The 72,089-nt window shown below is 37.1% G+C and overlaps 1 protein-coding gene across 1 annotated transcript; it reads right to left on the bottom strand.

The window, feature by feature from the left end:
• Positions 1-27,913: 27,913 nt before the first annotated feature.
• ANXA1 (annexin A1) lies at positions 27,914-46,686 on the bottom strand. Its single transcript, XM_061425550.1, has 13 exons — positions 46,387-46,686; positions 40,421-40,497; positions 40,216-40,324; positions 39,497-39,591; positions 38,324-38,437; positions 37,793-37,883; positions 36,106-36,185; positions 35,857-35,913; positions 33,983-34,076; positions 32,553-32,648; positions 31,407-31,465; positions 29,930-30,052; positions 27,914-28,905 (listed from the first exon to the last, which is right to left on the bottom strand). The coding sequence occupies exons 2-13, from the start codon at positions 40,484-40,486 to the stop codon at positions 28,849-28,851; spliced, it is 1,041 nt and encodes a 346-aa protein (XP_061281534.1). The 5' UTR covers positions 40,487-40,497; positions 46,387-46,686; the 3' UTR covers positions 27,914-28,848.
• Between the last annotated feature and the right edge of the window lie 25,403 nt (positions 46,687-72,089).

The following is a 72,089-nucleotide window of genomic DNA, read 5'->3' as shown; positions in this document are numbered from 1 at the left end:
GTGATTTTTTAAATGTAGGAGACAGCAGTGTCTATAATCAAAACAAAACAAAAACAATGCATTTTAGATGTGTAATGAAAAGTTGTCTTTGACAGGCACAGAGAACAAATACTGTTCTTGGACTGATTCAGGATAACTTACCACCAATTCTATAAAGAAAGATAATATTCAAAGTCATACAAAAATATATGGTTCTTTGTTTCAGTTTGAGCCAATCTCTGTCAGTTATCAATACAGAAAATGTGAATTATTTTTATCATTAAAAAAATAACCGAAATTTTCTCCATTGATTCTTGTCTGCTTTCAGTGAAATTTCAGAGGATTTTATGCAGCCTCCAAATAAACATCAAAGCTGCAAGAGTTCGTGAAATGATTTTCTCAATCTCATAGATATTTAGAAACCCGGTTTCAGCTCAAATAAGCTGTCCTGATTGTATCTCTTAAAGAACTTAGCAGAGTGGATGTGTCTTTGGTTCAGAGATAGAACAATAGCTGACAGACAATAGAAGTTCATGTTTCCCTGTTTTTATTTTTTCTCATCAATGTTGCAAAATCATCACCAATTAACTATCCTGGCAAAAACCGCATTACAGTAATCAGCCGCCCAACAAGATGGGTCTTTTACTAAAATGGAGAGAATCTGAAGAGAGTACATTTTGAGTGTAGTTAGTCCTTGGCTTCTCTGCTTAGGGTGGTAAAGGAGAGTCAGGCTTCATTAATGTCAATGCTGATAAAATTGCTGGAGACATGGGGACTTCAGTTGTGGAGAAGTGGGCTAAGTCTACCAATTCTTTTAAAACCAACATCTAACAAAGCTTTCTGAAAATATTACATATGGCATGTATCAACCTATGACATGTGACCAATAACAACAGATATAAATTTAACATGGGAAATTAGATATGAAAGGCATACAAACTCATTAATAACGTGTATTATTCAACTCTAGAGACAATGCACAAGTAATTAAGCACGACACAGTCAGAGGGTCAGAGGACAGTTTTGACCACCAGTGGTGTCAGGGGTGCAATGCAGGAATTTACAGTGAGGGACGATGGAGGTGTACCTTTTGAGTTGTTGGAGATGTTTTGGGGGAAGTTTTCCAAGAGATTTGATAGTGAAAGGAGCCATCTTGCATATTGTCAAGATTACATAGGAATGAGAAGGCTGGTAGCAGGGAAGAAACAGAGCTTTATTACTGTTGAGAGATATGTTTGCATTAGAAAGGAAAGTCAACAGTGGATAAATAATCTTGTTTAAAGAGTAATACTGTTGTCAGATACCAAAACCAGTCATTATCTGTGGGCAATGCCCAGCACTGGGTAACATAGAGGGTATGATAGAAGTAACGGTTATAGTCCTTCCATCAAGAAACTTGTATTAGAATTGAGATACTCACAAACTAAAGGAAACTAAAAGACTGCGTGAATAAGTGCATGCTAAGTCTCCTCAGCCATGTCCAACTCTTTTGTGACCCCATGAACTGTAGCCTGCCAGGCTCCTCTGTCCTTGGGATTCTCCAGGCAAGAATACTGGAGTGGATTGCCATGTCCTCCTCCAGAGGATCTTCCCAATCCAAGGATTGAACCTGTGTCTCTTATGTCTCCTGCATCGGCAGGCAAGTTCTTTACCACTAGAGCCACCTAGGAAGCCCAAAAGAATGCAACCTCGATGCCCATCAGCAGATGAATGGATAAGAAAGCTGTGGTACATATACACAATGGAGTATTACTCAGCCATTAAAAAGAATATATCTGAATCAGTTCTAATGAGGTGGATGAAACTGGAACCTATTACACAGAGTGAAGTAAGCCAGAAAGAAAAACACCAATACAGTATACTAACGCATATATATGGAATTTAGAAAGATGGTAACAATAACCCTGTGTACGAGACAGCAAAAGAGACACCGATGTATAGATCAGTCTTATGGACTCTGTTGCAGAGGGAGAGGGTGGGGAGATTTGGGAGAATAGCACTGAAACATGTATAATATCATGTATGAAATGAGTCACCAGTCCAGGTTCGATGCACGGTACTCGATGCTTGGGGCTGGTGCGCTGGGACGACCCAGAGGGAGGGTAGGGGAGGGAGGAGGGTGGAGGGTTCAGGATGGGGAACGCGGGTATACCTGTGGCGGATTCATTTCAATATTTGGCAAAACTAATACAATATTGTAAAGTTTAAAAATAAAATAAAATTTAAAAAAAAAAGAATGCATAGCAGTATGCATAAAATATAGTTACCCAAAAAATGTACTGGAGAAAAGTGTCATTATTGTTCAGAAAAGAAGTTTAGCATTAATAAGAGAAGAGTCAAGGCTCTTAGAGGAATTACAATAAAAGTGGGCCAATTGAATTTCTTTTTTTAATTCTATTTTATTTTTTAAATTTGTATTTAAAAAAATTTTTAAGTGTTGTCTTAGTTTCTGCTGCTAAGTCACTTCAGTCATGTCCGACTCTGTGTGACCCCAGAGACGGCAGCCCACCAGGCTCCCCCGTCCCTGGGATCCTCCAGGCAAGAACACTGGAGTGAGTTGCCATTTCCTTCTCCAATGCATGAAAGTGAAAAGTGAAAGTGAAGTCGCTCAGTCATGTCCAACCCTCAGTGACCCCATAGACTGCAGCCCACCAGGCTCCTCCGTCCATGGGATTTTCCAGGTAAGAGTACTGGAGTGGGGTGCCATTACCTTCTCCTAGTTTCTATTATACAGCAAAATGAATAGCCACACATACACTTATATCCCTTCCCTTTTGGACTTCCCATTCAGGTCACCACAGTGCACTAAGTAGAGTTCCCTGTGCTCTCCAGTGTGTTCTCATTAGTTATATATTTTATATACAGTGTCAATAGTGTATATGCGTCAATCCTAATCTCCCGGCTCCTCCCACCTACCCCCTGTTTTCCTCTTGATATCCTTACATTTGTTCTCTACATATGTGTGAATTTTAAAGTGAGGAAGGGGAGACGCACATGCAAACTGTGAAGTAAAAGCAGGTGTAGGTAGGAATGATCACATTCTTTCAGGGGGATTTTGAGTAAATAGATTGGACTGAAGCACTGGGTTCTAGACTGTGGACTTCTTGATCGTCATGCTGAGAATGACATTATGTTCATGTCCAGTAGAACTTTCTGTGATGAGGGAAATGCTTTATACTGTTGCTGTCCAATGTTGTAGGCTTATGTGGCTATGCTGCTGCTACTGCTGCTAAGTCGCTTCAGTCGTGTCCGACTCTGTGCGACCCTAGAGACGGCAGCCCACCAGGCTCCCCCGTCCCTGGGGTTCTCCAGGCAAGAACACTGGAGTGGGTTGCCATTTCCTTCTCCAATGTGTGAAAGTGAAAAGTGAAAGTGAAGTTGCTCAGTTGTGTCCTACTCTTAGCGATCCCGTGGACTGTAGCCTACCAGGCTCCTTCGTCCATGGGATTTTCCAGGCAAGGGTACTGGAGTGGGGTGCCATTGCCTTCTATGTGGCTATGGAGCACTTTAAATGTGGCTAGTGTAACTAAGAAATGGAATCTTAATTTTATTTAATTTTAATTAATTAAAATTTAAATTTAAGTGGCCACATGAGATAAGTGGTGTCAGTGTTAAGCAGCACAGCTGTAGAGAGTAGGGAATCACTGTAGGTTTTAAGCAGGGAAAGACAAGATAAAAAATATATCTTAGGCAGATTAATTTAGCAGCAGTGTTTAGGAAAGGGAGAAAATGAGTAGTTCTTTGAGATTGTGCTAAAGTTATAAATTGATTTGGGAGAATTCACATTTTTAAAATGTATTCTGATCATGAACATGATGTACTCTTCCATTTATTTAGTTTTTAAATTTCTAAATGTCTTTCAACAGATTTTAGTGATATACTCTTTCATTTACTTAGTTTTTAAACTTCTAAATGTCTTTCAACAGGTTTTAGAAACTTACAGCAACATAGTTCATAATAACAAAAATGTGAAAATGACCAAAATGTTCATATATAATATGTGAGTAAAATATAGTCTAATTGTCTATTGCAAGAAAATGAAAGCGCTATAGCTATATGCAACTTTATGAGTAATATTGGATAAATTAAATAACAAAATGGTATATATAGTATCACTACATCCAAAAAGGACAAAATAACAAGCAAGCAAAATTTTATTATTTATATACATAATAAAATCATAAAGAAAAACAAATAAGGGACTTCCCTGGTGGTCCAGTGGCTAAGACTCTGCGCTCCCAATGCAGGGGGCCTGGGTTCGATCCCTGGACAAGGAGCTAGATCCCACATGCAGCAACTAAGACCCAGTGAAGCCAAATTAAAATAAATAAATGATTAAAAAAAAAAGGAAGGAAAACAAAGAAATGATTTACTATAAAAGTCAGAATAATATTTTTTAAAAATGGAAGGGATGCTGTTGCAACACAGGAAATTTCTAGGGTTATTTTAAATTGGTTTTATTTCTCAATTAAGGTAGTTTGTGTAATAGACCAGTTATATTGTATATATTATGGCTCAGATGGTAAAGACTCTGCCTGCAATGTAGGAGACCCAGGTTCGATTCCTGGGTCAGGAAGATCCCCTGGAGAAGGGAGTGGCTACCCACTCCAGTATTCTTGCTTGGAGAATTCCATGGACAGAGGCACCTGGCAGGTTACAATTCTTGGGGTTGCAAAGAGTCGGACATGACTGAGTAACATTTTCACTTTTTTCAAAAACATAATAGTCATACAAATAAAACTATTATTTGCAACAAAAATAAATGTTGCTCAAATGCTTTGCTGTTACTGTCCGTAAAATTTCTAAGCTATATAAACTCATCAGTTTTCTTCAATACAATTACTTACAAAGGCATCAAAGGCTATAGAAACCTTGTTTATGCATTAAAAATCACAGGGTTTAAAAATTTTCCTACTTATTGATTATAATTTGTCCCACTTGACAATCTTTCATTATCCTGTTCCACAATTGTGTAATTTCATATTGATGAATCTGCTCCTATTGAGTTGTATCAAAATCTTCCAATATTGGTAAGATTCTGAAATTTGGTAAGCTGGCTAAGGCAAAAGTAATGATAATCTCAGAGTACCTGGCTATTAATTAAAAGAAACCTCATTTCTCCCATTCAAAACAAAATAAAAGCAAAACACAAAAAACTAAGCCTTCGAAACAAGTATACACATTAAAAAATCAAAAGAGTGTTGATTTGTATGTGTCCAGAGTTCCCTGTATTTTGTAAATCTCTAAAGAATATTATCCATGTGAAACTAACATTGGCATATGCCACCTGGATGTTTTCGGAAATAGTAAAACAAATAAAAGAGAGATGAAGATTTTTCAGGGTTATAGAATCTGAATACAATAATTTCAAGGGCATATAGAGGATTTAGAAGAGAAATCTGGCCTGCACGGGATGAAAATTTCCTCTGTTTGTTATTTGGTCATTCCCTGGTTCCTTTAATAGCTTTTCAGTGAAAGAATTAAAAGAGAAGAGCAGAGGATTGTTTGGGGAGTGACCAGGACAAGGGGATAGGGGAGCTGCGGCCTCTTGAGAAAGGGGAAAGGATTCTGAAGAGATGGGAAGAGAGTTATTAGACCCAACTATGGAAAGAATATAAAAACATTCTGAATCCCAGAGGCTCAAGCAAAGGAAACCTTGGGGAGCTTTTCTGGACCTGAAAAAGGAATAAGGGCTGAGAAGCAAAGGCAGAATGTAATTTCCTGACGTGGAGAAAAACTGCAATAAGAGCCCACAAAACAATTAATCCTGAATGCTGAGAAACAGGTACACCAGAGGACTTGTCTTTGCTTTATTCAATGAGATTCTGAATGTGAGTTCATGGTCAAGAAAAGTATTTTTCTCCTCAGCCAGTAATAGCACACAGCTAACATACTTAACTCCTTTCTGTTTATATTGCTATAAATGGGTTACACATCTTTGTATAGTTTCAGAAACAAATAAACAAACAAACAAACAAAAAAAACCCTTACCTTTATTTCAAAAGATGTTTTCACAAGAATCCATATTATTTCCTGATAAACTCCTCTACTACCATTAAGGAAAAAAAGTTGTAAAGACTTCATGGTATAAAATTTGAGTGATGTAAAAAGAGAGTGGTGTAGCTTGGCCCCTTTTGAAAGCTTCTGTGTGGTTTTTGTGTGTGTGTGCCTTCATTAATGGATTTAGAATCATTGAATTGCAAAAAGAAGGCAGAAAGGTGATGTTTTGACAAAATGAGCTCAGTTGTTTGGAAGCGGCCCCTGAGGCAGTAGCTCTGAACTGAGGGCCTTGTGGATTTCTCCATAATGCAGATAAAACTTCATGATATATTTAAATCCTTTTCCGCAAACATTTTCCTGATTTGTTGCCAAGCTGTCACTGAATTTAGTAATCCAGACAGATTACCATAGGGGTTCTATTTTTAGGGTCCTTCTGTTACTGCAGCAGTTACAGCTGATCGGATTACAGCTATATCCTACCCATGTAAAATGCACTGATGCTTCAAGAGAAACCTGCACTCCACTCCCGTAATTACAATGTCAGACTCATTCCTAGATATTTCTCCCTAAGTTGATTTTGTAGCTGCATTGTGGCCAATCCATTATTAACTTACTAGATGGTGTGTTTTCTTTTAGTTTTGTTCTGCGCCTCTCAATACTAGCTTACTATTGTGTGTTTTAGTGATGGGGGGTGGGGGGTGGGACGTGGTGATGGAAAATGCATGGTGTGGGTCGCAGAGGACATAAAATTTCTCTAATTTTGAAGGCAGAAAAATGTGTAACCCAGCCTTTGCTCTCTCCTATAAATGACAATATCTCCATCTAGTGGTGAAAATGAACTTAACCATGGCGCTGACTGATGAAGAAAGAGGCAAATTTGCCTAGGAGCATAAATTATATTTTACCTTTAGAATGCAAAGGGATTCCCTGGTGGCTGAGATAGTGAAGAATCTGCCTGTAATGCAGGAGACTCAGGTTTGACCCCGCGTTGGGAAGATCCCCTGGAGAAGGGAAAGGCAACCCACTCCAGTATTCTTGCCTGGAAAATCCCATGGACAGAAGAGACTGGTGGGCTACAGTCCATGGGGTTGCAAAGAGTGAGACAAAACTGAGCGACTAACACTTTCACTTTAGAATATAAATTTTTTCTTAAGAATACATAGTCACTGAGCCAAACTAGGCTTCTTCCTGCAGTCTTTGCCAGGGAATAATAATTCAATTTACTTCAGGGGAAGTTTGGCCTCCAGAAACGACTTTTCAATAGCCAGGTGTACAAGTTGTCAATAATCTTTTTTGTGATTTTTTACAAGGCTTTGGAAGGGAGGCAAAGTATAAGGAAATACTAATAACAAGTGGATTTAATATCACATGGATTCTTGTATTTGGTCTAATTTACCCAACTGTGGGCGGAGTACCTCACTCTGGCCCCCAACACCCAACAAATTTCTCATCTCCCTATAAAACTTATATTAATTTCATAGTATATAGATTCCAGTGAATTAGTATATATTATACACACCTAAGCAATTAAATTACATTATTTCCTTGAAAGTATGGATGCCAAAGAAGAATGTTAAGATTTTCCCATTCTGTAAGATATTGCAACCTTAATTAAAAAGTTCTTGTAATATAAAGTCAATAATTTAAGGCTGTCTTTTACAAATGTTCTTGATTATTGCTATTTGTATTTGCAAACTCAGGATTGTTTTAAATTCATCTTCCAACTCTATTAAGTTGTAGAACCAAGACAGCCACTGAGCTTGCAGCAGATTTCCACCAGGTGGCAGCACTTTTGTGGATACATTCCAGATCCTGGTCCTAAGACTCAAATTCCCAATTTTGGTGTGCTATGCATAGCATTTTGAGCTTCTCTTGCGACTCAGAATCTGCCTGCAATTCAGGAGACCTGGGTTCAATCCCTGGGTCAGAAAGATACCTTGGAGAAGGGAATGGCAACCCACTCCAGTATTCTTGCCTGGAGAATTCCATGGACAGAGGAATCCGGTAAGCTACAGTCTGTGGGGTCACGACTGAGCGACTAACACTTGCACTTTTATAGGAATTTGGTCTCTCTAAAAGGACCGCGTAGGGTAACCCAGTGCAGAAGTCAGATATTTCAAGTCAGAATGCCAAATGATTTGTGTAAAATTGAGGATATTCCTTTCCTGAAGCTATAATGTCAGAATACATAGAGATCAGAGAGAGACAACTATGAAAATAAATACAAATACATGAGCACATACACATCTATTTTCCAGTTCTGTGTGCTGAGCAGCCATAAGAACAATCACATTCCAGTAGTTATGCAAACACAGTGACTAGATTTGACTAAAATCATTCTAAAATCATAGTGACTAAAATCATTCTTCTTAAAAAGAAGTGAGAAACAGAGAAATGAGTGATTTCAGGACTCACTGAGGGAAGTGTAAGATGAGCCTCGAACATATTTTTAGCCAGAAAATATGGAAGTTCTCAGATAAGATGGAGATCTGTCAAAATAACAGAGAGTCCAGACCAAAGAGGCTCCAGTGGTCCAACTTTAGACAATATGTACATCAAAGTAAATGATAATATTAACAGATTATAAGAAATCAGGTTTATGATTATCAATGATAAACTGCGAAACTCTTCTAAAGCAAAGAAAACTAAAGAGACAGGACAACTGAATACAGCATGTGAATCTGGATTGGATCTTGAACCAGATATCGTCTGTTGGAAGGAGGACGGCTATAAAAAGACATTATTGGGACAACTGAAAAACATAAAGTGGGCCTGAAGATTAGATAAGAGTATTGCATAATGTTCATTTCTTGATTTTGATTATTATGCTACGGTTTTGTGGGGGAAATATTCCTGTTTTCAGGAAGTGCATGCTGAGATATTAGTGGTGAAGGCTAAAAGTTGCTTTCAAATGAATCAGAAAAACATGTGTCTGTGTTGTGTGTAGAAAAAGAGAAGAATAGAAATGAGTAAAATGCTACAATGCGAGGGTCTGAGTAAAAGTTATATGAACATTATTTGCATTATTCTTACAACTTTCTACAGTCTGACATTTTTTTCTTCAAAATAAAATTTAGAAATTTAGTGTCTAGAAAAGTAATACTAACACAGTTCCTGGCACATATCATCTTCACAAATATCAAGCTTAGAATTCGTGATTTCCATAGAGCCTTGTGAATTTATCACATGGTATGGGCTTCCCTGGTGGCTCAGCAGGTAAACAATCTGCCTGCAATGCAGGAGATCTAGGTTCGATTCCTGGGGGTTGGGAAGGTTCCCTGGAGTAGGGATAGGCTACCCGCCCCAATATTCTTGGGCTTCCCTGGTGGCTCAGCAGGTAAACAATCTGCCTGCAATGCCAGGTTCAATCCCTGGGTTTGGAAGACCCCGTGGAGAAAGGAAAGGCTACCCACTTCAGTATTCTGACCTCAAGAATTCCATGGACTGTATAGTCCATGGGGTCATTAAGAGGTGGACACGACTGAGCGCCTTTCACTTTTCTCTTCTTCATGATAAACTAAGGGGCTTCCCTAGTGACTTAGACAGGAAGGAATCTGCCTGCAATATGGGAGACTAAGTTTGATCCCTGAGTTGGGAAGATCCTCTGGAGACAGGAAGGACAATCCACTCCAGTATTCTTGTCTGGAGAATTCTATGGACAGAAGAGCCTGGTGAGCTACCGTTCATGGTGTTGCAAAGAGTCAGACACGACTGAATGACTAACACTTCCTTTCTTCATGATGAACTGAAGTAATATGCCCCTGCCATTCAACGTTTAATAATTCACAGGGTGAAAAATAAAATACCTGTGTGTTATGTTTAAGTTAGAAGACATACTTTAAAAATGATGTAACAAACAGTTTAAAAAGCTGAAATGATGACAAGATTTTTCTTTCCTTCCTTCTTATGAGCTCCCTGAAATAATAGTAAATATACACAAGAAGAATAAATTACAGAGGTAAAAATAAAAGATGTCATCAAGCAACCACATAAATGTTGCATTTCTGTAATATAGAAAATATTGATATATGGATATATTCAAATAGAGGGAAAAAAAACCTGTGAAGGAAAAGCCTAAAAAAGATGAGAACAATTTCTTTCTAATGAATCACAAATGGCCAAGCTCAATATTGCAAAAAATGGAGAATGTACAGGGGCAGAACTTGTCAGAGTACTTAGTATTAGTAAAATGTTGAGTATAGAATGGCTGAGCCTCTGTAAGATCATACTATAAACTCCCAAACAACGGCACAGAAGGAGGAGGTAATCTTGTGGGTACACTCTACCCCAGCTCTCTCTTGTGTTCAAATGAGTGAGGATATCAGTCATAGTGTAGAAGGCCAAGAGATTGCAGAATTGTTGCCAGTTAGCCTCTTGGCCAACCGTGGAGCCATATACCTCTGGACTTTTTATTATGAGCAGAGAATAAATTCTTATTTGTTTAAGCCATAATTCATCAAGCTTTCTTCTATCTGGAGCCAAAAACATTCCGATATTGATCCAACATTTAAATGTGAAAATGCAATCATTAGAAAAACTCACAGTAATAATATATGCTATTAACAAAACTGTAGGAGTAGGTGGGGCTGGGGAGATCAAGTAAGAAAGATACCTTCCTTTTTTGCAGGAGAGATAAATTAAGAAATGGATGTTGCTAAGTCACTGCAGTCGTGTCCGACTCTGTGTGACCCCACAGACGGCAGCCCACCAGGCTCCCCGTCCCTGGGATCCTCCAGGCAAGAACACTGGAGTGAGTTGCCATTTCCTTCTCCAATGCATGCAAGCGAAAAGTGAAAGTGAAGTCGCTCAGTCGTGTCCGACTTAGCGACCCCATGGACTGCAGCCTACCAGGCTGCTCCGTCCATGGGATTTTCCAGGCAAGAGTACTGGAGTGGGTTGCCATTGCCTTCTCTGAAGAAATAGATGTATAGGTTTATAATAAGAATTATTGAGTTGAGACATATTAAAATACAAACTTTCGAACGGGTTTATTTATAGATAGAAGTGCATTCTCAGACAGCAGAAGAACCAATTAAAAGAAAAGAATTGATTCAAATGCCATCATTATAAATTAAAGCATCCAAAATTATGGGATGAGATGCGAGAAGATGAAAGAAGATATCATATGATTATCATTTTCTTTATTTTTTAAAGTTTATTTCTTTATTTTTGGCTGTGCTGGGTCTTTGCTGCTGCTCAGGCTTTCCCCTAGTTGCGGCGTGTAGGGGCTACTCTCTAGCTGTGGTGCCGGGGCTTCTCATTGCAGTGGCCTCTCGTTGCAGAGCACACACTCTAGGGCACGCAGGCCTCAGTAGCTGTGGATTGGATGTGTGGGCTTAGTTCCTCCATGGCATGTGGAATCTTCCCAGCCCACAGATCGAACCTGTGTGCCCTGCATTAGCAGGCCGATTCTTTACCACCAGACCACCAGAGACGTTCTTATTTTCTTAATTTAATAACGTGAATATTTACTGTACAGATTTCAAAATAAAACTATAAACAATGATTTAAGGTTTTTCCCATGTGTCTGTTGTGCAGTTTTTCCCTCAAAAATGGACATAAGAAAGCCAAAATATTTTCTTTTTTTTTCTCTCTGCATAGTTGAGAAAGAATCAAATATTCACAGTGTAAAGAAACCAATTTACTTAGTCTTTGAGAATAGATTTTAAAGATCCTTGGAAAGAAGTAATTGAATGATTATCTGATTTCATACACTGTCAGTGGGTGCTTTTTTTCCCCTTACATTTCCATTTTCAGTCCTCTCATTTCTTCTCATTGTGTTAGGTACACACCCTCCATTTGATGCTAGTGGTCTTAAACATCTGCAAACCTTCCTTTAGAGTGTGACCTGACTTTAGGCAATCTCCAGTACATCCGAGAGTCCATTGGCACAGCACCAAGAAGCAAGAGTATTTAAAAGCAAGATCATTCATCCAAGAAGAGGGATGCTTTCTGCCAGAGTTCTATTTTCAGATTACCGAGTTCTAAATGGAGCCATTCATTCTAATTGACAGTTGACGATGTTAATAGCCAGCAAAGTGCTTCTGTGAGCAAACATTCCTGTTCTCCTTTGTGTCTGCTTCCACCCCAGTGATAACCATTGGCAGCAATCAGTGCCCACACTATGCTTCTGTACCAGCCCAGATGATTCTTGTGAGAGGCTGCTGTGCCTCATGCCTGCTCTCACAGACCTCACTCACTTCATCAGGACTAAAATTTACTTTCAGATTGAAAGTGGAGACATGGTGAGCTTTACTTCCCCAGGGGACATCCAGATGTTCAACAGGTCACCAGATATTCAAGGCTAGAGCTCTTGGGAATCAATTCTTACACATTATATCTGAAGTCCATCAAAATATGGACAAAGGATAAAAACGTAATGCTATATAAAATCATTACTGCTTCCATTATACACACAGCTTTCCCTCGTTGATAATTTTTGTTTTTATATTCTTTGAAAAATGATTTTCCGAATTTTTCATGCCTACAGCTTATGCATCATTGGCTAAATTGTAAATCCCATGAAGAAATAGAACTTGCTTTTTAATTTCTTTACATTTTTTAATACAGAACTTTGTACATATTTAGGAGGACATTCATAGAGTTTATCACTAGATGGCAGTAAAGATCAAAAACTGAATGAAACCAAAAAACTTCGAAGTAAGAATTTTGAAATAAAATTTTAATTTGAATAATTGAAATCAATATAAAAGTTATGATCAAATACAAGGACTAATACATATCTGAAAAACATGCTGGCTACTGTTTGCGATTGCTGCTGCTGCTGCTGCTAAGTCGCTTCAGTCGTGTCCGACTCTGTGCGACCCCATAGATGGCAGCCAACCAGCCCTGTCCCTGGGATTCTCCAGGCAAGAACACTGGAGTGGGTTGCCATTTCCTTCTCCAATGCATGAAAGTGAAAAGTGAAAGTCAAGTTGCTCAGTCATGTCCAACTCTTTGCGACCCCATGGACTGCAGCCTACCAGGCTCCTCAGCCCATGGGATTTTCCAGGCAAGAATACTGGAGTGGGGTGCCATTGCCTTCTCTGACCATTTGTGCTTAAAAAGTGGATTATTCAGGGGAAAAAATAGAAATATTGAAATCAAATGGTTAAAAAAACACAACTAATAATGATATGCCTGTTTGTATGATAATTATGCATACAAACAACTCCCGGGAGACAAACTTACAAGCATTTTACATTATGTGACAATCTTGCCTAAAATATTAAAGTACAATTCTGTGCCTTCTGTCAAAAAAAAAAAATGCATTCCCCAATAAGTAGAGAAATTTCTTCATTTAGTATTTTAACATTCTTCATTCTAGTATAATATTTTCTTCATTTTTCAAGAACAATTGGATAATGCAAAAACATAAAACAGTATTAGAATGATGCACAATAATTCTCATTATATTTAATGACAGTTTGCTGTTGTTGTTTAGCCATTCAGTCCTGTCTAACTCTTTTGCAACCATGGACTGTACCCTGCCAGGCTCCTCAGTCCATAGGATTTCCCAGGCAAGAATACTATAGTGAGTTGCCATTTCCTTCTCCAGGGGATCTTCCTGATCAAGGGATAGAAACTGCATTAAAATTTTTTAATAATTTCACAGTTTCTATTTTTTTTTTGCCAGTGTTTTAGTTAGAAAAAGTATACTGTTTGTATAGTGCTGGAAGAAGCACAAGCTGGAATCAAGATTGCTGGCAGAAATATCAATAACCTCAGATATGCAGATGACACCACCCTTATGGCAGAAAGTGAAGAGGAACTAAAAAGCCTCTTGATGAGAGTGAATGTGGAGAGTGAAAAAGTTGGCTTAAAGCTCAACATTCAGAAAACTAAGATCATGGCATCTGGTCCATCACTTCATGGCAAATAGATGGGGAAACAGTGGAAACAGTGGCTGACTTTATTTTGGGGGGCTCCAAAATCACTGCAGATGGTGATTGCAGCCATGAAATTAAAAGATGCTTACTCCTTGGAAGGAAAGTTATGACCAACCTAGATAGCATATTAAGAAGCAGGGACATTATTTGCCAACAAAGGTCCGTCTAGTCAAGGCTGTGGTTTTTCCAGTGGTCATGTATGAATGTGAGAGTTGGACTGTGAAGAAGGCTGAGCACTGAAGAATTGATGCTTTTGAACTGTGGTGTTGGAGAAGACTCTCGAGAGTCCCTTGGACTGCAAGGAGATCCAACCAACCCATTCTAAAGGAGATCAGTCCTGGGTGTTCTTTGGAAGGAATGATGCTAAAGCTGAAACTCCAGTACTTTGGCCACCTCATGCAAAGAGTTGACTCATTGGAAAAGACTCTGATGCTGGGAGGGATTGGGGGCAGGAGGAGAAGGGGACGACAGAGGATGAGATGGCTAGATGGCATCACTGACTCGATGGACTTGAGTTTGAGTGAACTCCGAGAGTTGGTGATGGACTGGGGGGCTGGGGTGCTTCGATTCATGGGGTCGCAAACAGTCGGACACAACTGAGCGACTGAACTGAACTGATAGAGTTTGTTAGTCAGTCATCTCCAATTCTTCTCAAGTACATGGACTGTAACCCATCAGGCTCCTCTGTCCGTGGAATTCTCCAGACAAGAACACTGGAATGGGTTGCTATTCCCTTCTCCAGGGGATCTTCCTAACCTAGGGAAGAAATCCAGGTGTCTTGCATTATATGCAGATTCTTTACCATCTGAGCCACCTGGGACCTATCTTGGAGCATATTTATCATTTTGTTTGTTTGCTTACTGTGAAGAGTTATGATAAAACATTTTGTTGTATAGACTTTGCCCTCTAAACAACACCATTTTGTCTTTTGATCAGAGATCAAGGGAACCTTAACACCTACGTGGACAGATTTACCTCCAAGAAAGATCACAAAAGTAGGATGGACTAGTGAATTGCTCAATGGATTAGAAGATCTTCCTCTCAGCTCTGTTTTGGTGTCACTTTTCGCTAAACAGTCCTTGCAATGAATTACCCTTTACTTAATTGGAGAAAGATTTGCAAAGAGTTGAACACGACTGAGTGACCGAGCGCAAGCACGAGCTTAAGCTTATGGTGGCACCAGGTGCCAGGGACTTGTACTGGACCAGATACTATTTTTCTTTTTGTTTTATCTCTTAAGATAAAAAAAGTCTTGACTCTTTTGAGTGAAAACAGGAAAGAACCAGTAAAGGGGAAGATTAAAACACAAGTAGTTAATAATCAGCCCCATGAAGTGTAAACACCTACCTATTTGATGCATTTATATTTGTATTCTGTGCAATCCATACAAACACAGAGAAGCAAGAGGAAACAATGGTTGTATCCACTTAAAAAAAAAAAAAAACTAACAAATGATTTTACTGCAGGTTTTTTAGTAAGAAGTCAACTTTGTGATTTTATATAAAACTGAAACTTTTTGGTTTGACTTTTTAAAATTATTTTAGAAAAAGAAAAATCATCAGAACAGAAACTTGCAAGTTTTAAGAGAAAATATTAGAAAAACTATTATACGTGACTAGGTCATAAATTCCATATGGCTAGCTTGGATGTAGAGCAATGTACAAACCTCTTATTTTGTCTTTAGTTAATTGGGTCTTTCTCCCATGCTCCCAAACACTGGAAGAAAAAATAATTCTGAGCCCTATCTTGTTTAAAATCCAATAATGTCACTGCCTCTAAGGAACAAATGAATGGCCAGTGTCTCACAGCCCAAGTTAACCTCTAATGTCAAGTTTTTCCCCCGAGTAGACGAGAAATGTGAACCAGCAAACAGAATGTCCAGGGGACACTGAGCCAGAGCCCTCAGTCTTTCCCTCGACAGTGACTCACTTCACCATGGTACACTCCAAAAATTCTTAGAGAGTAGCCAAGGGAAGAGAAATGGGAGAGAAACTAAGAAACTGAGCTGTTTTTTCTAGACAGATAGAGGAGGATCTAAAAATAGATTATTAAATCAGACTAAAATTCACACCAGATGGCACTAAAAGTTCATTTTTTTCCTCCTTAAACTGAGTATGAATTTTTTGAAGAATAATAGATTATATTTAGACAACAAAAAAGAGCTGCATTCAGGGTCGGCTTCATGAATACGTAACCTCTACACATGGGGCCCCACTCAGAAGTCACCACCATTTGGTTCAATGGTCTGCTCTATCTGTCTTGAACTTCTTAATAATTTTTGGACAAGGACCCTCACATTTTGCCATGTACCCATGCTGGGCTATATTTTCTCTGATCGATTTAGAAAGACTAAAGTAGACTTCTGAATGTGGAGAATTTAAGAGAAAAAGCACACATGCTAGATAAATGAGGACAAACATATTTAAAGTATAAAAGTTGAGAGACTTGAAGTGAATAGTTGGTTTGCATGCTGACAGCACAACATTCCCAGTGGTCACGATCTTCATGAAAATAAAACAATAATTGTTTCCAGCTAGAAGCCAGAGACTTGAAGTTTATTTCCATTACTGGCCGAAACAAAACAGACTTCTTTCTAGATGGGTGGTGTGGTGGGTGACTCAGCTTGGGACTAAGCCTGAATTTCTATGGATTCCTGTGGTGGGGTAAAAAAAAAGGTAGGAAAAAAAACAAAAACAAAAAAACCCACATACACAGTGAAATTCTTGAGGTACAGGTATATTCAAGCCATTTTCTTTTCCTTTTCTTTCTCTCATACTGTTTTTGCATTCTATTCCTGCTCCTTTTTTGCAGGTGCTTTTCCTACTTTTACCTTGGACCCATTTTTAGTTCCATGGACTTCCCAGGCGGCTGGATATTTCAAACAGCAAGATCAATAGATACAGATAACCAGAGAACATTGTTTAGAGCCTAGTTCAGAGACCCCAAACAAAAAAATAACTGGTAGTTAATTACAATTTTTTTTTTATTCTTAGGTAAAAAACCAAAGTTTTTAAGAAGAGAATGATAAGCATTAAACCTTTTATCACATTAGAACCAGAAGGATGATGTACTAGAATAGTGTAGTATTTTTATTTTCTGACAGCTCCATTCAAGTTCTAATTTATCAATAAGAAGTCTCTTTACTTCTGTTGGGCTTCCATGATTGTTCAGCAGTAAAGAATCCACCTGCTAATGCAGGAGATGCAGGTTTAATCCCTGGGTCAGGAAGATCCCCTGGAGAAGGAAGTGGCAACCCACTCCAGAAAATTCCATGGACAAGAGGAGCCTGGCAGGCTACAGTCCATGGGGCCGCAAAGAGTCCAACATGACTGAGTACACACATTTGCAGAAAAACAGAGTCAATAAATAAGCTTTTCACTGTTTGAAAGGCTAACACTACTGAATTTAATAATCTCCAGTGAGGTGAGAGTATAAAGAAGATAATCCACAACTTAGTTTACTACATACAAGAGCTCTCATTTCATTGCTCTTTGCAGCACCTAAAAATGATCTGATGGTTCTGATATTATTGAACATTTCATAATGTATTCTCGTATTAAAGGAAGCTTTCTTTGGCAAAAATGCATGGCAAGCTCCTCATCATAGCAGAAGCTACTGTGTTTTAATTTTTACTGAGTTCTTTATGTGAGCTCAATGCTGATTATCTCATTTATTAATAGTTTTCATCACAACCATCAGTGTCCTCATTTTACAGACGAGCAAACTGTGGCACAGAGAAGACAGGAAACTTAGGCAAGCCTCACAATCAGTGAGTGGTAGGGCTGGATTGGAATCATGAAACCTGACTAATTCTCAGTTATGATTATGAAGATGCTGATCGCCTGTGAATCAGTCTTCAGAGCCAGAAAAGCAAACAGTGGTAATAATTATAAGACGATGCATTGTTTATACATCACGGCTAAAGAAAAGATTTGGAAGGTGGGTCACTTTGGCTATTGAATCAATATCCCAGGTTTCTACCACTGAAACTAAAGAAAGGATCATTTCCACATGACTACACCTTAGGTATCCAGAAACGAAAAAAGACTTTTCTTTTCCACATTTCTGGCTCAGCCTGAAACAGGTACACAAACTCCACAACAAGGATTTCTTTTCAGAGCTTTCAATTTTTTAAAGTTATTTTGGTTTGGAGTTGAAAACTAGTTTGCTACTGCTGCTGCTAAGTCACTTCAGTCATGTCCGACTCTTTGTGAAACTATGGAACGTAGACTGCCGGCCTTCTCTGACCATGGGATTCTCCAGGCAAGAATACTGGAATGGGTGGTCACGCCCTCCTCCAGGGGATCTTCCCAACCCAGGGATTGAATCCATGTCACTTATGTCTCCTGCTTTGGAAGGCAGGTTCTTTGCCACTAGCACCAACTGGGAAGCCCCAAAACTATTTAATCCTAGTTTAATCACTATAAGATCTATATCATCCATAGCAAAAGAAATGGATGAAATATAAACACCATTCAATTGTATTAACTGTTTCACCTATCATTACCAATTAACTTAGGATTTGAAAGCATTGGTTTTTTTCACTTTCTCTTAGATGGTTTAAAGTATATAGTTTGTACTCCTCCACACCAGAATCTACAAGTAGTCTGTGTGTGTGCATATTTTAACAAGATCACTGTAAGTGTACAAAAACTCATGTAATCAAGCAAGGAAGGATAAATGAAATTTTTTTTCAGCAAATGCAAAACACTAGCTACCTGCTTTGTGTGTTTGTTCATTTATTCCCTAATAAGGAGGGGGAAAGCTTTCTTATTAGCATTGTACTTAATTTCATATCTTGTCAGGGAACCTGAGTTGACAGTTTTTTATTCTTTTTCCTCTGAATTTTGACAATGAATACATTTCTCTAATATTTGATACTTACATCTCGATTTTTTTCCTTTAAACTTGGGCATTAAAAGAAAATTTGCCGTCAAAAAAAGAAAAGAAAACCACCTTTATGGCTTGTTTATTAGAATCACCAAAAGAATAAATAAAATCACTGACTCTCTAAGGAACAAAGGACATTTTGATTGTTACCTATTAATAAAAATAACATCTTTGTCAAAAGACATGGTGTCTTCTGAAGCAGGTTCTCATTCAGTCTCACTTCTTTCCTAATTTTCCTTTGGGGTCAGAAGACCTATGTTCAAATTTATGTTCAAAATTCATTCACCATTCACATACTGTGGACCTTGGGCAAGTCATGTGATCTTAGGAACTTTAGATTCCCCATATGTAAAAAGCACACGACACTTCCCTGCCAGCCTTGTTTGAAGACTAAATTAAAAATGTGTATATGTATAACAGCTTAGACTAGTTCTTAAGAATAAGAAACTCTCAATAAATTTATTCATTCAATAATTCAATAGGATGAAGTTTTACTGATCCTTCACATATTCTTCATTTCATAGCTTTTCCCAATTCTGTTACACTCTTATTTCACTAAAGTATTTCATATATGTCTGCATATAATTATTATTACATTATATTATCAACTTTTGCATGATTCTTTCTGGATTCAAAAGTTGATTACCACTTTTTTTCTTAATATACTTTTTTTTTTTAGGAATATTTTAAGTTTGCAGCAAAATTGTATAGATTTCCCTTTTAGTCTCTCTCTATATCTCACAATTTTCCCTATTATTAACATCTTAGATTAGCAGGTACAATTTAAAATTGATGAACCAATATTGATACATTATAATTATCTAAACTCTATACTTGGGTTTCACTCTTTGTTTTATTGTCTGTCCCTGGAATTCTAAAGGTAAGAATTCTGGAGTGGGTAGCCATTCTCTTCTCCAGGGGATCTTCTGGACCCAGGGATCCAACCAAGGTTTCCTGCATTGCAGGCAGATTATTTACCATCTGAACCACCAGGGAATCCCATATAACTCTATCAGTTCAGTTCAGTTCAGTCACTCAGTCATGTCCGACTCTTTGTGAACCCATGAACTGCAGCACACCAGGTCTCCCTGTCCATCACCAACTCCCAGAGTTTACCCAAACTCACGTCCATTCAGAGAAGGCGATGGCACCCCACTCCAGTACTCTTGCCTGGAAAACCCCATGGACGGAGGAGCCTCGTAGGCTGCAGTCCATGGGGTCTCGAAGAGTTGGACACGACTGAGTGACTTCACTTTCACTTTTCACTTTAATGCATTGGAGAAGGAAATGGCAACCCACTCCAGTGTTCTTGCCTGGAGAATCCCAGGGACGGCGGAGCCTGGTGGGCTGCTGTCTATGGGGTCGCATAGAGTCGGACACGACTGAAGCGACTTAGCAGCAGCAGCAGCATGTCCGTTGAGTCAGTGATGCCAATAACCATCTCATCCTCTGTAGTCCCTTTCTCCTCCCGCCTTCAGCCTTTCCCAGCATCAGGGTCTTTTCAAATGAGTCCACTCTTCACATCAGGTGGCCAAAATATTGGAGTTTCAGCTTCAACATCAGACCTTCCAATGAACACCCAGGACTGATCTCCTTTAGGATGGACTGGTTGGATCTCCTTGCAGTCCAAGGGACTCTCAAGAGTCTTCTCCAACACCACAGTTCAAAAGCATTCTTTGGCACTCAGCTTTCTTTATAGTCCAGCTCTCACATCCATACATGACTGCTGGAAAAAACTTAGCCTTGACTAGATGGACCTTTGCTGGCAAAGTAATGTCTCTGCCTTTTAATATGCTGTCTAGGTCATAACTTTCCTTCCAAGGAGTAAGCGTCTTTTAATTTCATGGCTGCAGTCACCATCTGCAGTGATTTTGGAGCCCCCAAAAATAAAGTCAGCCACTGTTTCCACTCTTTCCCCGTTTTTTCCCATGAAGTGATGGGACTGGATGCCATGATCTTAGTTTTCTAAATGTTGAGCTTTAAGCCAACTTTTTCACTCTCCACTTTCACTTTCATCAAGAGGTTCTTTAGTTCTTCTTCACTTTCTGCCATAAGGGTGGTGTCATCTGCATATCTGAGGTTATTGATATTTCTCCCGGTAATCTTGATTCCAGCTTGTGCTTCATCCAGCCCAGTGTTTCTCATGATGTACTCTGCATATAAGTTAAATAAGCAGGGTGACAATATACAGCCTTGACGAACTCCTTTTCCTATTTGGAACCAGTCTGTTGTTCCATGTCCAGTTCTAACTGTTGCTTCCTGACCTGCATACAGGTTTCTCAAGAGGCAGGTCAGGTGGTCTGGTATTTACATCTCTTTCAGAATTTTCCACAGTTTATTGTGAGCCACACAGTCAAAGGCTTTGGCATACTCTATAAAGCAGAAATAGATGCTTTTCTGGAACTCTCTTGCTTTTTCCATGATCCAACGGATGTTGGCAATTTGATCTCTGGTTCCTCTGCCTTTTCTAAAACCAGCTTGAACATCTGGAAGTTCACGGTTCACATATTGCTGAAGCCTGGCTTGGAGAATTTTGAGCATTACTTTACTAGCATGTGAGATGAGTGCAATTGTGTGGTAGTTTGAGCATTGTTTGGCATTGCCTTTCTTTGGGATTGGAATGAAAACTGACCTTTCCATAACTCTATAGGGTTTGACAAATGCATAGTACATGTATTCACCATTATGATATTGTACTTAGGTGTTTTAATTAACCTAAAAATGTCCTGTGCTTCACCTATTTAAATCTCCCTTCTTTTTCCTAACCTTTGGCAATCACAAAATGATAGGATACTGAAAGAGAAACTCCCCAGTGTCAGTAGGTGCCCAATATGCTACTGGAGATCAGTGGAGAAATAACTCCAGAAAGAATGAAGGGATGGAGCCAAAGCAAAAACAGTACCCAGCTGTGGACGTGACTGGTAATAGAAGCAAGGTCCAATGCTGTAAAGAGCAATATTGCATAGGAACCTGGAATGTCAGGTCCATGAATCAAGGCAAATTGGAAGTGGTCAAACAAGAGATGACAAGAGTGAATGTCGACATTCTAGGAATCAGCGAACTGAAATGGGCTAGAATGGGTGAATTTAACTCAGATGACCATTAAATCTACTACTGCGGGCAGGAATCCCTCAGAAGAAATGGAGTGGCCATCATGGTCAACAAAAGAGTCCAAAATGCAGTACTTGGATGCAATCTCAAAAACGACAGAATGATCTCTGTTTGTTTCCAAGGCAAACCATTCAATATCACAGTAATCCAAGTCTATGCCCCAACCAGTAAAGCTGAAGAAGCTGAAGTTGAACAGTTCTATGAAGACCTACAAGACCTTTTAGAGCTAACACCCAAAAAAGATGTCCTTTTCTGGAATGCAAAAGTAGGAAGTCAGGAAACACCTGGAGTAACAGGCAAATTTGGCCTTGGAATACGGAATGAAGCAGGGCAAAGACTAATAGAGTTTTGCCAAGAAAATGCACTGGTCATAACAAACACCCTCTTCCAATAACACAAGAGAAGACTCTATACATGGACATCACCAGATGATCAACACCGAAATCAGATTGATTATGTTCCTTGCAGCCAAAGATGGAGAAGCTCTATACAGTCAGCAAAAAAAGACCAAGAGCTGACTGTGGCTCAGACCATGAACTCCTTATTGCCAAATTCAGACTTAAATTGAAGAAAGTAGGGAAAACCACTAGGCCATTCAGGTATGACCTAAATCAAATCCCTTATGATTATACAGTGAAAGTGAGAAATAGATTTAAGGGACTAGATCTGACAGATAGAGTGCCTGATGAACTATGGAATGAGGTTCGTGACATTGTACAGGAGACAGGTATTAAAACCATCCCCATGAAAAAGAAATGCAAAAAAGCAAAATGGCTGTCTGGGGAGGCCTTACAAATAGCTCTGAAAAGAAGAGAAGTGAAAAGCAAAGGAGAAAAGGAAAGATATAAGCATCTGAATGCAGAGTTCCAAAGAATAGCAAGAAGAGATAAGAAAGCCTTCCTCAGCGATCAATGCAAAGAAATAGAGGAAAACAACAGAATGGGAAAGACTAGGGATCTCTTCAAGAAAATCAGAGATACCAAAGGAACATTTCATGCAAAGATGAGCTCGATAAAGGACAGAAATGGTATGGACCTAACAGAAGCAGAAGATATTAAGAAGAGATGGCAAGAATACACAGAAGAACTGTACAAAAAAGATCTTCACGACCAAGATAATCACGATGGTGTGATCACTGGCCTAGAGCCAGACATCCTAGAATGTGAAGTCAAGTGGGCCTTAGAAAGCATCACTACGACCAAAGCTAGTGAGGGGATGGAATTCCAGTTGAGCTCTTTCAAATCCTGAAAGATGATGCTGTGAAACTGCTGCACTCAATAGGCCAGCAAATTTGGAAAACTCAGCAGTGGCCACAGGACTGGAAAAGGTCCATTTTCATTCCAATCCCAAAGAAAGGCAATGCCAAACAATGCTCAAACTACCACACAATTGCACTCATCTCACATGCTAGTAAAGTAATGCTCAAAATTCTCCAAGCCAGGCTTCAGCAATATGTGAACCGTGAACTTCCAGATGTTCAAGCTGGTTTTAGAAAAGGCAGAGGAACCAGAGATCAAATTGCCAACATCTGCTGGATCATGGAAAAAGCAAGAGAGTTCCAGAAAAGCATCTATTTCTGCTTTATAGAGTATGCCAAAGCCTTTGACTGTGTGGCTCACAATAAACTGTGGAAAATTCTGAAAGAGATGTAAATACCAGACCACCTGACCTGCCTCTTGAGAAACCTGTATGCAGGTCAGGAAGCAACAGTTAGAACTGGACATGGAACAACAGACTGGTTCCAAATAGGAAAAGGAGTTCGTCAAGGCTGTATATTGTCACCCTGTTTATTTAACTTATATGCAGAGTACACCATGAGAAATGCTGGACTGGATGAAGCACAAGCTGGAATCAAGATTACCGGGAGAAATATCAATAACCTCAGATATGCAGATGACACTACCCTTATGGCAGAAAGTGAAGAGGAACTCAAAAGCCTCTTGATGAAAGTGAAAGTGGAGAGTGAAAAAGTTGGCTTAAAGCTCAACATTCAGAAAATGAAGATTATGGCATCCAGTCCCACCACTTCATGGGAAATATATGGGGAACAGTGGAAACAGTGTCAGACTTTATTTTTCTGGGCTCCAAAATCACTGCAGATGGTGACTGCAGCCATGAAATTAAAAGACACTTACTCCTTGGAAGGAAAGTTATGACCAACCTAGACAGCATATTCAAAAGCAGAGACATTACTTTGCTAACAAAGGTTCGTCTAGTCAAGGCTATGGTTTTTTCCTGTGGTCATGTATGGATGTGAGAGTTGGACTGTGAAGAAGGCTGAGTGCCGAAGAATTGATGCTTTTGAACTGTGGTGTTGGAGAAGACTCTTGAGAGTCCCTTGGACTTCAGGGAGATCCAACCAGTGCATTCTGAAGGAGATCAGCCCTGAGATTTCTTTGGAAGGAATGATGCTAAAGCTGAAACTCCAGGACTTTGGCCACCTCATGCGAAGAGTTGACTCATTGGAAAAGACTCTGATGCTGGGAGGGATTGGAGGCAGGAGAAGGGGACGACAGAGGATGAGATGGCTGGATGGCATCACTGACTCGATGGACGTTAGTCTGAGTGAACTCCGGGAGTTGGTGATGGACAGGGAGGCCTGGCGTGCTGCGATTTATGGGGTCGCAAAGAGTCGCACACGACTGAGCGAGTGATCTGATCTGATCTGATCTATCTTTGTACTGTCTCTATAGTTTTGCCTTTTCCAAAATGTCATATAGTTGAAGTCATACAACCAATTTTTAGATTGACATCTTTCACTCAGCAGTGTAGAAGATTAATATGTGTTTTCCCCAATGTCTTGATAGCTCATTTCTTTTTATGGCTCAGTAATAAATATACTAGTTTATACATTAATCTTTTGAAAGACATCTTGGTTGTATCCAAGTTTTGAAAAGTACCGATAAAGCTGCTAAAATCACTTGTATGAAGGTTTTTGTGTGGACGTAACTTTTCAACTCATTTGGGTAAAGACCTAATAGTGTGATTGCTAAATTATGTGACTGTCTTTAACTTATAAGAAGCTATCAAACTGTCTTTCAAAATGGCTGTACTATTTTTCTTTCCTATGAACAATGAATACGACTTTTCTGTTACTCCACTTGGAATGGATTTTGGCCATTCCAATAAATGTATAGTGGTGTTTCATTCGCTTTAATTTTCCATTCACTACTGATGTATGATATAGAGCATCTTTTCATATGCTTATTTGCCATCTGTGTATCTTCTCTGGTGAAATATTTATTCAGATCTTTTGTTCCTTTTTAATTTAGGTGCATGCATGCTAAATCGTTTCAGTCACGTCCAACTCTTTGTGAACCTGTGGACTGTAGGCTGCCAGGCTCCTCTGTCTAGGGGATTTTCCAGGCCAGAATACTGAAGTGGGCTGCCATGCCCTTCTCCAGTGAATTTTCTCGACATAGGGGTGGAACCCATGTCTCTTATGTCTTCATGTCTCCTGCATTGGCAGGCGGGTTCTTTACCACTAGCGCCACCTGGCAAGCCCTTTTTAAATTAGGCTATTGTTTTCTTTATATATGTTTTGGATGCTAGTGTTTTATCAGATGTTTTGCAAAGATTTTCTCCAGGTCTATGACTTGTTTTCTCATTCTCTTAACAGTATCTTTTACAGAGCAGAAGTTTTTCATTTTAATGAAGTCTAATCAATGTTTTTCTTCCATGGATCATAGAGTTATATACTTTTATCTTCTAAAATGTTTCTTTATATCTCTACTTACTTACTTCATACTCTCCTATTCAACTGTGTATCCACTTACCTAGCCTAGAATCTGCAATTTAGTCAGGAGCCTCTCAAGTAGTTTTTTATAAAACATGTAGGTTAGTATCTCTGAAAAGTATCACCATACAGAGTCCTAGCAGGAAAAGACTGGCCCCCCAAGCTGGGAGTTACCTGTTAAGTGTTAAATAAGGGACTATTTAGAGGTGGAGCAGGTTATAGGAAACAACATTGCATCTTGCAGCGCCCAAGGACCAGTATCAGCATGAATTCCAGGATCCGAGTAACAAGAAAGGAAAGTTCTAAAAAAAAAAAATTCTTGGGAGCTTGGGCCATCCATAAGATGTTATACTTGTAGAACACACATGTTAATAAACCTGTATAGAATCAGATTTATAAATCTGTATAAAATCTCTATAGAAGGAATACCTCCTCCTGATCTCCCTTTTTCTCCCAAGGCCTGAATTCACCCAGAAGTCAGAAGATAAGTGAGCTTGTAGGGTGAAGTCTTCAGAAGTCAATTTCCAGAGGGGAGCAAAAAAGAGTAGAAAATGGATGGGGATGGTAAGACAGGAAAAGAAGAATAACAAGGTTAGGCAGTTTCTTTATAATTTAGAAGAGGAGGAAGTGTGGACTCAATCTTTTTCTTTTTTTTTTGGCTGCCCAGCAGGGCATTTGTAAAATCTTGTTTCCTCAACGAGGGATCAAACCCATGCCGCCTGCAGTTCTGAAGTGAAAATATGGAGTCCTAACCACTGGACTGCCAGAGAATTCCCCAGCAGAATTTTTTTTGGCCATGCCAAGTGGCATGTCAGATCTTAGTTTCCTCATGCCCCTGCAATGGAAGCACAAATTCTTAACCACTGGATGCCAGGGAAGCCCCACAGTTTCAACTGGCAGAAATATTATTTGATCCACCTTGACCTTATGTTTAGAACAGTGACAACAAAAACACCTGGATAAATCCATCCTGTCTCAATGAACCAGCACCACGTTCCTTCTAGTTTCCCACTCAGGTACTTCTCAATCCATCACACAAGGGAGGTATCACATATAGTAACAAAAGAACTAAAAAAGTCAGCGACGTAATAAGCAGCATGTCTAAATGGCACCCCACTCCAGTACTCTTGCCTGGAAAATCCCGTGGATGGAGGAGTCTGGTAGGCTACAGTCCATGGGTTGCAAAGAGTCAGACACGACTGAGCGACTTCACTTTCACTTTTTACTACTAGCCTCAGTTTGGCTAATATGTTATGGGCCAAGTCATCATGGTTGTTCCATAAGATGTACGTGGAGGAAAGTGAAGGAAAGGTAATTAAGGCAAATAAAGCTACAATTAAGTGAATAAAGCTAAGATATAGTCAGAATTTTAATACCCAGCTGAATTATTTGGGGAATGAATAAATTATCACCTCTGTGGTAAGAATACTCTCATAGGAAAATTTTGATTTTTTTACAAAAGTGCAAAAGCAATTCAATAAAAGAAAAATAGCCTTTTATACAAATGGTGTGAGAACAATTGGATATTCATAAGTAAATAAAAGAATTTTGACCAAGTCTCATCTCACATGTTACACAAAAATTAGTTCAAAATGAATCACAAACTGAAATAGACAATGAAACACTATAAAACTCAGAGGAAAAACAGAGGAGAAAATTTCCAGGACCTAAGTTTAGGCAAAGAGTCTGTAGATTGTGACACCAAAAGCAAAATCATTAAAAGGAAAAAGTGAACCTCATTAAAATTTGAAATATTGCCTCTGAGAAAGTATTTTATCTATTAAGATGATAAAAAGCTACAGACTGAAAATAAATATTTGCAAACCACATATTTGACAAAGGACTAATATCTAGAATTTATAAAAAGTTCTCAAAATTCAACAATAAAAAAATAGACAATGTCAAAATACAAAATAGTGACAATGTCAAGTGCTGATGAAGTTGTGGAGAAACTAGATTACTTATACATTTATTGTGGGAAAGTAAAATGGTACACCATCCTGGAAATCAGTTTGATAGTTTCTTAGAAATCTATACAAAGCTGAAACTCCAGTACTTTGGCCACCTCATGCGAAGAGTTGACTCATTGGAAAAGACTGATGCTGGGAGGGATTGGGGGCAGGAGGAGAAGGGGACAACAGAGGATGAGACGGCTGGATGGCATCACTGACTCGATGGACGTGAGTTTGAGTGAACTCCGGCAGATGGTGATGGACAGGGAGGCCTGGCGTGCTGCAATTCATGGGGTCGCAAACAGTCAGACACGACTGAGTGACTGAACTGAACTGACTGATACATGCAACTACCATTTTTTTAAAAAGTGAGGAATTTTTATTGCTGATGCCATTTCATCTTTGTACTGGTTCATGAAATATAGCAGAATGTTCAACTGTTACAATGCTGATGCAATAAATTCCACTATTATACAGAGATACCATCTCAATAATCTGTAACCAGATGGTAAAAGGGTTAGTTCTTCAGTTGTGTTCCACTCTTTGTGATCCCATGGATTGGAGCCTGCCAGTCCCCTTCATCCTTGGAATTCTCCAGGCAAGAAGACTGGAGTGGGTAGCCATTCCCTTCTCCAGTGGAACTTCCCAACCCAGGGATTGAGCTCAGGTCTCCTGCATTGCAGACAGTCTTTACCATCTGAGCTACAATACATACAATGCAAAGTAAAAGTGTTAGTTGCTCAGAATTTAATGGACAGAGGAGCCTGGCAGGCTATAGTCCATGGGGTCACTAAGAGTCAGACACAACTGAGCACACACACGAAGATGGAAAAATGTAAAAAGTACAGTTTCTAACTCTGTGAATATTTTATTTAATATGCAAAATCTATTTCAACAAGTGATCATAATATAAAATTCAGATTCCTGTCCCTTGATATCAAATTAAGCAACTGCACTACACACAAAAGAAAATCAGAATAGAAAAATCAGTAACACACCAACTGTCCTGTAAAATCATTTTATTTTCTGCAAGGTAAATATTTTTCTTAGGCATTGTTACTAGAACAACCTCTTTGTAGGGTTTTATAGTTTGGAATAACCATATTTTAAAAAAATTTTTGTATCTATAAAGAGTTGTAATACAAAAAATGATTTATAGGCTATTTTTCAGGAAGAAGTTACTAGACTATATTTCTATTGAAGAAACTTTACTATTTAAATCTATGATATGGAATGAAAAGATGATTAAAAAGTCTTCTGATAAAAAAGCCTGAGATCATCAAAGGAATGTTTAGTCTCTTCCACAGAGAGCCACCAGGATTTTTTCATAATCTCCTTTGGTTTCATCCTGTTGATAAAAATAAAGTATACTTAATGCTACCTGAGACCACAATCAATAGAAAATATTTTTAAATTGTAGACTAATTATTGTATTAGGCTTAACATACATCACAGTATATCAATTTTTTAGGATCTTGGATAAGAATATCACTTATTTAATTAATAAAATTTATATAGCAGATAACTGGTATTTTTAATTGATTATATGAAAGCAATAGCTTTCAAAATTCAGATTGCAAACTTCTCTCGATTACTCTACATTAAAGCCATTATTTTCCAAGAATGAAATATAACACAGAATAAATATAGCAAAATATAATTTCATATCACCTCTGACTTGCTACACCAGAGTGAAGGTTACAAGTCCACGATAGTCTCAATTTTCATGTTAGATTTTTGTTATCCAATATAAATGTCAAATTGAATTTATTTATTTATTTATTTATTTTCAAATTGAATTTAAATAGTCATCTTTCATTAAGTTCAAAACTCCTTGACTTGTCTTTCTTTTTTACTTTCTAACTTGAACATGCATTCTATATCTTCTACATATGACAAAGTTAAGGAAAATTTTAGAGTAAAAAGTTTCTAATCCTCTGATCAATATTTATTGCAACATAAATCATTATATATCTCTACCAAAGTATTTTGATTGCTAAATGTATGTATGGTAAACTGTTTCCATGACTATTGAAAAATCTGCAGTCTTTCTACATAGAACTCACTAGTAGATTTTACCAGTGAAAGTTCAATTTACTTTAAATTATGTATCTTTTTAAAAATTTTTATTTTTTGGTCATACTGTGCAGCAAGTGGGATCTTAGTTCAGCAACCAGGGATCAAACTCATGTCCCTTGCAGTTAAAGTATATAGTCTTAACCACTAGACCACAAGAAAATTCTCTGTATCTTAATATAACAAATGAATCTTATATATGTAATTTATGGATACAGTAAGTCAGCCCTTCTTTATGAAGAAGTTGCAAAAAAATTATCATTTGTGGGGGTAACATTATGAGAATTACAACATACCAGGATGGCTTGACAGAGAGAGATGCCATACAACTTCTGATAGCATGCTTTGATGTCATTCATGTCAATTTCAGAGCGGGAAACCATAATCCTGATCAGTGTCTTATGACGAGTTCCAATACCCTGTCAGAAACAAATGATGGCAAGTGTCCCTTATATTCCAAGCTTACTTTTAAGGTAGGATGTGGGTTTGAATGTGAAGCTCTTTTGCTAACCTATATAGTTTTTACGGAGAAACTATTTCCACAGTAATATATGCACAAACACACACACTTCAAACAAGTGGTAATAAAATGACACGAACTCAACTGTGACAAGAGAATTATATAGAGAGCTTTTAAAACCTCCTAACTGATCTTCCACTATCCAGTCTTTCCTCTGTCTAAGCTATTCAAGAATTGCAAAGTAAACTTTCTAAGTTGTAAATCTGATCATTTGATTCATCTGCTTAAAACCTTTTAGTGACCTTCTGTTAATTTTAGGATGAAAATCAATCATTTTACCTGGGCTTACAATGCCCTGCCTAATTCTACAACTTCTTCCACCATGTACCATCACTCTAATTATATTTATTATCCTGAAAGGGACATGCTGTGTTCTCCTCCAGGACCAGACTTGCTTTATCCCTTCATTCCTTACACTTCTGCACTCATCTGGCTAATTCCTGTTCAAATAGCATGTTGTAATTTAGCTGACACCTACACTGCTTTCCAAAGTCTGGGACACAGGTCCCTCTTCTCATTTACAATACTAGGTGTTCTCATTACCCATCTAGTAACCTCACTAGGTAACAGCAGGCATGGGGTCAGGAACTGTACTGCCAACTACCTGGTAGAACATGCCTATCACATCACAGGGACTCTTTTCTATTAATTGAATGGTTAGATTGCTTTCTCCTAAGACTTCCTTACTTTGGAGTTGCAAAGGGAAAAAATAGACAACTTCATAACTTTTCACAAGTATATAGGTACCATCCTATATAATAAAATGCAAGCTAGACAATAAAGTGCAGTACTTAAAGTGATATCTCAAATACATCTTAACAACACCTTACACTTTAATGAGCTTAGAATGACATTTTAAAATCTTAGAATGACATATTAAGCAATGCCATGGAAGGCAAAATAATAAAAAAGATAAAATTTAGAAGAGATTGTAAAGCTTACAATCTTAGCAGGTTGCTAAAATCATACATTAAAAGAGGAAGTATATCGCCCTTCCTCTGCTGACTCAGATTTTACACAAATCATGAGTAATCTACAAATTGCTTTCAAGCTCACCTTACTATCTTACCTATAAAAGAGTATAACAAGTCTAACAGAACTTTATTTTAAGAAGTGTATTACCTCTTGCATTGGATAGAAAATAATCTTTTAATGAAAAGATATTAAAAAATAAATGTAATTTTTAAACCATATGGGATTTTCTGTTCTCTCCATACACAGGAATATTTTCCCCAAAGCAAATCATATGTTACCTTCATGGCCTGATGGAGCTTCTCAGCAAAGAACATTGGCTGGCTTGTAGCACACTTCACTGTAAGAGAGGCATGTTTTAGTTGACATCTTTACCACAAAAGAAGAAAGATACATATGAAAGAAATAGAAATACAGAGGTTTTCAAGTAAGATTCTGTTCTCTTTTCCTGTTCCTCATCATCCACCCCTAGTAAGGGATATTTGGCTTAAAAGAAGCTATTTCTAGACGGTGATTTTGAATATTCTGTCATCTGACAGTATCATTTATCTCCTATTATCCTAAGCCCACTGATAGCAACTTCAATAGTTCATGCTATCCTGAGTATACTCTTCATGAAAACAAGGAAACCAGTAGATATGTTAAAGGCCATGTTGGCAGGCAAGAAATACTTTTTTTCCTGTTGTAATAAGAGAAAAAAATCCAAGTGGGACAGGACAGTCATAAAATATAAGGCAACTGCCAAATAAAATACTAACAGATGTGTCAATCAGTAATAAGAAGATTCTCTACCTTCTTACTCCAAGTGTGATCTATGGACTAAAAGAACTGGTGTCAACTGAGAATTTGTTAGAAATGCAGACTTCCAGTTTCCACCCAGACCTACTGAATTAGAATCTACATTTTAGCAAGATTCCCAAAGGATTCATGTGCACATTAATGTTTGAGAAGCACTGCTTTATAATGTAGGTTTCCAAACCTCGACTAGTCATCTGAATAAAAGGGAAAACTTTAAAATTCTTTTCTTCTGAAGGTCTAAATCCTTTAAGCTTGCCCAAGATTACTCAGCAAGTGACAGACCAGGATATAGACCTTCATTTATCTAATTCCAAATGCCATGCTCTTAATGACCATTTTGACTTCCCTTTGTGCCATGCCCAGCCTGATATATTGCATGGTACAAGTAGATGCTCAGTATTTTCCACCTGCTCATCTTTTTAATCAAGGAAATAATACCTGTAATCACTAACAAGACTATTGCATCACTTTAGCTAAATATTTATTGCCAATTATCTTACATGGTACCTCTATTTGCAACATAAATTATATATGAGTTTTTGTCTTATTATTATATTTTATAAATTATTGGACAACATTGACAATACAATTTCAAGTTAGAAAACTCTTCCCCCTCCAGGACTACATACCAATAACTGTGAGGCATTTCTCGATGTCACCTTTCAACTCCAGGTCCAGAACTTTGTTCATGTCATGCTTGCTATACTTGGAATATTTCTGAAACACTGAATATTAAGTTTAAATTTAGAGATGTACAAAACATCCTGTTTTTTTTTTTTTAGCAAACTAGCAAAATCAGGCATGGCCACGAAGTCAAAGCATTTCTTATGTGTATGCTAACTCACTTCAGTCGTGTCTGACTTTTTGTGACCCCATGGGACTGTCACCTGCCAGGCTCCTTTGGCCATGGGATTCTCCAGGCTTATACTGGAATGGGTTGCTATGCCCTCCTCCAGGGGATTTTCCCAACCCAGGGATCGAACCCTCATTTCTTACATACCCTGCATTGGCAGGCAGGTTCTTTACCACTAGCGCCACCTAGGAAGCCCAAAGCATTCCTTAGGAGGACTGAACTTCAAAAAACACAATGTAAATCTAACTATTCATCTGAGCATATTTTGGATACATCATCTTCTCTGAAGGATGTAATTCACATGGCTATTTTTGTGCTTCTGTGTATTTTGGGAAAATTTTTGCAAATGTTGACATTTATTAGAAGTGACATTTGATTGACAGCCATAACTCTACATCAGAGCCAGGTGTCACAGCAAATGGATCTTTCTTTATATAAAGATCTGTGTTGTAGATTCCTCATAATTCTAATCTCAGAGTGCTAACAGAGTGCTGTTAACAAACAATAAACTTGAAGTAATCATCACGACCTGCACTTTGTCTTGACTTCCAAAACACTCAGGGCTAAATCTTGTGGCACGAACTCTCTTTTAGCTTTTGTTTCTGGGGTTTCTAGATACTCTTTTCTTCACTTAGCCTCAGGTGTTTTTTTCTTCATTGTAATTTCATGTGTTCTGTTTTACATGTATATATTGTCAGACCTATTCCAAATATTTTGAGGGAAAAAAATAGTAAAAATAACAAACTAATGTTCTACATGCCAAAGTCATAAAATGTGTTTCAAATACTATCAGGTGGTGTCTGTACAAAGCTGGACAAATGCACAAGTAGCAATAAGAGATCAGGAGCACTGCATCTGTTTGGTTTCGGAGTGCCACTGATTATGATTTCTTTCTTGCTTTCTCTTGAAAGTGTTAGTCACTCAGTCATGTCCAACTCTTTGCGACCCCATGGACTACAGCCTGCCAGGCTCCTCTGACCATGGGATTCTTCAGGCAAGAATACTGGAGTGTATTTGCCATTCATTCCCTTCTCTGGGGAATCTTCCTGACCCAGGGATCGAACCCAGGTCTCCTGCAGTGCAGGCAGATTCTTTACCATATGAGCTACCAGGGAAGCCCTTTCCTTTCTCTTGCTTGTCCTCATTAAAAAAAAAAAAAAAGTGACTTCTGCAAACAGTCCCAGGGAACATTTGTTTTCTTCTTACCTCTGCGGAGATGGGGATAGCTCCTGGTGGTAAGAATGGTAATGAACACATTCACATCTGTCCCTTTTCTTCTTTCTCCTGCTTCATATAAGGCCTGTTAAGAAACAGAAAAACAAACACTTGACCATCTGAGGACTTGATATCTGCATAAGAATGCCAGATCTCTTCAAAGATTTTGGAGGCAGCTGCTTTGTGTCCAATACAATCAGAGCAGGTGGCAATGCTAAGATTACAAGCTCCTTAGAGATGGAAACCTTGTTTTGTCAAGTATCTTCCATAATCTCTCAAGTTGCCTTGCAAACACTAGAGACTGAATCTATGCATGCAAAATAAATGTTTATTGAGTTAACTCGCTTTAAGATTACATTCTGTATCAAGAAAACTTCAAGGGACACTCTCTAATTTTTACTTTTACTTTATTGTTCAAAGTAATTTTCAGTGAATGGTACTAATAAATCAATAATTCAACCATTACCTAGATGTTGAATTTTGATGTAAGAATTTCTGGATTCAAATTCTGACTCGGCAACTTAATCATTCCTAGATATTAGTACTAAGATATCTTAGTAATCTTATGTAGTTTCACATTATTAAACTACAGTCTTTCCTCTTTTGTAAATGGAAAAGATAATCTCTGCCTTATTGTCACCAACATGCTCTGTTACCTTTGAAACGTTAATTACCACCCTCCTCCTGGGTCACACTAATCCATGTAATGGCCATAAATATACATCTAAGAGCCCTGATAGTCTTTTTTTACTTAATTTTTTCCTGCACTGGGTCTTTGCAGCTGCACGTGGGCTTTCTCTAGTTGTAGAGAGCAGGGGCTATTCTCTAGCTGTAGTGTGCAGTGGTTTCTCTTGTTGCAGAGCACCGGCTCTAGGCACATGGGCTCAGTAGTTGTGGCACATGGGCTTAGTTGCCCCAAGGCATGTGGGATCTTCCTGGACAAGGGATTGAACTGGTGTCCTCTGCATTGCAAGGCGGATTCCTAACCACTGGACTACCAGGGAAGCTCCCTGATAGTCTTACAATGGAAAGCAAATTCAGAAGTATCACAAGCAAATAAGAGTAATTTCTTACTATGGGCAGTTACTCAAAGTTATTCAGGACTTTCTGAGCAAACAACTGATATAGATGCATTTATTCAACAAAAGTCAATAAATGCCTGTTATGTGCAGGATAATGCACTGATACAGTGAAGAGAGTGGAGTAGTCAAGTAAGTTTCTATTTTTACTAACTCACTGTGATGAATTTGTGGAGAATATTAACTGTACCATGAGAACAGCATATGTAAATACTAGATGCCATTTTTTTAACAAAAATTCCAAGTCCCAAAATGACACAGTTTTTCTAATGTTGCCAATAGACTGATGTATTAAAAAACAAGCAAACTCACTGAAACAATATATAATAATATACTTGAAAGTATATAAATGCTATAACCTTTATAATTTTAATATCATTACCATAATATTTTTACAATATAAACTTACACCTCTAAACCCATGTTCACTGTTTAAAGAATTGTTAGATGTGTTTATTCTTTTCACTTTTACTTTCTTATACCTGGTAAAATAAAAATTCAGAGTTTTCTCAATAACAGATCAAATTTTTACTATTCTTTCTCAATCCTCTCCAGCTTCATGAACAGTGCAACCATTGAAAACATAAAGACCACATTTCCTCTCATGGATTGTTTGAGTCCTGGCTGGTGGGCATCCTTCAGGGAATGGACATTAGGTGCCATAATCCTTTTGGAGAACCTCATATCTGCTTTCACACGGAGGCCCTCAAGTAGTACCTCACCTCAGGTCGGACCTAATTGAAGTAGCAAAGTGGATTCTAGGAGTATTCATAAGCACTTGCTTACCCTGGCATCTGAATCAGCCAAGTCGTCATTTACAGCAAGCTCCTCGGATCGGTCACCCTGGAAAATATCCCATTCTCGTGTAAGTAGTTTTCTAGCATATAATCACATGGCTTATTTATGCTCTTAAAATCAGATGAGTAATATTCTTTGCAGAAAAAGGAGTGAATTGCTCATTTCTAGAGAGAGATGAAATCTAAGATTTTACTTTTCATCAAAGAAGAGATATTTCCAGATCTATTTTAGTTATACCTTAGCAAGAGAAAGCAAAGCCTTCTCATAATCTCCAGATGTGTCTGAGGCGATGTCTTTAGCCAGATCTCTCTTCAGTTCTGAGAAATAGGAAAAGTATATTTTGTAGTAAACTAGTGATAATGGTGATGGTAATAATATGTAACATCTCTATATTGGTTCACAACTTGCAATGCCAAATGTTCAATGATTTATGGAACACATTTCAAATAGTTTTATTTTTTAATAAAGCGAAATCAGAGCGAGTAAAATTTTTGATCATCAAATTTATTTCCTATAAGGCAATTAAAACAATTTAGATAATACTGTGAATGAAACTCTACAGCCCTAAAGCTTTTGCTAACAAGAATAAATTGCACAGGAATACATTACTAGATAACTATTTCTGAAATAAACTATACCAGAATTTAAGCAATGGGGTGAATAGAACAGTTATTTAAAAAGGATAAAACAAAGTGCTTGCTTGAACATAGAGTATTTATTTACTTTGAAATGATAAATATCTTATATGGAATATAATTTAGTTATGTATGCATATGTGTATGTATACACATCTACAGTAGATAAAGATTTAAAATGTTTCTTTGTTAAACACCCTTACTTAACATTAAAAAATAATGCTGTTATTATTTTTTCAGCAAAAATTTACCTGAATTTATAGTTGACTAGAAGGCAGAACATTTTAATAAACAGTCATTGAACTGTACCTCAGGAATAATTTATGGCTATTTGCCTTTGTAAACTATGTTTTACAAAATAAAAAAAAAATAGTAATAATGCCCCTCTTGATGACTGTCACTGATAAATGGACCTAAGATAAATATTGATAATAAGGTAAGAATTGCAGAATCGAAACATTCTGATTCCTTTATTAGATTGCTGTGAAAATAATACACGAGGACTATTGTATTCTCTGTGCTTGGTTTTAAAATCACGCAGAACGATCCTCTATGGTGCTACATATTGGGTTGGGAAAATAAAACAAAAAAAAAAAAAAAACAAGAGGCTTGGGAAACTAGAAAAAGAAAACAGTGATGACTCAGCACTGCCCAGGACCCATTTGCAGATATCCTGTTTACAGTGTTAAGCATACCATTGAAATGAGATATTTCACTGAATAGATAAAATGAGCCATGGCTAGTCTCTCATCCCCATGAATCTAACTGAATGTTAACAGTGAGTAAGTCATTTATGTTCATAATGGTAAAGTTAGCGTCCATCAGAGAATTATAAGCACCAAGCTGTTTTCCTTTTCAAGGACAAATGTTTGGAGGGTTTTTGTTTGCTTGTTTTTGTTGTTGTTATCTTTTCAAAGTGAAAAGACAACGGGACATTTTTATGAAATGAATCTCTGAAAAGTAGGAAATGTTTTTAGAAAATTCTTTACATTCAGAGCTTTGAACTGAGGGTTTCATTGCAATACTATGTGGCCATTTGTCCCAGACATACAATTTTTTTAAAGTGCAAAGTTGATGAGGACTGAAACAATCGTGTCCCTTATTTGTACCCCACCAACTCTAATGTGTCTGGTAACCATATGTGCTTGTGAAAGACCTGTGACAGACAATGAAAGAAATATTTTAATATGTACTTTTCCCATAATTAACATCCACACTCAATTTTTCAAAAAGTATATCAGAATTCCTTTTCAACTAAGACACTGGGACTGTTAGGCATTAAAACTTACCTTCTCTATAGACTCTGTTAATTTCTCTGATCTCTCTGTTAGTTCTTGATGCCAGAATTTCATTCAGAGTGTCTTCATCAGTCCCAAGGCCCTGAATTGAAAAAGATTAATAAAAAAAAAGAAGAAATGTAGAAAAATCTTCATTCAAAAGTATCAACTAGTTATTATGTTCCAAAATTTGTCTGAATCTGACATTTAGTAAATTTCTCACATTTAATAAATATCCACAATATTTATTAATTGCAATAAAGTATGTATTATATTGCTTAAAAAACAAAATGGGTTTAATGCCAATATTTTGGCAAATAAATACAAAGTGAGATCTATTAAATATGGTAACATCATGAAGATAGTGGAAAGAGCATAGTCGTTAACACCAGCATCTATTTTTTCATTTATTTATTCATTCACTTATTCATTTTATTACCACTGATGGGTGGCCCTGTGCTGGTTGTTGAGAATATACTAGGAGGCATAAGTGGTTTGGACATGATTTGAGGAAAGGAGCTTTGTTTAAATCAGGTGGTTTACCTTCATGGCAGCACGGAGCTCTTCGGCATCAAACTGGGCTGGAGTTTTCAATAGAGCCAAAACAACTTCCTCAAGGTGACCGAGGAGGGCTTTCTTCAGAACTTCATCCAGGGGCTATAATAAGAAGATATATAACCTTTTAGTAAATAACACATTAGGTGATATAGTAAAGCAGTGTTATTTGATGTGTAGCTAATCTTACTGAGTCCTAAACCCAACCATTTTTCATAGCTCCTTCCCTTTACATAGAAAAGGGTATCCAATATTTAATATCTTAATCTTTTTGGTTCTAGAGTGATTAGAATGAAATTTACTGAATTTATTGATAACTCCTTAAAGGATAGAAGTCTCAATCTTTTATAGAGGGAATAAATGACAAAGCTCAAAAGATAGGGATTGCGTATTAACAGAAATAGTAATAAGAATACTTTAAAAATAATGTATTAATAACTTTTCCAACCATTGAGATTTGCACTTTTCAAATAAGCACTGTAATCAGACATTATGTGGTTTTCTAACTACACTCCTTAAAAAAATTACCCATATTTTGTATAAAATAGAAACCTTACTTTTAAAGTAGAATTATACATATAAACTTTACATTCAGACATTAAACAGCTCAGTTTAAAATTTAACAGAAGTCACATTTCAATCAGAACATATTTCTTACTGCCAACAGTAATCTTGATGTCTGTTATGCTCAAGTTAAAGGCTTATCTCCAATGTAGAACACCACATGTGCAAAGAATCAAAACAATGCATAAAACCAGCAAATTTGATAGAATTGATTACACTGCAACCAAGAAAATATATACAGTAATCCCAGACTTAGTTGTAATGGAAAACAGTGGCTAGAGACTGAAAGAACTAGACAACTGTATTTCAAAATCTATGCACACATACTTAGTTGTATTCGACTCTTTGCGGTCCCATCAACTGTAGTTCACCAGGCTCCTCTGCCCATACAATTTTCCAGGCAACAATACTGGAGTGGCTTACCATTTCCTACTCCAGGGGATCTTCCTTACCCAGGGATCAAACCCATGTCTCTTGTGTCTCCTGCATTGGCAGGCAAAGATTCTTTACCACCGCTACCTGAGAAGCCCATCAAACGCTATATTTAAACATAAATATGACTGAAATTAATTATCTAAATTAACCACTGCAACCGACCTTTCCTTTCTCCTGCAGATAGGCCGCTTTGATCTGCTGACGCTGTGCATTGTTTCTCTTAGTCAGAATTTCAATGATGGTTGCTTCATCCACACCTGGAAATAAAGGGCCTCTAGACTTTAAAAATCAATTTTCTTTATTGTCAATAACAGACAAAAAATGATTCATTATCAAGATGCTTCAAATGAAGATCTTAACAAAACAAAGAAGTATAAATTATAACAGGCTGGGACATGGATGCGACTCTGTATATCAGATGGAAGCACTTGGGATGACATTCTCTTCTCTCTGAGAAAGTGAAAAAATGGCTCATTTGTGTCCTACTCTTTGTGACCCCATGGACTGTAGCCTGCCAGGCTTCTCTGTCCATGGGATTCTCCTTGCAAGAATACTAGAGTGGGTTGCCATTCCCTTCTCCAGGAGATCTTCCCAACCCAGGGATTGAACCCGGATCTTCTGCACTGCAGGCAGATTCTTTACCGTCTGAGACACCAAAGGAAGAAGAAATTCTCCCCAGCCCTGTGTTGCAGTGTTTGTTCCTAGTTCACACCTTAAGTGTGAACAGAGGTGCTGACTTCAGCATTCAGTCTGTTAGAAATGAGATTGATAAAGATCTTGTATCTTCAAAACGAAGCAGACTCTTTCCATTGCACATGTTTGTTTTTCAGTAGCCATTCTGAAATGTCTAGGAGGGGACTGTTTGGGGAAGACAGAATTACCTTTAACTGTGATTGCTTTGTGCAAGGCCTCAACATCCGAGGATGGATTGAATGTAGGATAGGGGCTCACTGCTGACCCAGGACCACCTTTGGATCCTTTCACAGTTTTCTGTGAATGAGAAATAAATTACTGTCCATTCACTTACATTTGCTTCTATTTTAATACTACGATTTAAATAAGTTATTTTATTTCCTCTCGACTTACAATGTATTCCTGCTCTTCATTTTCAATAAACCAGGCCTGCTTGAGGAATTCAGATACCATTGCCATTTTTGAAGGATCTGAAAAGAAAACAGGTTGATGTTTTTACAAACCACAAACTCACCACATATACATACCACTCCACTCTCTTACATATGTAAGACATAGAGCTGCCTTGCTTTTACTTTCCAGGATTACTCTTAGGAGCACCATACAATGCTAGATTTAGTGTGTTTTTGACCATGCTGCATGCCAAAAGATGTGGGATATTAGCTCCCCAACCAGGGACTGAGCCTGCACCCACTGCAGTGGAAGCAAGAGTGCTAACCACTAGACTGCCTGGGAAGTCCCTAGATTTGAATTTATTTTAAAGAGACTCTACTACCTTTGAACAGAAACCCAAAGCCTCAGAAATGTAGCTCTTTCTCAGTATATTCAGGCCTAACCTTAGGGCTCAGATGACATCTATAAGTAAGCATATATAGGCTGTAAAGAGCGAAGCTGGTGTTTCATTTCACTGTCCTAAATTTACAGACCACCCACTGTATACCAAGCCCTGAGGACACAAAAACACTGAAACATCCTTTGCCTCAAAGAACTTAAAGCCAGTATGTGCTCTTCCTAAGAAAACTCAAAAGTTTAAGAATTCTTAGAGGAAGTTCTGGGTGATCTGAGACTCTTTGGGGGGAAGGTTTGAGATTAAATTGGCTAAAAAGTTAAAGAGAACAAAACAGAGGAGCTTGTCATATTAGGGAAGTTGAAAAGAGTTTATTAGCTCAAGAAGCTCAAATTTAAAAGTTCAAATGTGTTTCCAAAGTTTTGGATAAACATTAATGGTTTTTTTTTTTTTAAGTTATATTTCAGAAAGATGACTCATCCTGTGTCATAGAGAATGCCTAGGAGATGGGCAAGATGGAAGATTAGAGACCACTTAGTAAGCTGTGGGAGAATCCATGTAGGGTTAATGAGGACTTGAACAAAGCTATTGGGTAGAGAAAGAACATTATTTTGGCATTTATAAGGTAAGATAATCTATGACAATCTACAGGAGTGGATTCCAACTCAAAACTCTACCTAAAAAAAAAAAAAAAAGATATTCTTGTGAGATTTCTCCTTGAAATAATTCAGTTTTCTTTTCCATTCCTTGGTATAAAATTATTTCAGCACCTGGAATAATCACTACACTCACATTTCTTCTATTTGAGCTGTCTGAATTCTCATCCTACGTGTGTTTTTTCTTTTTTTACCAATACAAAATAATCCTGGGAAAGAATTATTTTATACCAGCTGCTTTGCTCTAACAGGATTCTTTAGAGTGAAACTGCACCATGCATGCCCTCCATTGGAAAACTGTATGTTAAAGAAAATTGCTTGACTTACTATCATCGTTCAGCAATATTTTTATTTAATAAGCTATGTATATGTTTAAAACTTGAAGTACGTTAAAAAATTAATGCATTTACTGCATTATCTACAAAAGAAACCCTCAAGGATCCTTTTTGTCTAGGATTTTTTTTTTTTTTTTTTAGGAGCCTAAGCTCCAGGTCTATGCTGATCGATCTCTCCACACCCTTTTATTTCTCTGGAGACTGCTATTATGAGTACATCTGAAAGAGATTGGAAGGATGATCTTAGCAGTTTCAAATTCTCCCTGTGAAGCTAAATGACTCATGAGGAGTAAAACCCATAGCCTGATTCTTTACCGGTATGTTCAAGGTATTTCAATCCCCACCTGCTGAAAAGGGGCAGAAATTCTAAGTAATGAGATTAAATACATGAGGGAAATAATATCCAAAGCAGAAACTAGCTCTACTTAATTATCATGGGAATTGTTCAAATTACTGTTCTGTCATCTGTGAGGAGAACCAATATATTGTGCACTTATTTAATCTCTCCCCCCAGCAACTGATCAATTTAAAGTTAGTTCCTGAGGTGAAGTCATGGTGTACAATTTTGCACAAGGTTTTAGTTCCTATTACACCATAATCCGCTGCAACTGTTGTTGGCACATGGAGTTTCATTTTCCTCTTGCTTAATTGGCATATACAAAACTTCTTGCAATTTCTGGCAAGGTTGCAGGTATTTAAAATATCCATTTTTTATCTCATCCATGCCCTTTAGAAAGTAGAATTCTCAAAATGAATGATACAATCAGTCACTTAGTGGAGTAATTTTTCCCTCAGTAATAGAAACAGATATTCCAATATTTCCACTTTTTTCAATTAGAAGCAAAAAACTTCAAAAGTGATCAAAGAGGAGATTAAGAATATTGTCAAATATAACTTTTAAAATGATCCTCACAACTTCAAAATAAATTTTATGAAAACTTTACTGTACATCACAATTTTTTCACTTAAAAATGCTTATATAATGCATTAATTTCTTAAAAGGATAAACTTGAGAAAGACTAGAAAATATTTCTCTATTGATTATATTATACAAAATAACAAAAATAAAAGGGTTAAATAATTTGTTTCACACATGTCCATAGAGAATACAGCTTTGTGACATATCTTCTGTGTTGCTAGATTTTGGTCAGAAGCTATTTAGGTGACCTGAAAAAGTGATCTGGAATATGGTCTGGAAAAGAGAAGTAGCCTGAATAGAACCTTCTTCAGGAAAACAATTAGAGGAAAATGGAATCTCAATTCAGCCTAATAAGATCCACTAGCTCTCAGCAAAGTTTAAAGATACAAAGATTGTGACAGGATGTTAAAAAAAAAAAAAAAAAACTCCCTACAGGAAATAGATTTGATCATATACTGCTAGTTAAGTGCTCAAATGCAACTCCATGTTTTAACAGAACCTTGAATAGTTGCAACATACCTTACAAATACCACAAACAGCAAAAATATTTTGCTCAAATTGTATTGCTAAACCATTCTGTTTTTTCAATACCTAACCTCTGCATGAAAACCAATGTGTTGTACTCGATAAAACCCACTTAATAATTTGAAGGTAAGATTTCTTAACTATCAACAAATAATGCATGCAAACACATTTTATAGACTGCAACATGCTATATAAATGTTTGTCACATATTTTTACTATTCAGAGAATGATCCAGTCTAGAAATTAGAATTGTACATTAAAAATAAAAAATTAATAATCCCATGAGTTCACAAGAGGCTTTTTTCCATCTTTCTTTTTAGTTGCAACATTTATTTTATTTTATTTTAGTTGCAACATTTAGAATATGTACTAGGTATTTAAGAGCCTATTTTCTTAATATTCCTTGGCTCAATATATATTTAATCTGGCTACCAATGAGCTTGAAACCAAGATCATCTCAGTCCTTAGCATCATCTAATTTGAAGATGAAATTGAACATCTATAGACTGATTTACATGGAAATTAATAAAATTCCAGCTACAGTCCATGGGGTCGCAAAGAGTCGGACACGACTGAGCGACTTCACTTCACTATAGTTAAGAATCAAATTCATTCACAGTAAGCCCATGGAGACTGTGGCAGGTTTTACCCCAGCCTGAGGGAGTTTATTTTTCAGTGCTTTGGCCTGTGTAGTTTTTTCCTCGATTATCTATTTCACAAGTCTTTCCCACACCTACTCATGTGAGAAAAGACAATTAGACTGTACAAAGGCATGACTTATGAAGAAACACTTTATGAAAGGTAGTTTCATGAATGTTTCGCTTCCAGGCCTTTGAGTAGGGTGTTCTGTTTGCCTGGCATGCTATTTCATCCTCCATATCCAATTCTCTTTGCCTAAATGATGCTTCTTAGAGAGGACTTAGCCTAGATCTCATCACATCCTCCAGACCGGCCTTCCTTAGTTCAACACTGGGGTAAGCGACCAACCATCTGTGCTCTCCCAAAGCATCCTGCCTTCACCCCTACACTTGCCCCTATTGTTCTGCATTATCACTTACTATTTACTCATCTATATTTTTAGTGGCATTCCATGGGGGCAATGATAATCTACCATGCCTGGCAGAATGCCTGGTACTTAGTATGCTGGAAAGCATTACTGAATGAACAAATAGGGTATCAGTGCTAATTATTTAGGAAAAATATCTATACTAATTTAACTAATGTTTTCTATCCACAACTATAGGATGTAAAAATAAGAACTGAGGAGTTTTGAGCCACATCTTGACTCTCTTTAGCTGGCCGTATGACCTGAAGAAAGCATTTAACTTTAGGGGTGAGGAGGGCTCTCCAATTATAAAAATAAGAGTTGGAATGCACAGTAGCTGAGATTCATTACAGCTCTGAAATGCTAGTCTTAAATTTCATCTCAAGTACCAGGAGGTGGAAAAAATTAGCATAGTGAAAGAAAAGTGGAGTGATGTTAGTCGCTCAGTCGTGTCTGACTCTTTGCAAACCCACGGACTGTAGCCCACCAGGCTCCACTGTCCAAGGAATTCTCCAGGCAAGAATACTGGAGTGGATAGCCATTCCCTTTTCCAGGGGATCTTCCTGATCCTGGGATTGAACCTGGATCTCCTGCATTGTAGGAGGACTCTTTAGGGTCTGAGCTGCCAGGGAAGCCCACAGTGAAGGAAGGTATTACATAAATTGTGTCTGTTATCTTTCTCATAAAAATCTCTCCCATTTTAAGGAAAGAGGAAATCATTTACTCAAAAGACAGCTTTTGGTTTATCACTGAAAAATAATATGTCCGCTGGTTTCAAATATGTCATCACTTAATGGGTCTAGAGAAGATCAAGCAGCAGCTGAGCAAGCTAACATCAATAGAAACCAATCTTTGCAGATCTTCTGATTGAAAAAGTATTTAATTACCACGAAACTCTAGCTGGTTTCTTAATAATATTATTATTAGCTATTCTGTCAACATCTGTCAAATGATGGCTGTCTGCCAGATGTGGTTGATCCTGGGGCTAGGGTGGTAACCCAGCTTCAGGAGAAGAGGCTAGGAATTTTGAAATTATGAAACTGGCATTTTACCACATTTGAGGTGTTCTGCAATGTGCCTACCAAAATACATTCATGTGGGCAGAGGAGTCCAAACATAATTTTAGACACAAACTAGGCAAGAAAAGTACGTAGTTTTTGATTAACTAGCACTAAAAATTAGATATCAGATCATTTAACTTAACACTGAGAATGAGCTAAGAAAAAATTCTTGAAGGAACAGTTGTAATAAACAAGAGCCAGATATATGGTTAGGATTCAAAAATCCCTCACTTTTGCACATACATCCAACACCAGTAAAATCTCTACTTTAGATATGCTTTTTGCTTTTCTAAGGAGTTTTACAACCATTAGCTCATTCAACAATCAAGATGCTACTAAGTGGAATAATTTTTAGAGGGCCCTAATGACATTCCCAAGGGATAACTTATCTGACACCACCCAGGAAATGTTTCCTTTCCCCTTAGGTTTTCAAATCTGCACTTGAAAAGCCAGTCTGTGACACAGAGGCTCCAGGGGAAAGAATGTGGCCACACCCTCTCTAAAAGAAATAAGTGGATCCTCTTATTTATTTATACTGCGTAAGTGAACATAACATTAATTTAAAATGTTAATTACAAAGGGCATAATTTCCACTATGAGATCTGAATCTTTTTTTTTTTTAAGAAAAAAATAAATTATTTAAGTCCCTTGAACCCACCTCTGGGTTCTTCAGGCCTGGGTCCCCACAAACACCCACCATCCATCATGATTTCTACATAAAGTTCATACAGATCCTGGAAACTCATAGCTTGTAGGAACAAACACATTCATCTCTTCTTTTCCATGGTAACTCACCAACAGTACAGAAAGCCAGTATTAAGCAAAGTTTCCTTGTTTTTAAAATTGTATTTTACTAAGTAAAAATAAAACTACAATTTGTGATTTCCAAAATATAAATTCCCAATGTAATCTTACAAAAATGTTTGTCAAAGATATAAGTGCAGTAGCCTTAAGTTCTACAGTAGTAACATTAAACACTGACAGTAAAAGTTATCAAAACAGCCAAAACTTAAAGGAAAACCAAGACTTACCTTTTTGTTTTTTTCACCTCCGTACAAAGAACTAAAGAGAGATTCTTCTCTGAACGGTTTGTGCTGGAAGTGGAACCCTGAGCTTCTGATTTTATAGAATTTCAAAGAGGCCACACCTAGCAACCAGAAGTTAGTAACTGGCTGTCTTTTGTTTGAAATACAGGGCTCAACCTTGCCCCAAAGTGAAACAAGCCTTGCAAAACTATTCGCTAAGCCAACTCAGAGCTAACAGCAAGAAGGAAAAGAAACGGAAGTACAGGTTTTTTTTTTTTTCCCTTCTTTAGTTTGCACTGCTTTTTTCAGGGGAGCAGAATACAAGAGGTGTTCAAGTATGCAGTACTATCTGCCTCAATCCTGATACCAATGACTGACATTCTTTTTTTAGTTAGACGAATTGTGGAATGAAAAATCATAAACTTTAAAACAAAATAAAACTCTCACTGGTTAAGTCTCAGCTTCACCACTAGTTACTATGTGATTTGGGGGACATATTTAACTTCCCTGAATTTGTTTCAACTTTTGTAAAATAGGGATAGTACTTTCTAGGCTGCCAACTTACTAGAATTCTTGTGAGAATTAAAAAATAATATATCTGCAAAATTTAGTGTTATGAAATACTGGGTAATTTTTGTTATTTTATTATTTTGTTATTTATTATTTTGTTATTTTATTCTTTATTTTTTAAATTGGAGTTATAATTGCTTTACAATATTGTGTTAGTTTCTGCTATACAATAATGTGAATCAGCTTGGATAGTTTTCTATTTCTATTTCACCAGCATTTTTCCTACCTTCAAAACAAAATATGTTCTATGCTTGCATATACCTTGTTGATATATATAAGAAATGAAAAAGACATAAAGTTCCAAATTGTCTCAAAATCTCAAAGTTAATTCTAGAAATATAACCATTATGACATTCTAAGAAAATATTGACATTAGAGAAAGGCTTAATACATTAATTATTTTTATAGACTAAGTTATATATAAATTTTCATACAAATAGATCCTTGGTATTCTACAGAATTTGAACAATAAACCAGAACTACAAAATGAAAGGATTAGTGGAGTAGCAGCTGTTTCAGAACGAACAGGTATCACAAGAAATTTCCCACTTGACTCAAGGAAAGGAAATTTGTTTGGTAGTCTCGATGATGATTCATTTTTATTCTTCATGAAACCTTATAAAGTTTTATATGATGTTTTCATTAAACTATACGTTAAGTATGAACTCTCTCATAGTATTATAGTTCAGTTTATGCTACATTTTAGTAGTTCTTTTTTCTTTTAGATATCTCAGGTTATTATATATGTATATATCAGGTTTGGAAAAATCAGTGAAGATAGTTTCTTATGATTGTCAATTTTTAAAACATATTCTAAATTCTCAATGCTAATGTTAATGAAGTCAACATATCCTGAAGAGGGAGATCATCTAATCTAAATATTTTGTCGCCTACCATAACAAGTACGTTTTGAACTATTTAATTACATGCCAACTAATTAAGTGATTGGTATTATTGCAAATTGGTATTATTGCATCTTGGACAGAGGTAGACCAGCTTTTTAATACCACATTTATTTTTGTCAGGTGAAAAAGGAAAAGATAATTACACAAAATTATCTTATATTTGTATTTTTATTCCTGATTTTGACAATGGAAACATTGGAACATGCACAGTGACACTCCTGTGAAATAAAGAAAAAAGTCCATGTAGCTTTTAGAAGACTACCTAAAAGAAACATTTTGTCCTGTTTTTGTGGTTACCAGTAGCATTAATGTGGAGGAATTGGGTTGTATATTTAGATTTGTAATACATTGGCAAACATATGATAGCAACAGTAGATGTGGTACCTGTGGCAGAATTAAGGACAAAAAGTTAGAAAAACATTTTTTTCCAAAATTAACTTTCAGCTGTAACTCTAAAGGTAATGAAACTCCAAAATATAAAAAGAAAGTCACTAATCATATAGGAATATTTCTGTGAGTAATCTATTGGAAACTCTGTCCCCCCAATAATGCTGTCAAGTGGAATCTGGAAATAAAACATTCATGTGTTACCATTAGCAGCTTAAGGGATAATAACTGGTTAAATGCTTCGTGTACGTGAAAAGCCACATACTCCAAGTCTGGGGGAATGAGTCACCACTCTTGCTGTTTCTAGAAGATGACTCATTAGTTCCATTTATTTTACACAGAGAGAACAGAAAATGAAGAAAAGGGGGAGAAAGAGAAAGTTAAAGTAACTATTATGTTTTATATTTTCACAGTATATTTATCTCTACTCCTGTAGTACAGACCTGATAGTGAAAAGGAAATAAAACAAGGATACAAAGTATGGAGTCTCTCACACATACCATACTTTAACAGAGCAAAAGTATTTGGACAAAATCTGACAAAACATCTGATTTAAGTAAAGGGTTTCCTCCACCCCTTTGTTTTAGGTTCTATCTAAGCATTACTTTTCATGTGAAGAAAGAGGTATGCTCAGAATCATCAAAGACCGCAATTCTCTGAAATCTTAAAATTTCCCCACAGCTTTCTCACACCCATTATTCACAGTCAATGAAAATACTGCCTTAGTTTGTATTTCTAATGGTGCCAAGAAGGTTGAGAACCTCTTAACACATCAGTACAGGAAGGTGGTTAATTGAGAATGTGAAGGAATAACATTTAGATACATTATCTTGCTTCCTTGATATGGATTTAACAGGGAAGAATGAAAGTTATCACCCTGTCTGCCAAAGAATTAACCATGACTAGAATTCCCAGGGATTTGGAATCTCCTTATTCTCATGGACTTTGGAAGGAAAATAGTTTCCTAAGTTTCTCGTTAGGGTCAAGCCAAAGTAAGACAATATTTTGTTTGTTTTGAAGGTCCAGACACATCTAGAGTAATGTTTCAACTGCTAAATCAAAATCATTAGTGAAATATGAAGTCAATTTGTTACGCACTGATCAACACTAAAAAGAAAGAAAGGAGTAGAATAGAATGAAATGGAACAATGTGGAAAGCATCAGTATGTTTCATTTATTATAAGCTAAGTTATTTTGTGAAACTTTAGCTTATAATGCTATGTGTGTGGATGTTTGTATGAATGGTGTAAAAATGTAAAAGTTTTGTGGAAACAAAATTAAGCTTTCACGCCATGATTTTAAATCATTATAACTAGGCTCAACACATCTGTATTAATCAAAATAGAAACCACTACAATCAACACATTTTTGCCAATGAGAAATAAGTCTGCTTATTCCTGTAGCATAACAATCTGTGCTTTGGAATTTGACTAACTCTTGGAAAGCATTTTCTGCATCCTACTGGTTGTGGAAACGTTTTGCCTGAAAAAAAGTTGTGAAGATGCTTGAAGAAGTGGTAGTTGGTTGGTGAGAGGTCATTTAAATATGGCAGATGAGGCAAAACTTTATAACCCAGCTCATTCAACTTTTGAAGAATTGGTTGTGCAATGTGCTGTCAGGCATTGTCATGAAGAAGAACTAGGCCCTTTCTGTTGACCACTGCCTGCTGCAGGGATTGCAGTTTTCAGTGCATCTCAATGATTTGCTGAGCATACTTATCAGATGTAATGGTTTCACTGGGATTCAGAAAGCTGGAGTGAATCAGATCAGCAGCAGACCACCAAACAGTGGCCCTGACCTTTTTTTTGGTGCAAATTTGGCTTTGGGAAGGGCTTTGGAGCTTCTTCTTAGTCTAGCCATTGAGCTGGTTGTTGCTGGTTGTCATATACAATTCACTTTTCATCACACATCACAGTCTGATCAAGAAATGGTTTCTTGTTATTGCATAAGAAAAAGAGAAGACATCCGGTCCCATCACTTCATGGTAAATAGATGGGGAAACAATAGAAACAGTGACAGACTCTTTTTTGGGGCTCCAAAATCACTGCAGATGGTGACTGTAGCCATGAAATTAAAAGATGCTTACTCCTTGGAAAGAAAGTTATGACCAACCTAGACAGCATATTAAAAAGCAGAGACATTACTTTGCCAACAAAGATCTGTCTAGTCAAGGCTATGGTTTTTCCAGTAGTCATGTATGGATGTGAGAGTCAGATCATAAAGAAAGCTGAGCGCTGAAGAATTGATGCTTTTGAACTGTGGTGTTGGAGAAGACTCTTGAGAGTTCCTTGGACTGCAAAGAGATCCAACCAGTCCATCCTAAAGAAAATCAGTCCTGAATATTTATTGGAAGGACTGATGTTGAAGCTGAAACTCCAATACGTTGGCCACCTGATGTGATAGAATTGACTTATTTGAAAAGACTCTGATGCTGGGAAAGACTGAAAGTAAGAGGAGAAAGGGACAACAGAGGATGAGATGGTTGGATGGCATCATCAGCTTGTTGGACATGAGTTTGGGTAAGCTCCGGCAGTTGGTGATGAACAGGGAGGCCTGGTGTGTGCTGCAGTCCATTGGGTTGCAAAGAGTCAGACATGACTGAGGGACTGAACTGAACTGAAGAGAAGACAACACATCAAAACGACCATTTTTTTGTTTTGCAGTCAGCTCATGAGGCACCCGCTTATTGAGCTTATTCATCTTTCCATTTTGCTACAAGTGCCAAATGATGGTAGAATGGTCAAGGTTGAGTTCTTCAGCAATTTCTCTCTTGAGTCTTCTGCATTGACAGGTGGGTTCTTTACCAATACAGGAGACTTAAGAGAGTATGTTATTCCTTTGTAAAAACATTTCACTATTTATTTATCCATTTTTCTCTGGTCACATATTGGAATGTTTCTAATTTCTGGCTATTACAAACTGTGCTACAACAAACGTCCTTATACACACCTTCTGGTTCTTTTGCTAGGTCATGGTGTTTGCATGCATTCTACTTTAGTCAATACTGCCACTTAGTTTTCCAAAGTTGTACCAAGTTACACTTGCAGATAGCAGGAAATGAGAAATCCAGTCTTTCCTTATCCTTGTCAATATTTGCTATTGTCTTTTTCATTTTAACAATTCTGGTGTTGTGAGTGGTATTACCTTGGGTTTTTAATTTAGCTTTCTTCAGTGACTAATGAAGTTTAACACCCTTATATATATATGTTCATCATTGGATATATTCTTTCTTAGATTCCAGTTCTAGTTTTTGGTCCATTTTTTCTAAAGTGTCGTCTGCCTATTTCTTACTGATTTGTAGGTGTTACTTATATATTCAAATTTTTTATACAATGTTCACAAACAGGCAAGGTTTATCTATTTTAATTTTTTGAAAAATACTTTAAATTGAAATAAATTTACATACACACACATACACACTTACACATACCGCATGCACAAAGTAGTTGGTCTGACCTAAAGAGGTGGTTGCAATTCTCAGTCCTGGAAGGAACACAAGAGCTTTGGGTTTTCTAGATCATATAGTGTGCTTGAATCCTGTCAGATGCTTGTATGCTAGCATGGTCACAGAAGGGGCTGACTCCATGGGACATGAAAGAAGTCAGCACCAATTGCCATGGTCTCAGGGCCTTACTGAAGGTGCCCATGATTGAAATGGTCATCAGCAAATGAGATCATTGAAATTAAGAGCAATGTGGTGCCGTTTCTCATTTCACTAGGTTTTCCAAAACCTTGTATTCCGGTGTGATGCAGGGATAAGAGAGAAAGTGCTGAACACGCACTCAGGTTAAATTTACTGCTAGTCTCAGGGTGTGAATTTTGAGGTAAAAGTGAATCCAGTTTATAACTTTAAGAAATATTTTATCTCTCCTGTGTTCAAATTGTAATTCCAATAGCTGTCAAACAAAAAGAGGTGATAGCATACTTGTGCTAAGATCTTATATCTCTGCTCCTCTATGTTTCCCTTTGTGGATGATAAATCATAGATAAAAAAGAAATTCAAATTCAGTGGAGGTTTAATATCTATTATTATATGACTTAGGAAACGTCAGTGAATAATTCAGTGAGTCAGTTCTTACACTCCTACTAACAGGATCTTGCTAGGATTAGAAAATGTTTCACAAGTCTTTTTTATCCTTGAATATGGTGTCACCATTCCTCTCTATGTTATTCTAAAAAGGAGAGAGAATAAAATGGTCACATTGGCTGCTGCTGCTGCTAAGTCGCTTCAGTCATGTCCGACTCTGTGCTACCCCATAGACGGCAGCCCACCAGGCTCCCCCATCCCTGGGATTCTCCAGGCAAGAACACTGTAACTAATTTTATTTCAATAAATTATCAAGAAATTTGTAGGCAGAAAAATTAAGATGTCTGTTAAGGTCAAGAGTTCAAAATCTGCTTTCCAGGTTCAAGAAGAGCAAAGCATCTGTTTAAATCCAATGTTGTGAAATTTCAGATTTCCTAATGCTAGCTTAATTACCATATATTTTGTACACAAATTCTTTCATAACCTTTAGTAATTTGTGCTATCATAATGATTTCTTCCTTTATGTCAACCAACTTGCAGCAAAACTTTGTGATGAGAAAAATACATATATATATAAACTAATTTCATGATGATATTAGTTTGAGTAATAAATATTTATTCAAAACTCCAGTTGGCAGGGACACTTGTTAATTGCTGGTAAGGAATACAAGATGGGACTACCCTTTGGAAGGTAGCCTGATAGTTTCTTAAAAAGTTAAACATAGTCTTAGGACACAGTCCAGTGATTGTATGCCTAGATACTTACTCTAATGAGTTGAGAAAATTATTTTATCACAAAAATCTGCACATAAGTCATTATAGCAACTTTATTCATAATTTCCAAAAATTGGTGGCAACCAAGATATCCTTTAATCGGTGAGTGGATGAACTATTATACATCCATACAGGGCTTCTCAGGTCACGCTACTGGTAAAGAATCCACCTTCCAATGCAGGAGATGCAAGAGATGCAGTTTCGATCCCTGGGTTGGGAAGGTCCCCTGAAATGGGAAATGGCACCCCACTCCAGTATTCTTGCCAGGAATATTCTATGGGCAGAGGAGCCTGGCAGGCTATAGTTCATAGGCCACAATTCATGGGGCCTCAAAGAGTCAGACATGACTGAGCGACTGAGCATAAACATACATACACACACACACACACACACACACACATAATGGAATTTTATTCAACAATAAAAAGAAATATGTTATCAAACTAGGAAATGTCATGGAAGAATCTTAACTGTGTACTGCTAAGTGAAATAAGGCAGTATGAAAAGGTTGTATACTATATGATATTAACTATATGACATTCTGGAAAAAGCGACCTCCAGAGACTGCAAAAATATCAATGGTTGCCACGAGTCTGGGAGAATGGTAAGAGAATGAGTAGGTGGAGTACAGGGGATTTTTAGGACAGGGACATTTTTCTATACTATCATAATGTTATATATACGATATTTTGTATTTGGCAAAATCCATAGAACTGTACAACATAAAGAGTGAACCCTAATGTAAATTCTTGTATTAGCAAATAATAATATATCAATAGAGGTTCACAAGTTATAACAAACGTACCACACCAGCGCAATATATTAATAATAGAGGAAACTAAGGAAGAGGGCCTTTATGGGAACTCTCTATATTTTCTATTCAGTTTTTCAGCAACTCTTAAACTGCTCTAAAAACTAAATTTATTAATTAAAAAAAACAGTTGACTATATAACAATAGATTCACATCTTTTAACTAAATAATAATGCTATTTTCAACTTCTATTTGAATTCAATGGATTAAATAGATAATTTAAAACAATTCTTTAAATAGGAACAATTAGAAAACTGGATCCCTATTTTATATCATATTAAAAATATTTCAGATAGAACTAAGATTTAAATGGAAGTAAATATATAAATGGGGCTTCCCTGATGTCTCAGCGATAAAGAATATACCTGCAATGCAGGAGACATAGGAGAGGTGGGTTCAATCCCTGGGTCAGGAATATCCCCTGGAGGAGAAAATGGCAACCCACTTCACTATTCTTGCCTGGAGAAACCCATGGGCAGAGGAGTCTGGCAGGCTACAGTCCATGGGATCACAGAGTTAGACACAACTGAGTGACTGAGCATGCATGCACAAATATGGGAAAAACATACATAATCTCTGGGCTAGGAAACACTTATTCATGCATGGAAATCTAGTATGATTTAGAGAGAGAGAGAGAGAGATTTTAATAAACACAAATAAAAGTACATGTGGAAAAATATAAATAAAATCATTAGATTCTCATAAAAATTCAAATCTTATTTTCATATATTAAGAAAAGGCTGATATGTATACTATAGCAGGAGCTTTTATAAACTGCTGAGGAAAAAAATTCAAGCAACCTAAACAGCAATAGAAATGAGGCGGAAATGTGAATATTCAGAGAAGCAAATTCAAATGGCCAAACCATGGATTTGTGTGAGAAATTTCTCCTTGTCCAAAAGGTATTCCCACTTCCTCCTCTCTGTTGACCTGATCTAGATTATGTGGCAGAATTGGGAATAGATGTTCCTATGGTAGTTGGAGAGGCAGTGGATGGGTCCCAATGCCTCTCTCATGAAGATGAGGGATGCCTTGTCATCCCCGTAGGACTGTAGCTAAAGATTACCAACAAGCTCCTTGGTGTGCACCCCCAAGAAAGTGCAGGTCTTGAACTACTAGCAGTTGAAAAAGAAATTTATTTCACCAACAGAGAGTAAACGACAAATTTTGTTTGCACCGTTTCAGATAAGGAAGCGGTGGACATTAGAAAAAACTTTTGACTCATCATTGTCTCCTGGTACCCTAAATATTGATTATTATGAAGAATTTAAAAGCTATTTTGTCTAAAGTATATGGTTATCTGAATATCTGACTTTGACAAGGTCCTAAAGCAACTTTACTTTCCTATTGCAAAATATGTGTTACTATAGTTTGAGGGTAAAGAGTTTTGCAACAACATACCATATTTTTTCAACATGCAAAAGAATGGCATGGGATTTAAGACTGATTTTAATAACTGAATGATTCAAAATGTCTTTCAATGTCATAATTGTACAAAAATGTTGATATGACTCCTGTGTAGCTAGCTAGTATATAAAAATTATTCATTTAATTTTTAGATATTTTATAGTTTTTGTACATACATATTATGGAAGGTCATGAAACCTGTCATAAAATAAGTATCAGAATACAAGACAAAAAAGAGCAGAAAAGTTGCACACTTTTTATAACCAAGATCATCTTTAAGCTCAAAGCCAAACATGCAAATTCTAACATTTTCCCTAAATCTGCTACATAACCAGGAGTCTTTTAGAGAGACTAAAAATAAGCAAAATGTGAAAAGGAAACAATTCTAAATTCCATGTGTGTTAGCCAGGTTCAGAAGAACCCCAAGAAATTTAAATTCAGCTAATGGGTTTATAGTGAGCAATCCAGAGAATTAAAGATCCTTAGGCTTCAACAACAGCTCTTCCTTCTATTTGAAACTGTATCCTGTTGCCTGGTTAAGGTTTTGCATTTTTAAGAGGCAGTGGCTGGTGCTTGCAATATGCACATTTCAGTTTAATTTCCATCTGGGTGAACAAGAAGTCAGCTGCCTGGAGCTGAGGCATATTTACTGTGGACACAAGTAAATTTGCTTAAACTACCCTAAGTGTAAAGAGAATAAAGGCTTAGTTGAGTAAAGAGAGAGTACAAAAAACTCACTGGGATTAGAAATGATGGGTTAGGCAAATCTTCTTTGTAGCATTTGATATTTGCAATATGGAAATGAAATGCAGATCAGAAGAACTGCCTCTCGGACTTCTTAAAATGCAGCGTCTCCTAAACTTCCTTTAAACGAAAACATCTAAGTTACGTTTCTATGTAGCTTGAGTATACTAAGTTTAATATCACTATGAGATATTTTTTTAAAACTCTATAGATGGGCTTTTGTGAAAACTAGTACTGCATTGAAGAGAACTATTGTATCATGAATGTCACTACCATACAGGAGACTTTTTGAGAAAAAGTAAGACAGAATCCATTTTGTGAACAAACCGGTTTTGCAGAAGGAGTCACCAAAGTTCAGAATGTCTAACTGCGGTTTGATGAATCAGGGCTTTAAAATTTGCTCCAGGGTGGGGAAGAGGGGGAGGGAGATTTGCAGGGAATTGCTTGGTCGTGTCAGAACTTAAGTAAGGAAAAGATAATACCATGCCTTTTCTTGAAATACCAGTATTTTTCTTTCATAGGCAGTTTGAGTTTAATGTGACACATGCTGGAAACTGAAACATAAACTCTTAAAAATAAACACAGAAGAAGCTTTTTTTTTTTCAAGTTACTCATTTCACTTTAAGGGAAAATGGCAGAAAAGTCACTCCCCGCTCCCTACACCCCAGCCGGTGGGAGGGCACTCAGATGTGCTTAAAATACTTGTGTCTTGAAGATGCTGCAGTGCTTAATAATTTAGGTAAAGTTCTTTCAGCTATTGAAACATACCATTCTTTATTTCTGCTGGTCTCATAAAGGCTCAGAAAAGACTCTAAGACTGATTTCTAGTGCAAGGCATTCTCTGCCTTTGAGCTTCTCTCTGTGGAAATTCTATTCATATTTTTAGACACAGCTCAAAAGCTAATCCTCTACAGCAGAACTTCAAATCTCTACAGAAAGGAGTGCTGCTTCTCAGGAAAGCAAACAGCACATTTGTTGGATCTTGAATACAGGATCATTTTAATTGAATGTTTAGTATACCTATTTTTAAAAATAATTTTATTTATTTATTTATGGATTTTTGGCTGTGCAGGGTCTTCATTGCTTCTTGGGCTTTTCTCTATTGTGGCCAGTGGAGATTACCCTCTAGTTTCAGTGGATGGGCTTCTCTTGTTGTGGAGCCTGGCTCTAGAGCACAGGCTCAGCAGTTGTGGGGCACAAACTTAGCTGCCTTGTGGCATGTGGGATCCTCCTAGACCAGGGACTGAACCCGTTTCTCCTGCATTGTCAGGCAGATTCTTTACCTCTGAGCCACCAGGGGAGCCCCCAGTGTACCTGTTTTTGTATTGTTTCTCTCACCTACTAGATAAGTTTCTTCAGGATGCATTCTTATTCAGCCTCAAATTGTCCACAGGGTTTTCCGCATCGTAGGGGCACACACACTGAAAATCAAACCTTTATTCAATTATTTAGCAGAATGATTCAGCCCTATAGTCACAATGTGTGAGCCTTCCAACAGATGTTAGCAATCTCTTGTATTAGGTCCTCTTCCAAGCCCTGGGGCTTGGTGAAACACAAGCAAAAATCTACCATCCTTACAGAACTAACATTTTAATGACACTAGTTGTATTATGTCAGAGAACCTGAAGAAGGAATTCATAGGGCCTGGACTCCATCTTAGGCCTGTTCATGCTGATCATGCTCGGCCACCTTTCCAATGGACTCTGAACTCTGTGTTTAGTGCCTGTGAAAACAACAACAGAAGGATAAGACCTCCTCCAGACAGGGGAACCTTGAAGATCTTATCTAGGTTACTCATCACCTAAGAGAAAACATACACTAATCACCCCTTCCTCCAGATCAGATCAGATAAGTCGCTCAGCTGTGTCCGACTCTTTGCGACCCCATGAATCGCAGCACACCAGGCCTCCCTGTCCATCACCAACTCCCGGAGTTCACTCAGACTCACGTCCATCAAGTCAGTGATGCCATCCAGCCATCTCATCCTCGGTCGTCCCCTTCTCCTCCTGGCCCCAATCCCTCCCAGCAACAGAGTCTTTTCCAATGAGTCAACTCTTCGCGTGAGGTGGCCAAAGTACTGGAGTTTCAGCTTTAGCATCATTCCTTCCAAAGGAATTCCAGGGCTGATCTCCTTCAGAATGGACTGGTTGGATCTCCTTGCAGTCCAAGGGACTCTCAAGAGTCTTCTCCAACACCACAGTTCAAAAGCATCCATTCTTCGGCGCTCAGCCTTCTTCACAGTCCAACTCTCACATCCATACATGACCACAGGAAAAACCATAGCCTTGACTAGACGAACCTTTGTTGGCAAAGTAATGTCTCTGCTTTTGAATATGCTATCTAGGTTGGTCATAACTTTCCTTCCAAGAAGTAAGCATCTTTTAATTTCATGGCTGCAGTCACCATCTGTAGTGATTTTGGAGCCCAGAAAAATAAAGTCTGACACTGTTTCCCCGTTTTTTCCCATGAAGTGGTGGGACCAGATGCCATCATCTTCATTTTCTGAATGTTGAGCTTTAAGCCAACTTTTTCACTCTCCACTTTCACTTTCATCAAGAGGCTTTTTAGTTCCTCTTCACTTTCTGCCATAAGGGTAGTGTCATCTGCATATCTGAGGTTATTGATATTTCTCCCGGCAATCTTGATTCCAGTTTGTGTTTCTTCCAGTCCAGCGTTTCTCATGATGTACTCTGCATAGAAGTTAAATAAACAGGATGACAATATACAGCCTTGACAAACTCCTTTTCCTATTTGGAACCAGTCTGTTGTTCCATGTCCAGTTCTAACTGTTGCTTCCTGACCTGCATACAAATTTCTCAAGAGGCAGGTCAGGTGGTCTGGTATTCCCATATCTTGAAGAATTTTCCACAGTTTATTGTGATCCACACAGTCAAAGGCTTTGGCATAGTCAATAAAGCAGAAATAGATGTTTTTCTGGAACTCTCTTGCTTTTTCCATAATCCAGCAGATGTTGGCAATTTGATCTCTGGTTCCTCTGCCTTTTCTAAAACCAGCTTGAACATCAGGAAGTTCACGGTTCACGTATTGCTGAAGCCTGGCTTGGAAAATTTTGAGCATTACTTTACTAGCGTGTGAGATGAGTGCAATTGTGCGGTAGTTTGAGCATTCAGACAGGCCATAAATTTTTCTTTATCTATTGGAGTGTAACCTTGGGTTTATTGATTATTGGCTGTTTGTTTGAGCACATGAGCACGTAGCAAGTGAATGATGGGGTTATTGGGATTGTATTTTCCTTGGTTTATGTAAGTCTCAAGAAACTTGAAGTGGTGGGTTCAGACACATGGGGTATAAAAGATTTTCACAAATGCTGGTTGGGGTCCATGGCTAAGAGGAGACTCTGTCTTGGGCCCGCCGGTGTAATAAACTGCACTCCACTATCTGCATTGTCCTTCTGAGTGAGTTTGTTTCCCGGGACCCATGGCTACAACGAACCTATTCCAATAAGAAAACTTAAACTTTCTGTCTCTATGGAATTTTTAAATAGTCTACTCATTAATAGTGGAGGGTTTGAAACTGTACTTTTGCCTTATGAGTTAACTGCAGACAACAGATCATGTATGGAAGGCTGTCTGATAGTTTAGGTTGTTCTCTTATAAACATAGCCAATATCTTTGATTTTTTTAAAAAAAGCTAGAGTATGTTGATAACATAAGGCAGAGAAAATTAAAGCTTTGAAAGCATCTAAATGCAATTCTCTGCCCTCTGTGGACACACTGTGAAGAAATCACATCTACCCCTCCATAGTATGGATCAGAAAGGGTTATGAGAAAAGACAACTTTGAAAAAGGCAGGATCAGCACTGTGTCCAAGGGTGAAAGTCAAATTCAAGAGGAAGTGCTTGTCCCACATTGGCCAATAGAAGCAGAGGCACACAGAGGATTAGAAGACAAATCAACCAAAGCTAATTGTAGTCGCTCTTAATAGTAGAGAAGCAAAAGGCCAGACTCTTCAAAGTTTTTGTAAAGGGCCAGAACAGGATGGATGGTATTAAGGAATTATTAATACCTACTGAGCTCTTGCAGGTAAGAGTGCTAAGTCACCTCAGTCATGTCCGACTCTTTGCAACCCCATGGACTGTAGACCACCAGGCTCCTCTGTCCATAGGATTTCCCAGGTAAGAATACTGGAGTAGGTTGCCGTTTGCTTCTCCAGGGGATCTTCCTGACCCAGGGATCAAACCCACATCTCTTGTGTCTCCTGCATTGCAAGCAGGTTCTTTACCACTAGCACCACTTGGGAAGCTCTCCAGGTAAAAGTAAGGAGGCTTTACTAAGAAAGAGGGGAGAGGGCTAGATTCAAGACACAGAGGGAAGATCTTGATAAAGTAAGCACTATGGAAACCTCACCAACTTGCCAGGGGAGAATAGCATTAGAAGTAAAGAAAGCTTTTCAACTAGTTTGTTGTCTTTTTATATGTAAATTAACGTCTTTTTCATATAAATAGTACCTGTGGTATTGTTGATTTGTGCTGTTACATATAAGTCCCCTGGATAAGTCAGGTTTGCTAGTACAAACACTGAACTCCAACAAGCTCAGTCAGAATGGGGAAAACAGAAGAGAACAGTATTAGGGTTCTCTTTTGCAACTCAAGAACAGATCTAGCCCTCAGACTCTTAGAACTAGAAGTCTGCATGTGATTTGAAGTTTCTTTCTTTTTCTCTTATCTCTGCATGAATCAGACCAGCTTTTCTCCTAATGGTGGGAAACTTGACAGACAACATTCTTGTTCTTCACAATTCTTATCACTTGTCTATCAAAGAAGCATTGCTTCTGTCTCTGTGTTGGGGAAAAAATACTGGAAGGGTTGCTACTGGCATATTTTGGATCAGTCACTTATTTCTGAAGCCATCTACAGTGGTCAGAGAGTTAATTTACTGTGACTGAAAGCCCAGTTGGTTGATTTTATCCAAAAGAAGGTAGGATTAATCTTAGCATCAGTAACAATATTTCTCAGACAAAGCAATAAATGTCTACAGCATTCTTTCAGGGAGGAAATCCACTGTTTTCCTCCATGTCTCCACTTTTATTGTCTGGAAAGTTTAAAATACTTAACTTTTAGCCTAAAATGTATTGCCTTTATTTTTCCCCTTGGTATAGCTGGATAAACACCTTCTATAGTCGATATAGTGATTTATGGATAATAGGAACTTTTAAATGTAAGTAAAATTTTTGTACATATTTGTACAAAAAAATCAAATCCTACTTTCAATATAAATAGTATTATAGTTAAATTTGTTTAATTCTTTAAGCATTTGATATTTCTACAAATATGTTATAAGTTTGTAACCAGTGCCACAAACAAATAAGGCCTATTTTCTTTTTACAAATGTCATAAAACCTCATTTCATTTATTCTTTATTGTAGTGCAATATTGTGAAGGTGAGGAAAATATAGGCCGTATCAATGTCCAGCTGCCAACATGAACTTTTTGTTGTTCTTTCATTTTTGTTTCTCTGGTCACAAGCCTTTATATGGTACATCACTGTCTGCAGAGTCCAATTATGTAATTCTCTCATTTTAATCATGGTTGACTGCCATATACTTTCTCGCATATGTGTGCTCACTCACTGAGTCATGTTCACCTCTTTGCAACCCCATAGACTGTAGCCCACCAGGCTCCTCTGTCCATGGGATTTTTTCAGACAAGAATACTGGAAGAGGTTGCCATTTCCTTCTCCAGGGGACCTTGCTGACCCATGGATTGAACCCAGGTCTCTTACTTGGAAGGCGGATTCTTTACCACTGAGCCACTAATCTGGGTTATAATATTTAAATTTCTTTTAAAAGAAAAGCAAAATCTAAAGCAAAAGCATTTGTTTTGTTTCAAGAAATAAAGACGTTTTTCCTTAAAAAAAAAAAAAGCAATCATTTTATAAAGATTGCTACCTTGCTCTTCTTTTTTATATATATTATTTTTTATATATAATATATATATGATATAAAAATGATATAATATTATTTTATTTATTATTGAGAGCATTAACCAACATCTGTCATTTTTAATCTTGATTTTCTCCTAATGGTTGATCTTTTCATTTTACTTTTTTGATGCCTGAAGGTAATGAACCACTTTCATATACATTCATAGATTATAACTGTACTATTATAAAGGAAAATGAGGATTTAAGGTAGAACTCTGTGGAAGAAAATGTATGTGTGTATATATTATATATATTCTGTAAGTGCTGAGAATATATATATATGTGTGTATATATACATATATAGGTGAAGTAAAGTAATAGAACAATTTCTATTTTTAATTGACCAGTTTAAGCAACTGCCATGTTCATTAAGAGCCTATTGTTGCCCCGGTTCTGTACCTGTCCTTCAGATAAAATCTTATCTTGCAGTCTCAGGAAGAAACTCTTTCTTCAGTATCTTTTCTGGGGGAAAGGCAGAACATGTTTTATAAAGTAAAAATGTAAGAATTTCATCTCTTGGTTTAATGTCTCAGTTCAGTTCAGTTCAGTCACTCAGTCGTGTCTGACTCTTTGAGACCCCATGAACTGCAGCACGCCAGGCCTCCCTGTCCATCACCAACTCCTGGAGTTCACTCAAACTCACATCCATCGAGTCGGCAATGCCATCTGTCCTCCCCTTCTCCTCCTGCCCCCAATCCCTCCCAGCATCAGAGTCTTTTCCAATGAATCAACTCTTCGCATGAGGTTTAATGTCTAAAAAGACCTTAAAAAGTGAAGATAATGCAATGGTTAAATATTATTTTTGCTTGTTTTATTTTATTTTCCCCTTCTCATCTGCAGTCAACAACTAAAACCCTGAAGGCTGCCTCTTCCTCTCCCATTCTGTCCTCAGCTTCACATGTATCCTTGGCCAAACTAGACCAATTTCTTTACCATTTTCCAAATAATCTCCATTCCTGCTCTTGCACAATTGCTCATTCTGTTTCCAGTAAAGACACTCCCCTTTTTCCCCATAAATCTTTGCATTCTTTAAAGTGCAGCTGCAACCTATATTATGTACTCCTTAACTTTCTAGTTCATTCCTTTGAGTAAACAATCATACTCTTGTTTATACTAGTACTTAATAGTTCCTTAGTCTTAGAAACGTCTTTAGAGAACCGACAGACTTTTCAAAGCTTCTTTAATTTCAACCTTAAAAAGATCCAGTTAGAAATCATTTTTCTGTTGATAAAAGTGAGGTGAGGCTCACAGGATTTCAGATTTTTTTTCCTTGTAAAAGAAAAGTGAATTGTGACAATATTTGAACTTTCTTTAGGACTACAAATGACATTCCTGCCTATTACAAACAGCATAGTTCACAGTAGGTGTTCCAATTGTTACTCACATGTTCCCATTCAGAATTAGAAGGAAAAATGAGAAAAATCAAACTATGACTTAAGAGGAAGATGGCACTGAATTCCTTTTTAAATAATTTGGTATGAATATACAATTACTTGTGTGGTTTTCTGTGTAATTGTGTGTTTGATATCTATCTCCCCTAACAGACTGTAAGTTCCCTGATTTATTTCTTATTAGTTCCACTCCCCAGCACAGTGCCTGGACTGCAACAGGTGCTTAATAAGTTCTTGTTAAAGGAATAATGAATGATAAGATATCTCTATATTAGAATGAGCTCACTTGTCTGAGGAATTCTTTAATAATAAGGTATCAATCAGAACAATCTGGTTGACTTTCCATGATTGGAAAGCTGTTACTATTCTTTTGAGCTCGAAGGAAATCTACTAGCCATGCTTGAACAGAATGAAGGTGAACCAGTACTGACTGTTAAATAATACAACGCAGGTGCTGTGACTGAGTAGCAGATATGGACAGTTTTCATCTCTGAGGTCAAGTCTAGTTTCAGTTTCTATTTTCTAACATTCTTTTTTCTCCTTTCATTTTAAAATGAAATTTTTTTACTGTTAATGACATGATGATAGTAATGAAGAATGGCTTTCTTCTTTAATAACCCATTGAAGACCCATCGTTAACTAACAAAATTTGGAGTGAACAGAATGGGATTTAGAAGGATATCTAAGTAAGGAAAAAATATTATTTGTGTATGATTTTTGAAAACAGAACTAGAAGGTAAAGGAGGGTGGAGAGGAACATTCTAAGGGTGAAGCTCACTGAGAGAATTAAGGATGAAAGAAGCACTGTTAATACTCCCCTGACTTTAAGTTCCTGAGTAAATAAATCCTTTCCATAGTCCCAGTGTAGAGTTGTCTGAAACTGAATAAGTAAGGAGGGAATTCAGGCCATCATGGTAAACCTGAATTAAGACTCTGGCTATTGCTGATATAAAGTACATCTCTGACCAATCAACAGGATTGACTTACCCATGATTCTGAACTTTAAAACATAAAACTTTACATGGCTTTGTCCCTAGGTGGGCAGGTGGCAGAGTAATGGTGCCATTGTATTTATTTATGGTTGACTAGCTGAATCCTAGTGGTTTAAGACTGAGACCCAACAGAAACCAATCTATAGGACACACTCAGGCACTACTGATATTCCTGAGACAAGCCTGAATTTTCCAGTTTTCCAATTGCCTCAAATGGAAACCAAGGAGAGTGGAGAGCTGTTTCGCAGCCCCAGTAGAAATGCTTTACATCCCTATCACAATGCTTTATCATTTAAGTTTTACAACACTGAATTGGTTCCATTCTGCTGTAACACAAATATGTAAGTGTGTGTGCATGTGTGAGCATCTGTGTCTGTGTGTGTTTAACACTTACTCAATGTCTGGGTTCCTAGATAGCAGTGACTTCAATTTTCTCAGTATTTTTGACAATGATAATGGACATTGTCATTATCCAAATGGACATTGTCCATTTGGAATGGACATTCCAAAGCATTTCCTTTGGAAAAAGTTTAAACACATTGGAATAGTGGACTTTGCTATAGGATCTGGCTCAGAGGGAACTGTAGTTATCATGTTTTATTTATCTTACCCTCATTCCTGCATTGATACTTCGTTTTCACCAAGACTAATAAGGCAAATGTTGATTCAGAAAGGTACATTTACTTCTGGTCATTATTCAGTTTAAATTATTCATTTTACCTAGAAAATACATTAGAATGGTACTTACTAAAACCAGAAACATAAATAATTCACTATATTTATAAGACAGTTCAGATAAGGTGCCTCAAACCATTTTGTTGATTTGAGTGGAATATTTAAAATACTTATAGCTAGACATATATATTATGTTGCTTATTTTTGAATATGTATTTTAAAGTTGTCTTCATGCCAAGAATCATGTTACTGTTCAAATGAAGTATATGATTGAGCATCTATAACCTTATCTTCTGACTGTGCCTGATTCTTGACAAAACCATCATGTGGGCAGGGATATTAAAAAGTGCCTAGAGCTTTCTTCTGGAGAAGGCAATGGCACCCTGCTCCAGTACTCTTGCCTGGCAAATCCCATGGACAGAGGAGCCTGGTAGGCTGCAGTCCATGGGGTCGCTAGGAGTCTCGGACACGACTGAGCGACTTCACTTTCACTTTTCACTTTCATGCACTGGAGGAGGAAATGGCAACCCACTCCAGTGTTCTTGCCTGGAGAATCCCAGGGACGGGGGAGCCTGGTGGGCTGCCGTCTCTGGGGTCGCACAGAATCGGACACGACTGAAGCGACTTAGCAGCAGCAGCAGAACTTTCTTCTCAATCGTGTAACTATAAAGTCTTTTAAGTGAGAGAGGTGGAAGTGAAATCCCATCTGCTACATCCAGCAAGGGTGAAATTTTCTGTTGGTTTTACATTTCAGGGCTTGCAAAACTTTTTTCACATATATTTATTTCATCCACATAATTATATTGTGAGAAAGATTAGGCAGGTAATATTTCACATATTTCAAAACTGAAATGCACTGAAGTTGAGATTTAGTTAAACTGAATAATTAATAAAAAGGGGAGTCAGGACATGAATCTAGATTTATAGTGCAGACCACAATGCCCAATTTGACTTAGCTATTTGGAGGCATAAAATTATCTACAATTATAAATTAAAGACTGACAAAAATTTAGAAAGACAATTTTTGATTGACAATAAAATAAAAACATAAGACTGGAATATGAGGGCTATAGTGACTACAAACCTACACATACACCTACCACGTAATACTGATAGACCCACAGGCATCCACTTTGTTTCCCTTCTTTAGGAGGGTGGGGAGCCTCAAAAGGACACTCATGTTTCTAACTACTACCTCATTATTCAGTTTCCTGTATGATTCTTGAAAAACCAGCTCTTCTGGAGTTAGCACTCATGGTATGTTCATACTCTTCAAAGTTTTTTTTTCCTTTTTGAAACTTTTGTTCTTCTCAGTAATTTTTCATACTTGACATTTGAGACAAAGCTGAGTGATGAAATAATGAGATGGTTTGATTCATTCTTTGTCTTTGTAATTAAAAAAATGCAGTGCAAAGGCACCATGCATGCCTAGTTTTGGTCCACTAAAAATCTTTTCTCTGTGTTTGCTCTTGAACTTCATTGTTTTTCTTGATTTTCTTTGACTTTGCAGTTCTTTTATCCTTGAATTACATCTTACCTTTCAGTTTTTAGGTTGGAATCTTCTTTCATTATATCTAGAATCCTGTGTCATGAAATCATTGAAATACTTAGGTTCCAATTTTCTTAGAGTTCCTTAGAAAATAAATATATAAGCTGACTGTCCAAACAATTTTCTTTGATTCTTTAAATTTCAAATAAGTTATAATCCCCACAAAACTGTCAAGAATAAGTTTTATTGATTACAACAAATGTAATACAAAATGTCGTTATTCCATCTTCAAAACAAACCAACCAGAAAACTACAAAAACATAATATAAATCAAAAGCATAGACATCATGATTTACTTTGATTTCACAGATATTGGAGAATAATCCAATTAAATACACTTCAAAATACTCTGCCACTCTGTATGTCCAATATATTTAAATAACTGATGATTTTTTGATTGGAATTTATGTTTCATTCAACTTTCTAGTAATTTAGACAGTTTCTTTTTTGGGGTTATTTCTTTTCATTTTTTTCTTTTTAATTTATTTTTTTATTGAAGGATAATTGCTTTACAGAATTTTGTTGTTTTCTATCAAACCTCAACATGAATCAGCCATAGGTATACACATATCTCCTCCCTTTTGAACCTCCCTCCCATCTCCCTTCCCAGCCCAACCCTCTAGGTTGATACAGAGCCCTTTTTTGAGTTTCCTGAGCCATACAGCGAAGTCCTGTTGGCTATCTATTTTACATATGGTAATGTTGGCTTCCATATTACTCTTTTCCTACATCTCACCCTCTCCTCCCCTTTCCCCATGTCCATAAGTCTATTCTCTATGTCTGTTTCTCTACTGCTGCCCTGTAAATAAATTCTTCAGTACCATTCTTCTAGATTCCATATATATGTGTTAGAATATGCTATTTATCTTTCTCTTTCTGACTCACTTCACACTGTATAATAGGTTCTAGGTTCATCCATCTCATCAGAACTGACTTAAATGTGTTCCTTCCTTTGGCTGAGTAATATTCTGTTGTGTATATGTACCATAACTTCTTTATCCATTCATCTGTTGATGGACATCTAGGTTGCTTCCATGTTCAAGCTACTGCAAATAGTGTTTCAATGAACAATGGGATACATGTGTCTTTTTCAATTTTGGTTTCCTCAGGGTATATGCCTAGGAGTAGGATTGCTGGGTCATATGGTAATTTTATTCCTAGTGTTTTAAGAAATCTCCATACCATCTTCCATAGTGGCTGTATCAATTTGCATTCCCACCAATAGTACAAGAGTGTTCCCTTTTCTCCACACCCTCTCCAGCATTTATTTTTTGTAGACTTTTTGATGATGGCCATTCTGACCGGTATGAGATTATATCTCATTGTAGTTTTGATTTTCATTTCTCTAATAATGAGCTATATTGAGCATATTTTCATGTGATTGTTAGCTATCTGTATGTCTTGTTTGGAGAAATGTCTGTTTAGGTCTTTTTCCCACTTTTTGATAGGGTTGTTTGTTTTTCTGGCATTGAGCTGTATGAGCTGCTTGTATATTTTGGAAATGAATCCTTCATCAGTTGTTTCATTTGCTATTATCTTCTCCCATTCTGAGGGTTGTCTTTTCACCTTGCTTATAGTTTCCTTTGCTGTGCAAAAGCTTTTAAATTTAATCAGGTCCTACTTGCTTACTTTTGATTCTATTTCCATTACTGTAGGAGGTGGGTCATAGAGGATCTTGCTTTAATTTAGGTCAGCGAGTGTTCTGCCTATGTTTTCCTCTAAGAGTTTTATAGTTTCTGGTCTTACATTTAGGTCTTTAATCCATTTTGAGTTTATCTTTGTGTATGGTGTTAGGAAGTGTTCTAATTTCATTTTTTTACATGTAGCTGTCCAGTTTTCCCAGCACAATTTATTGAAAAGGCTGTCTTTGCCTCTTCAAAAATAAGTACTCATAGGTACATGTGTTTATTTCTGGGCTTTCTATCTTGTTCCATTGGTCTATATTTCTGCTTTTGTGCCAGTACCATACTGTTTTTATGACTGTAGCTTTGTAATACAATCTAAAGTCAGGAAAGTTGATTCCTCCAGTTCCATTCTTCTTTCTCAAGACTGCTTTGGCTATTCGGGATCTTTTGTGTTTCCATATGAATTGTAAAATTTTTGGTTCTAGTTCTGTGAAAAATGCCTTTGGTAATTTGATAGGGATTGCATTGAATCTGTAGATTGCATTTGGTAGTATAGCCATTTTCACAATACTGATTCTTCCTACCTAGGAACATGGAATATCTCTCCATCTGTTTATGTCATCTTTGATTTTTTTCCTTCATGTCTTATAATTTTCTGTGTATAGTTCTTTCATCTTCTTGGGTAAGTTTATTCCTAGATATTTAATTCTTTTTGTTGCAATGGTGAATGAGATTGATTCTTTAATTTCTCTTTCTGATTTTTCATTGTTATTATATAGAAATGCAAGTGATTTCTGTGTATTGATTTTGTATCCTGCAACTTTGCTAAATTCACTGATTAGCTCCAGTAATTTTCTGATACTATCTTTAATCTTTTCAATGTACAGTATCATGTCATCTGCAAATAGTGAGAGCTTTACTTCTTCTTTTCTGATCTGGATTCTCATATCAGACAAAATAAACCTTAAAATAAAGAATATTACAAGAGATAAGGAAGGACACTACATATGATCAAGAATCAATCCAAGAAGAAGACATAGCAATTGTAAATATTCAACATAGGGGCACCTCAATACATAAGACAAACACTAGTGTACATAAAAGGAGAAATTGAAAGTAAGACAATAATAGGAAGAGACTTTAACACCCCACTCACACTAAGGGACAGGTCATCAAAACAGAAAATCAATAAGGAAACATGTCTTCAATGATACATTAGATGAGATGGATCTTATTGATATCTTCAGGACATTCCATCCCAATGCAGAAGAATACACCTTCTTCAGGATAGACCACATCTTGGGTCACAAATCAAACCTCAGCAAATGTAAGAAAATTGAAATCATATCAAGCATCTTCTCTGACCACAATGCTATGAGACTATATATCAATTATAAGAAAAAAAAACTGTAAGAAACACAAACACATGGAGATTAAACATCACGTTTCTAAATAATCAACAGGTTACTGAAAAAAATCAAAAGGGAAATCAAAAAAGTTCTAGAAACAAATGACAATGAAAGCATGGCAACTCAAAACCTATGGGTTGCAGTAAAAGCACTTCTAAGAGGGAAGTTTATAGCAACACGATCCTACCTCAAGAAACAAAAAAACCATCAAATAGACAACCTAACTTTACACCTAAAACAGCTGAAAAAATAAGAACAACAACAACAAAAAATTAGTAGAAGAGAGGAAATCACAAAGATCTGAGCAGAAATAAGTGAAAAAGAAATGAAACAATCAATAGTAAAGATTAATAAAACTAAGAGCTGCTTCTTTGAGAAGATAAAATTGACAAACCTTTAGCCAGACTCATCAAGAAAAAAAGAGAGAAGAATCAAAGCAACAATTAGAAATGAAAAAGGAGAGATTACAACAGACAATGCAGAAATACAAAGGATTCTAAGAGACTATTATGAACGACTATATGGCAATAAAATGGATAACCTGGAAAAAATGGACAGATTCTTAGAAAAGTTCAATCTTCCAAGACTGAATCAGGAATAAATAGAAATTATGAACAACCCAATCACAAGCACTGAAATTGAAGCTGTGATCAAAAATCTCCCAAAAAACAAAAGCCCAGGACCAGATGGCTTCCCAGAAGAATTCTATCAAACATTAAAAGAAGAGCTAATGCCTATCCTTCTAAAACTCTTTCAAAACATTGCAGAGGAAGGAACACTTCAAAACTCATTCTATGGGCCACCATCACCCTGATACCAAAACCAGACAAGACAACATGAAAAAAGAAAACTACAGGCTAATATCACTGATGGACATAGATGCAAAAATCCTCAACAAAATTTTAGCAAACAGAATTCAACAACATATCAAAAAGCTCATACAACATGATCAAGTTGGGTTTATTTCAGGAATGCAAGGCCTCTTCAATATATGCAAATCAATCAATGTCATACACCATATTAAAAAATTGAATGATAAAAATCATATGATAATCTCAATAGATGCAGAAAACGCCTTTGACAAAATTCAGCACCCATTTATGATTAAAACTTCAAAAATGGGCATAGAAGGAACCTACCTTACATAGTAAAGGCTATATATAATAAGCCTACAGCAAACATTATTCTCAATGGTGAAAAACTGAAAGCATACTCCCTAAGATCAGGAACAAGACAAGAGTGTCCACTTTCGCCACTATTATTCAACATAGTTTTGGAAGTCCTAGCTATAGCAATCAAGTAGAAAGCTTTATGATGTAAAGTATTGTATTTTGCTTCCATTGATGATGTGACTGATTGGGGGAAATATTAAAAATTCCAACTTAAAGACTTTCCTGATTGTTGAAGAGCAAAAAATAAATGATTTGATTTTCATCATTCTCAAAGTACCGATCTTAGATTTTTTAAAAGTATCATCAAGATGATGACTTACTCTCAGCGGAAAAAAAAAAAAAGAAAGTCCTTACGCTTTCTACAGATTTGAGCTTAAAATATAGCAATGATTTCTAAGAAGCAAAGTTTAGGAAACCCTGTGTTTCTTCTTACAGAAATAAATTTGTGAAAAAAAAATGATCTACCATGAATTTATCTCTTTCAAGTGAGAGGAGATTCAGAAACTTTTGATGGGTCGTCAGTAAATGTTTTCCTGCTAAGACCGTGATGATTGACTAATATTTCAGCACAATTTTGGGTAGAGGAACAATGCAATTAAGACATGTTCTAGGAAATATTCTGTTCTATTTCACATGATACTTAGTTAATGCTAGGATGACATTACTTCTTTCTGAGAATATGACAAGACATATGAGGAAACAGGGAGTATCGATTGAAAGGTACCTCTTGGAAGTATTTGGATTATGGACAGTTACCTCATCTGTCACGGAAACAGAAAGCTACTTTGATGAGCAAGAGGCAGAACATATCCTGAGTACAAATGGGGAGGCTTGCTACAACTGGTTCATCAGGGTGGGGCCACAAGAGTCAACCAAGGAAAAAACTACATCATACATAAAATGCAAACATCAAGCCAATTGTTGGCCAGAGTCCTGATAGAGTCCTTAATAAGATTACTAAGAAATAAATACCTTGGCTCACCGTAGAGTATACAATGTGAATCATAAATACTCATTCAGTTCAGTTGCTCAGTCGTGTCCAACTCTTTGCGACCCCATGAATTGCAGCATGCCAGGCCTCCTTGTCCATCACCAACTCCTGGAGTTCACTCAAACTCACGTCCATCGAGTCGGTGATGCCATCCAGCCATCTCATCCTCTGTCATCCCCTTCTCCTCCTGCCCTCAATCCCTCCCAGCATTAGGGTCTTTTCCAATGAGTCAATTCTTCACATGAGGTGGCCAAAGTACTGGAGTTTCAGCTTTAGCATCATTCCTTCCAAGGAACACCCAGGATGGATCTCCTTTAGAATGGACTGGTTGGATCTC

The sequence above is a fragment of the Bos javanicus genome, chromosome 8 (assembly GCF_032452875.1).
Source record: "Bos javanicus breed banteng chromosome 8, ARS-OSU_banteng_1.0, whole genome shotgun sequence".
Lineage (NCBI taxonomy): Eukaryota > Metazoa > Chordata > Mammalia > Artiodactyla > Bovidae > Bos > Bos javanicus.
The sequence above is the reverse complement of the archived record's forward strand: the minus strand, read 5'-3'. Positions and strand labels throughout refer to the sequence as shown.

What these genes read in the sequence shown, in the direction of transcription:
- ANXA1 (XM_061425550.1), bottom strand. Translation starts at nt 40,486, where the DNA reads ATGGCAATGGTATCTGAATTCCTCAAGCAGGCCTGGTTTATTGAAAAT. An exon ending in TAACAGAGTCTATAGAGAAG is followed by an intron (nt 36,186 to 37,792) that starts GTAAGTTTTAAT and finishes CCTATTTCTCAG; the next exon opens with AACTGAAGAGAGATCTGGCT. An exon ending in CTTTGCTTTCTCTTGCTAAG is followed by an intron (nt 35,914 to 36,105) that starts GTATAACTAAAA and finishes GATATTTTCCAG; the next exon opens with GGTGACCGATCCGAGGAGCT.